We start from the raw sequence: 72089 nt of genomic DNA, 5'->3' as shown, positions 1-72089 counted from the left end.
TGATGTATTTGAAGGTTTGCTTCCTTCTTTTGTGGAGAATCAAGAATCACAACAGGTTGATAATCTTGATCAATCTTTTGATCAGCATGTGACACCTCATGATGTAGAGGAAATTGTGCGTGAAGAGCAAGAAGTTCTCAGGGAAGAAAGAACCTTGCCTAAATGGGTTCAAAAAACTTTGCAGGATAGCAAGTTGGATGCACCGTTGCCATGAAAAACACGTGTTGGTACTACTTTTGGCAGAGAGCAAGTAGATTTGGCTTGCTTTAACACTCTTCGTGATGCAGATGAGCCTGATTCATTTGAACAAGCTTTAGAGTGTGTTCAGTGGAAAGATGCTATGCAGCAAGAAATTGATTCTATTCATAAGAATCATACATGGGATCTAGTGGACTTGCCTAAAGGTAAAAAGCCTATTGGTACAAAGTGGGTTTTTAAGGTAAAAAGGAAACAAGATGGTACTGTTGATAGGTACAAAGCAAGGCTTGTGGCAAAAGGCTATGTGCAACAGAAAGGCATAGATTATGATGAAACCTTTGCTCCTACTTCTCGTGCGTCCACAGTTAGATCACTAGTTGCAATTGCTGCTCATCATGGTTGGAAAGTGCATCAGCTGGATATCAAAACTGCTTTTTTGAATGGTGATTTGCAGGAAGAAGTTTATGTAAGTCAACCAAGTGGTTTTGTTGTAAAAGGTCAAGAGCAAAAGGTATGTAGATTGCGTAAAGCTTTGTATGGTCTCAAACAGGCTCCAAGAGCATGGTATGAGAAGATACATACTTATTTGATTGGCCAGGGATTTCAGAATAGTCCAACAGAAAGTACTTTGTGTGTAAAAAAGAGAGATAGAGTTCTCATTATGCTAACACTTTATGTGGATGATATGCTTCTTACAGGCAATACTGCAGATGAAATTAAAGCGTTTAAAGATGCTTTGAGAAAAACCTTTGAGATGTCTGATCTTGGTTTGCTACATTATTACTTGGGTATTCAGTTTGTGCAATCAGAGGATGGCATATACATGTTGCATGCAAAACATTTGCATAAAATTTTGGACAAGTTTGGTATGCAAAATTGTAAACCAATCTCTACACCCGTAGAAACTGGATCAAAGTTGAGCATGCACGATGCTGGAGAACCTTTTGATGTACATACTTATGCAACAGTGGTTGGTTGATTGATATATTTGGCAGGCAACACTCATCCAGACATTCAATTTGGGGTTTCACAAGCAAGAAGATTTATGCATAGCCCAGGTATACATCATTGGCAGGCTGTGAAGCGCATACTTCGTTACCTTTCAGGTACGCCTAATCTTTCCATGTTCTTTCCAAGGGGGGATATGTATGGAAAGCACAGTTCTATGCAGCTTCTTGGTTACAGCAATTCAGATTGGGTTGGTGATTTTGACACACGACATTCCACAGGTGGGAATTGTTTTTTCTTGGGAAATGCATGTATATCGTGGCTAAGCAAGAAGCAACCCACAGTGGCTACATCAACTTGTGAAGCTGAGTACAGGGCAGCTTTCACCGCAACAGTTGATTGTGTATGGATACGCAGGTTATTGGCAGATCTTTGTGAGTGTCAACAGGCACCCACTACCATTTTCACTAACAGTCAGAGTGCTATGGCAGTTGCAAGGAATCCAGTATTTCATGCAAGAACAAAGCACATAGAGGTTCACTACCACTATGTCAGGGGAAGGCTACATGTAGGGGAGATCACACTAACTTACTGTCCTACACAGGATAACATTGCAGATCTATTTATGAAGGCATTATCACGAGAAAAGTTTGAAGGTTTCCGAAAAGCTTTGGGCTTACTCTCATACACATGATGATCTGCTACCTTGTACGGATTCACACTATCACTACAGGGGGGATTTGTAGACATGTAGTAGTGTTAGTGTGTATACACGCTTCACCAGGGGCACTTTTCTCCCACTGGGTTTTTCCCCCTGGACATCTGGTGTGAAAGGACACCTTATCTCTTAGGGTCTCATATAAGCTTTGTAGCTCTGAGTTTGTATATACTCTATTATTCTAATACAGAGAGATAGACTACAGAGATCTCGTACGCAAGCTCTGTGTCTTCTCCTTCTCCATCTTCTTCCTACTCTGAGTTGCTATCTTCCTTCTGTTTCCTGTTTCATCATCTTTAACAATTACGTAGCAAGTGTGCACAAGATCAATCATATGCTCTCACATGTCTCTGTATAGTCAGATCAACATGTCTCTACACGTGCAGATAAAAAATCCAACACACAGAGCTCCATCCCTACTCAGGAAGAGCTTAAGCGATGAAAGAATTTTTCCATTTATGATGGCTACTTACTCCACAAGGGTAGAGTATGTGTGCCAAAGGACTCAGACATTAGGCGTCAAATCTTACCTGAGTGTCACGATGGTCCAAGTGCTGGTCATCCTGGTATTTGTAAGACGTATGTCTTAGTTTGACGGAAATTTTATTGGCTAGGCTTACATCATGATGTTCAAGAGTACGTACTAAACTGCCAACAGTGCCAAGGTAATAAAATAGAGTGCCTCAAGTTAGGTGGCCTTTTACATCCTTTAGAGATTCCATAAGGTAAGTGGGAGAGTATCTCTATGAATTTTGTAGTAGGACTACCTACTACAAATCATGGCCATGATGCCATATGGGTAATTGTAGACCGTTTCACAAAGATGGGTCAATTCATTCCCTCTAAGACTATAGTTAAGACACATGAATTGGCACGGCTATTTGTAGAGCATATATATAGACTCTACACGCTTCCAGCTAGTATCATTAGTGGCAGAGATCAAAAGTTCGATAATCACTTTTGGAGAGCTGTGTTTCAAAAGTTGAAACTAAACTTAATCTAAGTACGATTGATTATCTAGAAACACATGCTCAAACCGAAAGATTTAATCAAGTGCTAGAGGATTTGCTACGAGCGTATGTTAGCAAGAAGAAAACCAATTGGGAAGACTACTTAACTATATTCGAATTTTTGTATAATAGCTCAAAGCATGTGACTACAAGGTTAGTCCATTTATGCTTTTATATGGATTTCAACCTAGATCACCCGTTGTGGTGGGGTTGGCTAAGGAGAAGATACAACAAGCAAAGGATTTTCTCCAAGACCATTTTGACACTCTTCGAGTTTCTAGACAAAATGTTAAGCAAGCTCAAAATCAATATAAGAAGTACACAGATGAGCATCATCATCTTGCTACTTTCGAAGAAGGTTCCGGAGCATTCAAAAAGTTTGAAGACGCGAAAAGTTGCTAAACTTTCACCACGCTATTGTGGACCGTTTACCATTCTCAAACGTATAGGTCAAGTGGCCTATAAGTTAGCTCTTCCAGAGAACTCACGAGTTCATCCTGCTTTTCATGTTAGCCATTTACGAAAACAGCTAGGACAGAATGATAATGTCATTAACACAGGTGTGTAAGTTGACCTTATCAAACAATCAAGGAGTCCTTGTTGCGGGAGCGACTCACACACCCATGAAGTGCATGCAAACACTACCTAGATCAACATAATTTCAATTGAGGACACAGATGACACGATAGGCACACGGAGGAAATCTCTTTATCTTGTCAGGCTGAGACCATCCTACACATACAACACTCTGGAAGGCCAACTAAACCACAATCAAGAACCTCACTGCTCTCAACTACACCACCTAGACACATACACACATACGGAAGGTAACTCACATAATCATGTCAGATTCGTACGAAACTTAAGGAACACCATCCCCGCAGTAGGATACACCTGTTCCTAATCCTCTACACTCAAAACCCTCACTCTAAACCCATCTGTGGAAAACGTGTAGGATGACAAAGAAGAATTTTGAAAGTTCCCGAAACTGAAATTTATGAGTACCTATGCGTAGCTTATGTCGCCACGATTCTATAGACTACTAGCACGCAAAAAACAGACATCGTTTGATACACTTACGACCACTAATAGCTTGTAGAAATTTATGAGTACCTATGCGTAGCTTATGTCGCCACGATTCTATAGACTACTAGCACGCAGAAAACAGACATCGTTTGATACACTTACGGCCACAAATAGCTCGTAGATGCATCGGCGTGTGCGCTTCGTCTCGCGTGGAATGCTTGGCGTTGTCGCGTAGCTCTTCTCGAGCCTACAGCAATGGTGCAGTCGGATCTTCAATGTGTTGAGCGAGCCGGGCGTAGCTAGAGGATAAAGCTCACACTCACTCTCTTTCTCTCTCACACACAGTAGATGGCAGCGCTAAAATTTTGATTATGATTAAAAGTCTCCCTTTACAAAATGACCTAGGTACCTTATATACTAAGTCTACCTTAGGTTTAACCAAAAATGGGGTTGAAAGGGTCAAATGGCTTTGTATTTACAATCTGGAAGTGCCATTGCACCCCAGCTTCTGAAACTAGAATAACTACTCATTACAAATGACGTTTATAGCCATAATCCGCAGCATTTCATAACTCGCAAAAGATAAGACTTTGGTACGAAACTTGAGTTATGTTGTGTTGTTGACCCAGCGGTCAACACTCCCCCCTTCCGCGTTCATGTCGTCCCCGACATGACCTGATTGTCGATGGCGATGTGGTCTTTGCTGTCGTTTTGGCTTCATCTGTTGCACTGCTTGTAACTTTGTCGAACCACATCAAGAACTATGATCCATTAGAGCGGACATCTATCATCATAACCATTCATCTTTTGAGATCCTCTGATTACTTTTATGTCTACTCTTCTTCATTGGGGACTTCTTTGTTCCTATGCAATCATGTTGTTAGTGTTGTCTGCAACTTTGTCATTGTAGGCCATTCTTCGACTCGCCATTGAGGAGAAGTATGCTATGATTTGAAATTGGTGCTCCAATTCATTTGTCAATCATTTGAGTAGCATTTCCTTATTGTTGATGTAGAAGGAATGTGTACAAGAGGATGGTGATAGGTGTCTTTAGATTAGGGTCTATAACCTGGATGACCGAAGGGAAAAAACCCGGTGGGAAAAAAAATGCCTTTGGTATACGCTCTTATTGGAGTTGAGCAGTTGAACGTGAAGTACATGTTCATGAAAGGTGAGTGCTTGGGTGAAACACGAAAAGAGTGCCTGATGCAAGTGCCAATTATGGGACACTCTATATGCATATGAGAAATTTGTCACCAAAAGCATGCAATGTGAAAGAAGGAGATGATGGGTGTTTCGAGGAATAAATGTAGCACATGTGACATCAAAAGATATCTCAATAGCTTCCACCTTTCCAAGAAGGGTTGTCGATGTAGAAGTTTCTCCACTCGTGTCTCACCGTGCTCAGTACGCGAGTGTCTTTTGGACCTTCTCCTTCACTTCACCAGACTTAAGTACTTAGACTTCGACTCTTTTGCTCACCTATACTAGCATGAGCGACACAATGTAAATATGCTCAACTCTTCCAGCTTGAGCAGTACCTAGAATAGCTAAGATGCTTAGACCACAAAGAATATTACTTGAAGCTTTGGGACTAACACCTCACTCATTTTGTGGCTTAGTTACTTGACTCTGACTTTTACGACTTGTCGGTTGCCTATTGACACTGCTTTGTGACAAGTTCTTCGGCTGTTGTAGTGGCTGCTGAGACACACTTCGTGAAGTTTCATCGTTTCCCTGTACCTTCTTCTCTTTGTAGTGCTCAGGCCTCTCGTCGGTCTTTTCTCCATGTGGATTATGGATTTTTTTATTTTTTTCTTAATAATAAACAAAAAAAACTTAACAAAAGAAAAATCATTCAATAGAAATCTAAATGCTATGTACACTATACACATGTCCCCAGGGGCTCATATATGGATTTTGTCCCCATACTCCTCTGTAACACTACTATGAGGGCATATACTCTAAATTTCGTCAAAAAATTATCACAATAAAACGCAAAAATTCAATGCATCTCACAAAACATTGCCCTCTAATAGTCATAATTTTAGGTCCGCATTCAGAATGCCTCCCCCCTTCCTATTTGGAGTCATCCTTTATGACAGGGTATCGCAAAGGGTATGTGTTGTGCTTGGGCAATTAAAAGTTGTGCCTATGCAGGCCTTGTAATGTAGCCCTATTATGCATACACAGTCAATGCATGGAAAAGATTTATGTTGTGCAAGATGTGGGTATAAGCAATTTGCTTATTGGAATTTGTTGGCGAGGCTTCCTATTCTAAGCAATGTAATGGTCTTTGAAGCTCCTGTATCATTGCTTGATTGAAGCGACTTGCTCTCTTCTAACTGTACTGTAACCGTAGGAAGAATTGTAAGAATTCAAGCGGCGATGCACTGCCAAAAGTTTTGTTGTTCTTCTTTGGGACCCATTTCTTTGCGATTATTGATTGTTTTGTTGCTGGCTCTCGTTTGGGAACCCATACTTGCCCGTGCTTCGTTTGTGTTTGAAGAGACTTCTTTGGGATCCACCTTTTTGTTGTGTGAGTCGACAGTGGTCTTTGCTTCAGCCCTTGTACGCTTGGTTGGGGATAGGATTTAGGCTTTGAAAGTTGATACTGTGGTTGTTTTGGAATCCAGATGAATTCTTGACTTTTTTGTGCCTGAATCAACTTCTTTGGAGCCCAAACCTGAGTTGTGAAAGCTTGCAACTTTGTGATATTCTTACCCGTTCGTGCACGCTTTCCTTGTTTTTGTTTTGGTGTTGGATCTTGTGATTTGTCATTAGAGATCTTTGTCTTCTTGATTCATATCTGTTTTTGGCCGATCTGGCTTTTTGGTATCCAGATTTGTCGAGCTTTTTGGCTTTGACTTGTTGTCCTGTTCTTTTGACCTGTCATGGTTGTTGCTGAAGGGGCCGGTGATAGTGATGGCCTGAGTTGATGATAGGGGATGTCGTAAGATTCATCACTATCGCTACTATCCTCAACAAGGTTGACTTCTTGTACTTTCCCTTGATTTTTTGGCTGGTAGTGGAAAGTTACTGTCTGTTTGCTGGTGGGTGGTAGTTTCTTGGAGGACTTTTCTAGCCCATTGATTAGAGCATTGTTAGCTCGTTGCTCTGGTCGTATTCCTCCTAGCTGAGTCTTTGCATCCTTATTAGGAGCCATGTATGAGGATGCTTGTGGTGGCTGTGTCCTCACCGAGGACTTTGGAATCCACTTTTGATGCACTCTATTCGTGTAGCGATGACATTGATTCCTGGGTCGTTGATCTTCTTGAAGGTCGAAGTGTTCTACAGAGTCATAGAACTCGTCGTCTTCTTCATCTTTTGATTCTCCACATTTCTTTGTTTGCTCCTTATGTCGAGAGCTTGTTGATGTTTGGTTCTCTTCGTTTTCCTGGATTACACTCACTGCAAAATAAGGAACGACATCATAGCCATTTTCATCACAAAACTTTGTTGTGGGAGCATCCTCCACGGCGCACATGTCCAGAGTAGCCAAGATGTGTTCCCATCCAAAAGGCTCTAACTCTTCTTTAGGAAATGGTTCTGGGATATAGTCCCTATTCTCTATAACCCGCTCTAGGATACATTCCTCACGTTAAAGCTACCACATTGTGAAGCTCCACACATCCACAGTTCTTTAGGCTTACCTAACCAAGCTGGAAGTTCTGATCCTACTGTGGCGGAATCAAACTCCTCAACTGGTGTTCTCGTCACATCCCTATAGCTATGGTCCCTCAAGTTTATCTTTGTTATGGTTTCCATATGTCTCAGGTATATATGGTCATAACCCCAATCTTGGACCATTTTCAATTGTCGCATGAATGGTCTTCCCAGAATGATGTCATAGTTGTTCTTCTTGCCAAAGTCAACAACAGCAAAAGTGTGTTCATATTCAATGCCACAAGAAGTAACAAGTACTTTTTCTAGAAGTCCTAGGGGCTTTTCCTTGTGTCCGTCTGCAAGCTGCAGGGTCATTCGTGTGGATATCAAGGCAGGTTTTTCCCATTTTTTCCAAACCTCTTTGGTTGCAATGGCCACACTAGCTCCAGTGTCAAGGATTGCCATGGTTTTTACATTATTGAATTCCACAGGAAGGGTGCTGTTTCCCTCTTCTCCCTCATAATACTCGCCTACCTTGTTTAATGGCATTGGCCTAGTATTTAGTTGATGCATTTCAAGCTCTTTGATGCCTTCCTCGATTTGAGTCATTGGGGTTTTTACACCAAATTTCTCTAGACATTTACCCACATTAGCCCACATGTTTGGTCTTATTCTGAGCAACTCGGCTAACATGATTGTACAGGTGACTGGGGTAGATAGAATATCTACTAGGCCCTTTGAATCGATGGCCTTGTTGGGAGACAGTCTCTGTGATGGGACAACAACCACATATGACTTGGTCTCGTACTCTCCCATGTAGGACGGTAGTGTTCTTAGTGAATGGGGCTGACTATCCATAGATTGTACAGATCCTGTCGCCCCAATACGATCGCACGTCTAGATTCATTTGAGCTCTAGTCTCAAATTCCTCTATTGGTGGTAGAAACACCCCTCGTTCATCACCAGTCTTGTCTACTCATCTTCTTAGGTCATCAACTTCATTGGCCTCTCTGACTTGTTTCCACAATTTGTCAAGACCATCTATCTCTTTACAATCCTCAGGTATAGCTTGGTGAAATCCCTCGGAAGAGTTATCCGTGGTATTCAGTACTATCCTTGGTTCTAATGCTGGGTCTTTGAGGTTTGGTCTATGCTCATCACTAGAATCTGGCTCTTTTAGTTCCTGGTTTGGTGAGATTACTTGTGTAGGCATGACATGGATCACATCCTCAGGTTTTGCAACTGGTGGTTCTAGTAAAGCTTGGGCTGTTTGAATCATTTTCTGGCACATTTCAAACCTTTGATTTTCTAGTTCCACATAGGGATATGTCATCCACCTGTGTTCTTGGGTTTGGTTGTTTTTGAGCCTCACATCATAGGCTTTGAAGAGGGCATCTAATGTCTCATTAACCTTCTCCGCCAACACAGATCCTCTTGAGCTAGCACTTCTCGGATTCTCATCCGTGGATGGTTCTTCTGGAGGTTTAACCATCTGTGTAAGAGAAGGTGCCTCCTTTTCCTCATGTTGTTTTATCTTCTTTTCAGCTTCGGTAAGCTTCTCAGCTAGGGATTTTTGCTCTCGTTCCCTGCGTGCTTTCATCCTAGTCTTTCTAGCTTTCCAACTATTTCGTTTGCTCTTGGTTTTCTGACTAGGTGCGTCTGTCTTTGGTCCATCATCTATCTTTGGACTCGTGTCACTTTCCATGTTCTTTGTCTTTGGATTCTCATCAGCTTTCTTTTGACCTTGTGCTCTAGTAACCACTTGAACTGGTACGACATTTTCATTTTCTGAGCTACTAGGTAGCTGAACAATCCCTAATACATTTGTCGTGATTTTCCTGATTTGGTTTGGGTTTTTCGGGCAATCGGGGATCAAGTGAGTGATGCCACACTCAAGACAATAGGCATTTACTTCAGTGATCTCCATATGAGGACATTGTTTGACCAAGTGGTTGTCACAACTTTTGTGACAATCTGTCTCTGGTTGGGGAGATTCTTTTTGCATTTCCTCTTGGCTATAAGCAAGCTTTGACCTAGATAAGACGCTATTTGCAATGAATCTCAATGTCCTTTCGTCCATTTCATACCTTATTTCTTTTGACTGAAACCCAGGAGGTGGAGGTTGTACCGGCCTCACCACTCCATGTGTTTCTCTCACATTTTGTTGCTCCGAAGGGTAGTACTCACTTTGGTTGCTATACCACATTGTAGCTAGTACTGGCATTGGTTTATTTGATGCTTCCATCATTGGCATGTATCTCATGTCTACCTGCATTCTAACACCTGGTAGCGGAGGTTGTTGTCCTAAGACAAGCTGTGGACTTAAAACTCCTACTGGTCCTGGCGCATTCCCCGTAATGTATCTAGGTGGAGTAGGTGCTTTTGGAACAAGTTGTACATACCTCTCCCTAGCATTTTCCATGCTATAATAGCACTCTTCCCCCGTATGGTTCGTCCATTTTCTCTCAATTTCACACCACTTCGGCTCTCCCGAATCAGACCTTACAAGAGGAATCAACCTCTTGACCAAGTCGTCGATAAGCTTTTCTTGATCAATAGGTGCCGTTGGCTTGGCAATGGACTCACTTATCTGTGAAACACTGTGCTGAGAGGATGTGTCATCTCCTTGACTCTTTAAGTCCTTTTCTTTGTATGCCTCACAGTTATCCACTAGATAAAGAGCTTCTTTGATCAACTCGTTTAGCGTCATCCTCCTTATCATATGTAGATCCTTCTGAAGGCCCGCATGTCTCATTCCCTGGATAAAGATCAGCATCAGTCGTGATTGCGTAGGTAATTCTTCTCTCGGACAGAGCTTAACATATCTCTTGAGCCGTAATGATGCTTTGCGTACTGATTCATCCTCTTTTTGCTTGAATTATGGATTTGCAAGACCGTGTTGTGAGCAATGCCTTTTGGCGAGAATTCTTCAATAAACTCCTCAAACAGCTCATCTAGGGTCTCAAAATCCCATTTTTTCCACCGAGTCGAACCACGTAGCTGCATCATCTTCTAGAGTCAATCCAAATCCCGCAAATTGTGTTGCAAAATCTGAAACTTCCTCTGCTCTAATCACTCTTCTAAAAGCCGTTACGTGATCTCTCGGATCTTCATCTCCGGAGTATTTTATGTTTACCCATTTCTGGACTTGGGATGGTCTAACTCGTCGATTGTCTACAAGTCTAACCAGAGACTCTCCGAATCCTTCTCTCGTTATCGCTCTTGAAGGGAATCCTGGTGGCTCTCTTCTTGGAATTCCTATAGAAATTCTCGTGTTTGGTGGAGGCATTTGTGGTCCTTCATTGACCAAATATCCACCTCTTTCTAGTATAGTCTGTGGATTTGTGCTTTCTACAACTCTGTATTCTCGTCCATACTTGTTGACAAATATAGATCTCCATTGACAGTCGACTCCGTATGTGTAGACATATAAGAGCTTGTAATCTGTTATCTCTTCTAGGTATGGATCTGAGCACCTATAAAGATTGACCTCATTGTCGTCAATGTATCTATATAGTCCTTCACTCTCATGACCTATCATCCAAACTCTCTCAACAAGATGGATCTTTATCAATTGCAAGTTTGGAAGATCCATTGTTGGAGGATATTCCTCTATCGTCGGGATCTCCAAGCTTGTGTAAGCTGCATTTGAATCTAGGGTAGACATGATTTCTGGGCTTAAGAGCTTTTGCTTGGTTCAAGTAGACTTAGTCCACTGTGTTCAAGTTCTTTGGTTAGGGAAAAGTCGAAACGATGTCCAAAATTGCAACCGTTTCGTCACAATTCTCGCAAATTGTCGCTTTTAGACACCCCTAACTTGCGGATGTATTTTGAGGCCTCAAACGACGTTTTTTTTCAAAATTGAACTAAATGGTTTTCGATTACATAGATTTAGTTCAAGTTTTGCTCTAAGATCTGTAGAGCCGCTCTCAGGCTACGTTTTGATATAAAAACTTTTCCAATCCGATACCGTTTGTGAAAGTTATGGCCAAAACAGTGAAATGCAGTTTAGAATGGTCAAAATGAGTCCAAATTCAATTTTGAAAAAAGATTTGGGATCTCTGTGACACTGTGAACACTCTTGTATGGTCAAAATTACAGTTGGACCCTAAAACTGGCCTAGAGACATCCTACGCGTAGGATGTCTATATGCTCAGAATTTAACAAAATTTGGTCCAGAGACTCCCCTTAAGTCCAACAGCACAATGGTATGCTCATAATTTCATTTGGACCTAAAAATGGCCTTGAGACATCCTACACGTAGGATGTCTTTTTGCTCAGAATGACTTGAAATTTTTGCCCTAGCTTCTCCTTGATGTGCTGATCACAATGGTGTGCTGATAAGTTGGTTTGGAGTCCTGAATCAAGCTGGAGACATCCTACGCGTAGGATGTCTTACTGCTGAGATTTTGTCCAAACTTGATCTCAAGATTCTCCTAGTGCTCAACAACCCAATGGTATGCTCAAAATTGAATTTGGATGCCAATAGGTCAAGATTTGGGCTGCATAAGCTTCTAGTGCACTCCCAGAGTAGGATGTCTGACAATTCTTGTCTTTGCTTGGTAAATAGGCCAAACAAGGTCCAAATTCACTTTTGAAAAAAGTTCTGGAATCCTTGAGACACTTAGAACCTCCCTATATGGCCAAAGTATAATTTTGACCACTTTATGATCCTGGAGACATCCTACGCGTAGGATGTCTTTTTGCTCTGTTTCAGCTCAAACTTGCACTGTAGCTTCCCCTTGTTGTGCTAAACTCACAGCTATTTTTACTTTTTGATTCTAACACCTATAGGTTGGTCAAATGATCAAGAATCTGTTCCAAAAGCCCGATGTCTGTTCTGATGAATTCCTGAGTCAAATAAACTCCAAATTGGACCAAATTTGCCTAGGAGGCTTATCTAAGGCTATATGACAGCATGGTATGGTCACAATAGAATTTTGGTCTCAAAATCATGCAGGAGACATCCTACGCGTAGGATGTCTTTTTGCTCAGAATGAAACCAAACTTGGACCAAAGATTCCCCTAGTCTTGAGCAACCCATTGGTATGCTTAGAATTGAGTTTGGATCTCAAAAGACCCCAAAACTAGCTATTCTTGCCTTTTTCAGTCAAAAATACTAAAGTCTGTTCAATCTTCCTTTCACTGACCCAAATGAGATGAAATTGATCACATGCACTCAATACAACATTTAGAACATGCCTATGGAGTCATTCTATGGTTTGGTCTCAAAATTAGGCCTTGGACACAATTTGGGTAGGATGTCTGGCAATTTTCGTCTTTTGGTCTTATCCTGTCAAGATATGGTCAAGTTCCCCTTTCCAGGTGAAAAGAGGGTAAAACCTACCTTCTGAACATACTGGTAACCTCAGATTTTCAAAAAAATGCTCAGATCACCCTGTAGACATCCTACGCGTAGGATGTCTACTGCTTATTTTTTCAGACTGAAGTGTCCCTGATGCTTCCTTATGCTTTCAGCAAGTGCAAGTATGCTTCACAATTGCAAAAACATGCAAGAATCACTCAATTTAAGCCTTTTCTGAAATTTTACGTTTTCTGACTCAGCCTTTTGGCTTTTGGTCAACAAAAATAGGAAAAAACACTCAAGTCAATATGTTACTAGGGTAAAACCTACCCTCTGAACCCACTGGTGCAATCACAATTTTCAAATTTGGTCTCCAGAACCCCCTTGAGACATCCTACGCGTAGGATGTCTATGTTTACATAATTGCAGGTTTTCTTCACAGAACCCTTGCAAATTCTCTTTTATATGCACAACATCAGTCAGTCATACAAAAATATCCACAAAAGCTTGTTTAATGCATTTTTACCCTCAAAAGCACACTTTTCCATGATTTCAAATGCAATCAAGCACTTTAGCAAATAATTCAGTGCTGAATAGCTCTAGATTAGAATCGGATCAATTACCTAAAGCTACTCCTACAAATCATATGGGGTTTTGCATCTATGAGTAGAAAAACGCTTCACTGCCACACACGGACTAGTAAACGCTTTTATCACCTCACAAATCATTCGACCACCAACAACTACTCTAATCCACAGATCCTAACTAAACCTATCTAGTCACAGACCCACGGCAAGACACAGACTTCCTGGCTATCCACTTGATCACGGAATATCCTCTTCCGGATCCAATTAAGAAAAACGCTTTCTTTAGCCGAAACTAAATCAAGCAACCATCACACGAGTGTTAGTAGGAAACCTACTTAAACGGCACCAATGTTGCGGGAGCGACTCACACACCCATGAAGTGCATGCAAACACTACCTAGATCAACATAATGTCAATCGAGGAAACAGATGACACGATAGGCACACAGAGGAAATCTCTTTAGCTTGTCAGACTGAGACCATCCTACACATACAACACTCTGTAAGGCCAACTAAACCACAATCAAGAACCTCACTACTCTCAACTACACCACCTAGCCACATACACACATACGAAAGGTAACTCACCTAATCATGTCAGATTCGTACGAAACTTAAGGAACACCATCACCGCACTAGGATACACCTGTCTCTAATCTTTTACACTCAAAACCCTCACTCTAAACCCATCTGCAGAAAATGCATAGGATGACAGAGCAGAATTTTGAAAGTGCCCGAAACTGAAATTTATGAGTACCTATGCGTAGCTTATGTCGCCACAATTCTATAGACTACTAGCACGCAGAAAACAGACATCGTTTGATACACTTACGGCCACAAATAGCTCATAGATGTGTTAGCGTGTGCGCTTCGTCTCACGTGGAATGCTTGGCATTGTCGCGTAGCTCTCCTCGAGCCTACAACAATGGTGCAGTCGGATCTTCAATGTGTTGAGCCATCCGGGCGTAGCTAGAGGATAAAGCTCATGCTCACTCTCTTTCTCTGTCACACATAGTAGACGGCAGCGCTAAAATTTTGATTATGATTAAAAGTCTCTCTTTACAAAATGACCTAGGTACCTTATATACTAAGGCTACCTTAGGTTTAACCAAAAATGGGGTTGAAAGGGTCAAATGGCTTTGTATTTACAATCTGGAAGTGCCATTGCACCCCGGCTTCTGAAACTAGAATAACTACTCATTACAAATGACGTTTATAGCCATAATCCGCAGCATTTCATAACTCGCAAAAGATAAGACTTTGGTACGAAACTTGAGTTATGTTGTGTTGTTGACCCAACGGTCAACAGCATTATCCCCTACCTTCATCACAAAAAAAATAATCAGGCACTCTATGCCCATCACCTTGACCTTCACATCCTACGCCACACCCAAACACCTGGCTTTAGTATGGTTGGCCATCTTTATGCGCACATTTGACCTGACTACTGCCTTGACTCCCGTTTATTTCATGGCTGCTTCCGTCACGACACAAACCCAGGGATTTTAATTACGCGATGACGCATTTTGTTAAATGTTAATTATTGTTGTTATTATCACTATTTTTTTCATGTTAATAACATATCTAATGTCATGACTTACGAAAACCGGTAGAAAACGTAGAACCGGCGGGGCAACCAATAAACCTGGCAGGCCCGGCGGGCACTTTATAAACCCCGGCGGGCCCGACGGGCAAAGCAAGAATCCCGCCGGCCCCGTCATGTTCCCTCTCCATATTTGGAGGCTCTATATAACCCTGTAGTAGACATCACATCACATCACTGCTTCCTCTAAATTTGGTCATCCTTTAAAATTTAGAAGAAAACTAAAGGTAAAAAAATGAATAGTCTTTAAAAAAAATTAAAACTTAATGAAACTCTGATCATGGATCATTAGTTCTTTTTTGGACTGAACTGATTCTTGAAAGGAAGGTAGAAAGGTGAATCTTTGGGTCGGTATCTCTACATTTGGGATGGACTAATCTCATGTTTGGTTCACCGTTATATTTGCTAAATTGATTGCTATATTGATTAGAACTTCTATCATGGGTCATTAGTTCTTTTTTGGACTGAACTGATTCTTGAAAAGAGATAGAAAGGTGAATCTTTGGGTTGATATCTCTACTTTTGGGATGGACTGATCACATGTTTGATTCACCGTTGTATTTGCTTGCTATTTTGATTAGAGCTCCAATCATGGGTCATTAGTTCTTTTTTGGACTGGACTGATTCATGAAAGGAGGTAGGAAGGTGAATCTTTGGGTCGATATCTCTACTTTTGGGATGGACTGATCACATGTTTGATTCACCACTGTATTTGCTTGCTATTTCGATTAGAGCTCCAATCATGGGTCATTAGTTCTTTTTTGGACTGGACTGATTCATGAAAGGGGTAGGAAGGTGAATCTTTGGGTCGACATCTCTACTTTTGGGATGGACTGATCACATATTTGATTCACCGTTGTATTTTCTTGCTCATGTTTGAGTACATTGAGGTTTATTCCCTTCAGGCTTCACTACTACGCTTGTGTGTGATATTGATTATAACACTAATGTTTGGTTTGAATAATACTTGAAAGAAGAGATAGCATACTGAGCTATGTTTATTGGTATTGCAGGCATCCAATAAGTATGTCTTCCACCGGGAATGTGAGTGGTGATGTTGGTGTCTCAAGCCTGGCTTCCTTGAGGAGACCTCCTACCTCGATGCAGGTCCTGCTTCGCAGGGCACCACTTCGAAGGGCAAGCGAAAGGCAGGTGGAAAAAGTCCAGGACCCGAGTGGAATTTTGCCACAAATTTAAATAAGTATCAAGATTGGAAATGTAACTTTTGTGGCGAAGAGAAATCTGGAGAAGCACCAAGAATAAGGGATCATTTGCTAGGTGGCAATACCAGAATCCAAGGAGAAAAGTGCAAGGGCTTAGGTGCAGAAGAAGCAGCTATGCGCTTAAAAGCTTTAATTGGTAAGCTAATTTCCACGAGCAAAAGATCAAAACTCTCTACTTTCGACCATCACACCCCCGTATCGATAAGATCAAACCAGTATGAGGGATCATTGGGTGTAACGCCCACCAATGGAAGCACTCAAAGTAGGGAACCAACTTCTCATATCGATGGAAGTACACCTCCAAACCATGGATCTCCTGACTTTCAGGTAGGATCGTCAAAAAGTAGACAGGTTAGCTTACAGAAGAGCTTCAAAACACTTGCCTTAGAAGAAGCACAACTTGCACTAGCTAAAGCCGTCTATTTCACTGGGGGATCATTGGCCATTTTCACCCGTGATGCATGGAAGTCAGCTTGGAAACGCATTGGGAAGTATGGTGCTAGATTTACCCCTCCAACATATCACCATATGAGAAACCAACTGTTGGATAAATGTTACACAAGCACACAACAGGATATTCAAAGGGTAATATTAAATGCAACAGAACAATCTGGATACACCATAGTTAGTGATGGTTGGTCCAACGTTCAAAGGCGGCCATTGATCAACATCATGCTTGTATGTCCTCGTGGTGAATGTTTTATCAAAGCTGTGGATAGCTCTAGTCAAATAAAGTCTGGCAGTTTTATAGCTGACATCATTGGCGACGCAGTTGAGGAACTTGGAAAAGAAAATGTTGTCCAAGTAATCATGGACAATGCCAAAAATTGCAGGGCTGCAGGTAGAATACTTGAAAGTCGCTTCTCTCACCTATATAGTGCTGGTTGCAGTACACACAGCTTGAACTTGGTATTGCAAGATTGGTACAAGAGGGAGGACACAAAGTGGTTCAAATGGATAGTAGACAATGCTCGCTTAATAGTCAAGTTTGTTTTGAAGCGTCAGAGGGTTCTTGACATGTACCGTTAGAGGATGTCTACTATGTTAAAACTGCCGTGCGAAACTAGATTTTGCACCAACGACTATACGGTAGAATCACTAATAAAAAATAAGAATGCTGCGATGGAGATATTTGTTTGTGCCACTTTTTCGGAATGGGAGGCTGGTCACAGGGAGAAGATAAAAAGAAAAATAGGGGTGATCAGAGATCTACTAGCTGATCGCCACTTCTGGGATGATGTGGTGGATGTGCACAATGTCATGATGCCAATTATGCTCGCATTACGCCAACCGGATTCTGCCTTGCCTAACATAGGTAAGGTGTGGATGGATTGGTGGACTGTTCAAGAAAGCCTTGCAAATCCAGAGGAGCCCCAGGAGCCAATTGTGAAGCCTTGGAAGACACCATTCACTCAAAAGAGGAGATAAATTTTGAGAAAGTATGTGCATGGTCGATGGGTTGGAGCACATAGTCCACTACACAACGTAGCTTTCTTATTGGATCCAGAGTATTGGGCAATGGAAATAGACAAACTTGATGAGGAGGTGCTGGAAGACTTTTATGATGTGATAGGCAGGTTTTATGATGATCCTGATGAGCATGCATCAGCTGTTACTGATCTTACAAAGTTTAAACTCAAAGAGGGTAAGTTTGGTACAGAATTTGTGCAGAAACTTGCCACGGAGCAACCAGCGTGGAAGTGGTGGATGATGAATGGTGGTAGTGCACCCACCCTTAAACGCCTAGCTGTTAGAATCCTAGCCCAATGTGCATCCAATTCAAGTTCTGAGAGAAATTGGAGTACATATAAATATGTACATTCCACCATCAGAAACCGCCTTCTAAATTCAAGAGCTGAAAAATTGGTGTATATGTACTGCAACCATCGGCTATTGGCAAGAGTGCAAGCTGAGAACTACAAAGAGGAGATGCCGCGCTGGACTTATGATGTAACCAATGATGAGGTGGATGAAGACAGTGAGCTGCAAGGGTAATCTCATGAAGTAGAAACTACATGTACTTTAGAAGAGATTGAAGAGAATTTGGAAATTGAACCAACTTTGACCCGTCGCAGCAAGTGACGGTGGTTTAATTAATAGATTATCGAATCCATTGAGTGACTTCTGGTTAAGTTCAGAAACTGTTTATCTTATAAGTTTTTATATATATTTATTTTAAGGTTTAGACATTTGCTTAATAATAAACGAAGCCCTTAAAAACCTTTACAAGGCCACAAATCACTATTAAAGCTTCATAATATACAAAGCCCTAACAAATCGTTGCATTATCACATATCATAATTGAAGCTGAAGTGAAGACAATTCACAATTCACGAATAAATTCTCGCAAGACAATGAGTAAATGTTTTCAAATGTTACAAAAACTATCCAAGTGATAGTGAAATATTTGTGAGAATATCTTCATTCTTCTGTTCACGCTGACCTTTAAGCTTATTCTAGTCTTCAGACATTTTGAACATTGCATATAGCTTTTTGGATATCTCAAACTCACATATAGCACAATGAAAGTTATTCATCATGCTTTGCATCAAGCATGATATATGATACATATGTCCGCATGGCAAGCTGAAGTGACCACACCACTCATGAAAGAATGATCTACATATGGGGCAAGGACCACCGTGCTCACCAGAAGCTGGAGGCGCGTCAATAGATGTTGGGTGCTCAATCAATGTGGCAGCATTTTGTTTTTTTATAGCCGCCTCTAACTCTTTTACGTGGTGAGATAGCACCTTCACCTCCCTTTGCAAGTCTCTATTTAGGGTTTCTTCTGCATGAGAGCCTTGTGTAGCTTGTGATCCTTGCCTGAGTTGAGTTTGAAGCTCCTCCTTAACTTGGTGCACTTCCATTGATGCACCTTCTAGTGCTAATGACATCTCCTGCCGTGTGACGGTGATTGCAGTACTGCGAATGTCCTCAACCGTCATGTGAGGTGTCCTTGAGCTAAAGTCCACTACTTCACCCAAGACATAATGCATGTATAACATCTTGGCAAACCACAATGGAAAATCCATATAATGCATAGGATGACCCATAACATCGAGATATATGTTCTCTCTATTGTCTCGTATGTCTGCATTAATGCATTGTGATAGCTTGTGTCGGCCTTTCTTGATGTTGTCATCTGCAACGCCTGGCCATATGGATTTGACCATTTCTCGGTCAATCCTAGTGTTCACCTCTTTCCATTGTGTACCCACTGGGTTGGCCCACTGGGAGCAACGAGCAGCAATTCGAGCGGTGTCGTTCACTCCACCACCTTGACACATGGATCTGAGACGCTCAAAAGTGCACTTAGCCCGTTGATTATCATTATCCATATCCTGATTAAACACTATACTTCAGTTACGGCATACAAACTTAATGATAATCAATTGCTATAAGAGTAACCACCATTTTACGACAATCAATTGCTATAATTTTAACCACCATTTTACGACAATCAATTGATATTAGAATAACCACCATCTTACGACAATCAATTGATATAAGAGTAACCACCATTTTTTAAATCAATGAAAGACAATCATTGACTCCACGTGGCTTATTGCTTGAAACTTAAGAGAAAAAACAAAACTCATAGAAAATTTGTTGTCTATTGAGATATAACAAAGTGTTTTTATTACTCATACATCATCCATGGCGCATAAAACCCAATTTTAAAAAGTGCTTTTATAAGTCATAAGTCTCAGAAAACCCTGCTTCATAAAGTACATCATATATCCATCAAAAAAAGGCTACACTCATTTCAGAGGGAGGGCGTAAGCATCGTTCTGGATGGGCTTCAAATCTTTCTAATTCTTCGTCCAAAAGTGCCAAGGTCTTTCTGTTTGTGGATTTCTTCCTCACCCAACCTTCCACAACAATCCTAGATATGGCTTGTACCTCCACTGAAACCTTATGTTTGAATCAATCTGTGCTGTAGTAGTCAGAGAATTCTCCACAAAACTTACAAAATTGCCATATCACCCATCCTATGGCGTACACATCTGTGGCCTTGGTCCATGGGCATAAATTCTTGCCATCTAGTAACTCAGGAGCTCGCCAAGGATGAAGCTTTTACCAGTTTTCATCGGTATTGTTGGTCTTTTGTGTCTCTAAGACAACACGCAGAGCCAATCCCCAATCAATTATTCCAATACGGGGAGTGAGATCCTTGGTAAAGTCCAACATGATGTTCCATGGATGGAGATAATTGTGGATCACTCCCTCGTCATGTGCGAATCGCAATGCCTTCACCAAGGCATGGATCAACAAGGGAGCATGATTGCAGAGGCTCTTGATACGTGTTTTCTTGTCTTCAGAGGGATGCTCCCATTTAAAGTCTTCAGGGATCTTTTCTTTCCCCTCTTGATGAGCTACAAGCGTCGTGAAAGAGCCATGTGGAAGGGGCACTGTCTCCATAAGATCAACTAAAGTTCCCCCATTGAAGTAGGGGAATATCAGAAACCATGGCAACGTTACAGAGTGGGCAATACTCCTCACAATCCCTCTATGGTTGAGATCTACTCCACTTTCTGATGCAAAGCTTTTCCACTGATGCTTGGCCTGTCCTTTGAACTCCTTGGCACAATAAGTATTCGTTGCAGGAAGGAAACTGATCCCTTTGATTTGAACTTGCCACCCTGTGCCATAAGCCCCTGACCCAAGTTTCTTGATCTTCTTAATGGACTTATTTGGAATGCCCAAAGTCATACTACATTCAGAATTGTATATACTGCTCTCCAAGTGACTGGCAGAAGCAGTAGAACCCGATGTTCCCTCAATGGCAGCCTCCTCAATAAACGGTTCTCCAACTTGGTTGTTCCCCATAACTCTGGTGATAGCCATTCGCATTTTCTTGCTTAGGCCAAACTGTGTGTCTATGTGGGATGCTCGCCTTGACCTCTCCTTCTCAGCTCTCCATCTCGTGTTCCAATGCTCTAGCTTACCCTTGTCTACTTCTTGAGGGCATTCCTCTTTCAAATCAGAGGCCACCTTGGGAAAATTGCCCACCCAACTGCTCAGTAATGAGATTATTGATTCAGTTGTTTTGTCTGGATATAACAACAAAATTTTGCGGGCAATCTCACTGTATAATGATTGCAATCTAGACTCATCTGCAACAATCTGCGCTATATCGTCGGGATCTAGTGCACTGACGACTGTAATCAACAATTGTCTAATTTTCTTTTCGAACTCTATCATTGAAGTAGCAGAAGGATCCATTTTGCCTGCAATGGTATTATTGCAAACAACACATTGTGAAATATAACTATGTGCCACTCCATTTGGATCTTTTCTAAATTCTACGTGAAAGAAAAAGTGCAGTATAGACCATAGATCTCGTACGCTTTTGCAGTGACACATCTAATCGCAATTGCAACCATGTGCCAATGCCTCACCGTACAACAACTTACAAACAGATGCTCCTGTCATTCTACCAGCAACACACATAGTCGCAATTGCAACCATGTGCCGAAGCATGAATGAATGGGAGCAACATAAAACATAGTCACCCTACGCTTTTGCAATGACACACCTAGCCGCAATTGCAACCATGTGCTAGTGCATCCACGCACGGTGACTTCTTTCAAACAGATGCTCCTGTCATTCTAGCAGCAACACACCTAGTAGCAATTGCAACCATGTGCCGAAGCATGAATGACTGGGAGCAACATAAAACATAGTCACCCTACGCTTTTGCAATGACACACCTAGCCGCAATTGCAACCATGTGCCAGTGCATCCACGCACGGTGACTTATTTCAAACAGATGCTACCGTCAATCTAGCAGCAATACACCTAGTCGCAATTGCAACCATGTGCCGAAGCATGAATGACTGGGAGCAACATAAAACATAGTCATCCTACGCTTTTGCAAGGACACACCTAGTTGCAATTGCAACCATGTGCCAGTGCATCCACGCACGATGTCTTCTTTCAAGATTCAAGCATATGAAACATTATGAAATTATTTGAGCACACATTCATGCATTAGATGCTACCGTCAATCTAGCAGCAACACACCTAGTCGCAATTGCAACCATGTGCCGAAGCATGAATGACGGGAAGCAACATAAAACATAGTCATCTTGCGTTTTTGCAATGACACACCTAGCCGCAATTGCAACCATGTGCCAGTGCATCCACGCACGGTGACTTCATTCAAACAGATGCTCCTGTCATTCTAGCAGCAACACACCTAGTCGCAATTGCAACCATGTGCCGAAGCATGAATGACTGGGAGCAACATAAAACATAGTCACCCTACGCTTTTGCAATGACACACCTAGCCACGATTGCAACCATGTGCCAGTGCATCCACGCACGGTGACTTCTTTCAAACAGATGCTGTTGTTATTCTAGCAGCAACACACCTAGTCGCAATTGCAACCATGTGCCGAAGCATGAATGACTGGGAGAAATATAAAACATAATCATCGTACGCTTTTGCAATGACACACCTAGCCGCAATTGCAACCATATGCCAGTGCATCCACGTACGATGATTTGATAAAAGAAATTTTATACCTTTAAGTTTTAACGCAAAAAACTCAAAAAAACATCAATAAAATAAGGAAGGGATTAAAAAATTACTGCTACACTGCTTTGAGAATGTGGAAAGATGCCATAAAGTTTGGTGAAGAAGACTTTTCAATGTACCTCTCTTGTGAAAAAGACAAGCACCGACGTCGTCTTTATATAGCCACGGCGGGCCTGGCGGGAAAGTTGATTTACCCGGCGGGCCCGGCGGGCCATTTACTTAACCCGGCGAGCCTCGAGCCGGTCTCCAAGTCTCCTTGCAGGTCAAAAAAGATGAATGTCAATTAACATAATATTTGTTATTTTGCATTTCTATTGTTATTAACCTGAAATTATAGTGTGATCACGTCATTTTGAAATCCCTGCACAAACCTATGCTCCACCGTCTATGTAAGCTTGTACCTGCATCCTCTTCTCTATAATTGCATCTACCAACGGAAGAACATCAGTGGGGCTACCTACCCTCAAAGCCATGTTTTACACTGCTTGCACATTACCCTTAGTTCTTGGTAGCCTGGTGCTAACACTTGTGGACCACTGCCTTCTTAACTTTGGATTTAAAGCTAGCAGCTGACCAAACGTAATATTTGGTTTTTGATTTTGAACATCACTCACCAGATTGTACTCGGGATAGCCACGTCCTAGCTCGAAATCCGCTTGTTTGATCTTGCGATGCCTCCTTGTTTTGCTAGCTCCGGCTCTTCTCTGCCACCTTCTCCTTGCTTTTGCGAGCTCTAGTTTCCCGCTCTGTCTCTGTCTCCCTCTCAGCTCTTGCCCTCTTATTGGCCAAAACTTCAACATCCTTCTTATCCACCCCAATGATGTTTACTCTTGGGACCTCACCTCTGTTTTGCGGACCTGGTTGCACAGGATTCTCCACCACTTGCTCTCTTGGACCATTGTATTGTCCTTGACCTCGACGTCTACCAAAAACCGGGTACATACCTCCTCGTTCTCTCTGCGGTTGAGGACAATCGAGTACATAGTGCCCTTCTTCTCCAAAATTATAACATCTACCAAGTAGTGGCCGTGCCCTGCCCCTTGCTCCTCTTAGCTGTCCCCTATCCATGACGCTGAGCCGCAACTCCTGCATCTGCTCGGATAAATATGCTCGGATAAATCTTGCACTGTGCGCACCCAATTTTGCGGTACAACAGCTACACCTCGGTTTCCATGATTTTCTTCGTGTACAGCTTCTCTCGGACTCTGCGGTTGAACATGGCCATCGTCTCATAGCCTGCCACGCCCTGCTCTATCTTCTTCTTTATCTTTCTGCTCTTCGACCATGCAATGGCTACCGCACCATTGTAATTCTCTGGGCTCTTGAAATCAACTTTCTCTCTCACCTTGGGATGCAGACACACCATGAATTTGTCCAGCTTGAAGTAATCTCCATTAGCCAATTGCATGGCTGCCGCTAGCTATGCCCAACACTCTTCAAAATGACCCAAAAACAAATTGAACTCTTCACTTACATCTTGCTTAAGCGCCTTCAACTTTGCATCCATTTTGACTGGGGAAGTCTCATTGCGAAAGTCGTGAAGAAACCTCACCCAGTCGGCCATGCTTGCTTCGACTCACCTTCCAATGCATCGTACTATGCTTTAGCTCTACCACGCATCACCAAAGGAAAAGTCTACATTTTGCTATCCTCGTTCGGCATACGCAACGATAGCATGTAAAACTCAAAATCTGACATCCACTCGTCAGGGCTCTCTTCTCCTGTGAAAATTGGTCCATAGCTTCTAGCTGCCATGACTTCCAATGCGAAAAACCGCTTCTTTCCGACTAACTAGGAGCAATCAGTGTGCTCCTCAGTGGGGGCACCAGAACATGGAGAGGGGGAATGGGGGAACACGCCCAACACAAACAAAAGGGCCTCTCTATAGCTCACGGTATTCACAGCACCCCTATCCTCTCTGGAAAAACACCTTCAAACACACAACTCACACTAGCAGAATACCTCCTGCTCGATTTCTATTGCTCACACACTCCACAAAACCACCACACAAGGTACACCTACTACCACTGCATGTCGCCATCCTTACACACGCACACAGCCACTCAATCTCACTCTCTGACTCAAAACACCGTCGGTCCGGGGGGGCACACACTTTCACACAGTCGGCACCGAGGAGAAACATGAAAGTGGGAGAAAGAGAAGGGAGGAAGGGGAAACAACAGCACGGGAGGCAACTGTGGCTTGATTGCACTTCAAAAAACATATACACTGGCTTACACTGCCATCACCATGGCCATTTTCAAGAAAAGTTACAAAGGGGCTAGCTTGCTAGAGAACTCCACTTTGCAGGCTTCAAACGGCACACCCAAAGGCCAAGAAAAAGCCCCTAATTTGATCCATTTTTGACTTTTATAGGGGGGGCCTTTAATTTGGGAATTTACAATTTAATTGGTCCACCTGGCACCTTGAATTGGCATTTTTGGGAAAGTAGGCACCGCTTTGCTCTATCTCTCTCTTCTTCACTCTTTGCACTTGGGGGGGGGGGGGGGGGGGCATTAGCGATGTCGCTATTGCCCCCTAGGCTCTTCATTTTTTCATTTTTTTATTTTTTATCTTTCATTTTTACCCTTTGTGGCTTCAACCTTGCATTGCTCCACATGCTTGACTTTGACTCTCACTTTCTCTATCCAACTCCTCTTTTGCCCTCTTTGGCCTTGGTCTCCATTTTGGTCCAACTTCAACCTTCACTTTGCCCTTTTTCTCTGCTTGGCCGGCGTGGAAATGGCCCTCTTGCCCTTGCATTTTCTTTGTCCACTTGGCTTTTGTAATGCCCACTTGGCTGCCGACGGGCTTGTCTCCTATAGGGCTCGCCCCTTAGCATTCGACCGGGCTCGGCTACTTTACTCCATCGCGGGACCCCTCCCCTCGGCTAGCAATAGCGAGGTCGCTATTGGGGGGGGTCTCCCTTCAAAAAATGGGGGCCAAGGGCCGCGGGGTTGGATTCCCCACGAATACGCTATGTCACCAACCTGCCAGCGCGCCACCACGCCTCACTGGCCACCGCCAAAACCTCCGGCATCTCCGCCTGCGTAGCGCCAGAGGCGCTCGCCACCATAGCTCACGAGGAGGGAGCTCCCCTCTCTCTTACTCTTGCATACCTTCAATAGGGCCACACCCCAGTACATAAGCCACAACATGTTGGCCCCGTTTTGCACATACGAGATTACCTTCTTTCCACGTGGCAATACTCTAAAGCTCTAGCCTTTGAAGGCCTTGGAACAAGCAAAAAAACTCCTTTGTGAGAGAGAGACCCCCTCTTGGGGTGCCTACTTGGCCCCACTCCCATTCTCTGCTTACAGATCCCATTCTAGAGTTGTTAAGCCATGTCACAAGCCCGTATCCCTTGCTTCGTTCTACGCAACTTCCCTCAACTTTTGACCTTTGTGAGCCTGCTATCGGAGGCCATAAAAAACTTAAAAAATCATCTGCAATTGTTCACTACCCACGGCTCCCAACTCCATCTTTCTGCATCTGGTCGACCAAGCATCCGATTGACGTGCCGTTGACTCGTGCCAACTCCACATGGTACATACTATGACCAAGAACCTTGGCGAGGCCAAAATGACGCCAGATGGCACATCTTTCAATGCGGTCAAGTGGGCTCAGACCCGACCCCCGGAAAATCTTATAGTGGCCATAACTTGCTATCCAGAGCTCCGATTTGCAATCCGAGAAGACACGCATGCTCCACAACTTGATCACTACACATCTATGCACTACCACTAGCCCGGGCCACCTATCCCCAGGTGCCCTGTCCGTCGGGGATCTGCAACATACTTTTCCTTTAAACTGCAATATCTTGAGCATCGGGGCTCCGTTTGACGAGCCATCTGGACCGGCTTCTAGAGCACACTAAGATCTACATTCTAGGATGTTGACTTGGCATTTTGGACACCTTGACCCGCCATCCCATCTGGACCATTGCATAACAATTTTTGGCCTAAAAAGCCGCTTTAAGCATACATTCCCGCTACCCTTTGGCTGCCTAGGGCATTGGCACCTGCCCTAGCTTTCTGCACTGCACTCGACTGCACCCTTTGCCTGGCATAGACCACCTGCTAGCTTCGACCAATTTTGGCTGCACCAACGTTATTGTTGTTTCCATCGACTAGTAGCACTTGCAGGTAGACTACACAACTGCTTGCACTAATACAGCCCTAGTGCAGCCCCAGTGCATGGAATTTGTACTATTCATAACTGTTGCCTCACGATTCTATGCATGAATGTAGTTCCTGCTGCAATGTCTAAGAGATAGGGTTGTGCGCGGAGAGAGAGAGAGAGAGAGAGAGAGAGAGAGAGAGAGAGAGAGAGAGAGAGAGAGAGAGAGAGAGAGAGAGAGAGAGAGAGAGAGAGAGAGAGAGAGATGTCAAATCTACGTATCTTAAAGAAGGTGTGACTTCGATTCTTGTTCATATGAAAGTTAGGAGAGAAAGGAGATTTTTTTTTACGGTTAGTGTTAGTAGGCTGATCAATGTGGGATTGATATCTACCTTTCTTCTTTTCTGCATTTAAGAACAAGTTGACAGCGGTAGATAATAAATCTAGCTCAAATATATCTACCTCATCACCAATCTAAAGTGCTAACCCTAATATGTATTTACATTTTAGTTTCTTGCGATTGACATGCTTAAAGGCTTGTAGTTGAATGAGATAGTTCCAAAAATGATGTCCAAGGATAACATATGCAAGCATGTCTTTTGAACTCTTTACTTGAAACTTTACCTGCTCTTCATGCTTTTCGATGCTAACCATTTCTTCTTGACTTGTAGCCATACCTTGCATTGCTTTGCTATCCTGTTTGCCTTGAGTAATCTCTATAATGCTTTGGACGTTCTCTAAAACCATATTGCACTTTGATTCTTGATCCAATAGAGCATTGCATTTGACACTTGCTCCATTTGTACTATTGAGTACTATAGATATTCTCCTTGGTGGTTCTCTTTAAGATCTATGTTGTCGTGCCGCTCCTCTTCCACGATGGAAAAAAGAGTAAAGAGAAGCATAAAAAGTCTATTTGAAGCTCACATGTTTATTGAGCAATGACTAGGGCTCGAAAACAAGCAAGGAGATCCAGAAAGTGTATGCTTTATGTAGTTATGAAGGCTTAAGCGTAGAGATTTTATGCTTGAAGAAAAGGTTTTACACGTGAAAGGGCTCTTAGGACATATAAGGAAACTTGGGTAGAGGAAGACACGTGGTCAGTGGTAAAAAGGAAAGTGTGTGAGAGACTTCACATCTGTGCATGAGGGAGGCCGAAAAAGTCCTATTTTGGAATTTTTTTGTAAAACAGGTTTCTGGACAAAACGGGCTACTTTGGGAGAAGGAAAAGGGTGTTCTAAACATTTTTGCGTCTTATGCACAGAGGCTAATTCTCCACCGATTAGGAGATATTCAAGTTTTAGTATTCTGGTGTATTAGCAGGCAGGAAGCCAGAAGCTTTGAGCACTCTAATCCAAAGCAAAGCTTCCATAGCCACTCTAATCCAAGCTTCCCTAGCCCACTCTAATCCAAGCTTCCACAGCCAATCTAATCAAAGCTTCCCTAGCCCACTCTAATCCAAGGTTCCATAGCCAATCTAATCAAAGCCACCATAGCCCGCTCTAATCCTACCATCTCTCTCTCTCTTGAAGCAGCACGAGAAGAACGAAGGAGAGAAATATTATCAAGGCAATCTTGGCAGGCCAATTAAGGTAAAGGGGAAAGCATAACAATATCATCATCATCGATCTCAACACTATCATCATTGAGATAGTTGAAGTGTTATTTTCTCTATTATAATATGAATTAAGGCAGGTTAAACAGATGTATGGAGCTTAAACTCCTGAATTAACATTTAATTAAAGCAGCGGTACTGTTAATGATAATCAAGCTTTAGGATCTTGTTCAAGCTGTTAATTTGAAGCTTTGTTTACATTCGTTGTGTCTACTACAACTGTCTTCCACACACCTCTCACAGCCAGAGGCCCTACGCCTTCCTGGATCACCTTTCTAACACAAATCCCCGGACATTCTTGGTGAACCCGACGCGAAATGAGCCGGGATGGGAGGTAAAGATGGAGATGCCAAAACAGTTGATGCAGTTTATTGAAGATTACAATTCCAATGGATTTGATAAAACTCTAGCAGTTGTAGACCTGCCAAAAATGTTGCAAAGGGATGTTTACAACAAGTGAAAGCCATGACGATGAAAGAGCAGATTGAAGATGCAGTGGAGATGACACTTGATGCCGTACATGAAGAGTGTGTTATTTTTCAAGGACATGATCCAGATGGACTCCTTGCATGCTATAAAGCGGAGATGAAGAGCCGAGGAATTTCAGAAGATCGGATGATTTCGAGTTTTTAAGAAGTGGTAACCTCCGAATTTAAAGGTAAGGTTCGAGAGCTTGCAGAAACATATCCCACACAGTGGGACTATTTTGCAGATGGGTTTGTTCATGAAAGCTCAAGGATTATTGAGTTGGCAATGAAGGAGAATACCGAACAAAGCCAGATTGTTTTCTATAAAAGTGAAGGGGATCAGATGCAGTTTCTCAACTATGATGAATTATGGGAGCATATTTCTGCAAGAAGCAAAGCCAAAGAAAATGCTGAGCTCGAAGTAGCAGATTCAGTTTCAGAAGAACTTATTTTGAGCAACGAAGAAAAGGTAAACGATGAATTTAATGTTAAAAAAAAATTATATGAAATTTTTTCAAAGACTGCTTGCATGGATGCTACCTCCAATAATGGTTTCGATGAAGACATAGACTATACGGCAAGTGGTTTACAAGTTGCTAACCTTGATATAGGTTATTCTGAAGGAGTTTGTCAAGCAGATGAGCTTCTACAGGATATTACTAAAACTATTTGCACTATAGCCAAGCAGGACAACATGTTTGTTGCAGATGAGTGCATAAACAAAGCTATTATATACACAGTAGCTGATGAAGTGACCAAGATTGTGGACCCAGCACAGGATGAGCTTGAGGATGTCAATGAACCTATGATTGCTACTAACCATATGTTTGCAGATGCTATTATCATGGAAGAAGATGCCATAATCGATCATTTCTTGTCTAGATCTGAAGGAGATGATTATGATAGTATAGAAGAGATTTCTGATGTGTGTACCTCTTCAGAAGGGGTGCCAGATGAGCCTTTGTAGTGCTATGATGTATCGCTAAGTAACATAGATGCAGATGAGGAAGCAGAGAATTATATGGATGAGTATGAAGATTGCTTAGATTATGATGATTATGAACAGGATATTGACATGGATTTTACATCTATGCTTATATACGGGCTGCAAGAGGAGCCAACTCCTAAAGCTTTGTTGAATGTTGAGACTTCCAAGGGTGATTTTCCCAAGGATGTTATGGATGAAGATCTTCAGGATAAAGTTATTATTCATTATCAACCTCAAAAACTAGGTAAAAATCTCTCTAATGATACAAGTCCAGGAAGTCCTAAGGTTTTTCGTGATGGCTATAAAGCTAGAGGGGGTGACGCTGCTAAATCATCCCTGATACAACATAAAGTGTACATGATTTTTTGTTTTCTTGGGCAATGTGCCAAATGTGGCTGGATTTGGATACTATTCCTAGTAATTCTTATGCCAATGATGTCCTGGATACCAGTAAAAGGGAGTCAGAATTCTTTAATTCTTGCTGATAATGACCTTAAAGGTATCAAAAGTTTGTGAGATGTGGCTGCTGCACTATGCTTCAGGAGAAGCTCTAGTATATTGCGGAGGCCAACAATGCTATGTGATCTTAATGGTATGTGATCCAGGAGATTCGACAGATCTTCAAAGGCAGGTTCATTATGGATGGGAAATTTTGAGTATATATTGTGGTTTCTTTCTGCTAGTTCCTGGAATAGTATATTTGGAGCAGAAATTCTTGAAGTTGATTGATACAGGATGTGTGCGCTTATGTGGATATTATGCTGCTCCACTATTGGGGCAATTTCTTACTATCCCATTTGATCCTGGGAGCTATTGAAGAGCAACTTGCAGATTCAGAGATATCATTTATTTTCCTGTAGCAGGTTACCTGGCACTAGGTTTTGTTTTTGGATTTATGCTATCAAGAAGAGAGTATTGGATTTTGTGGTCAGTAATCTTATATGGGTAGCTTCTAGTTGACATCTTTGGACAATTGATAAAGTATCTTCACATCTTTTGAGTTGGTTCTGCTACCAGAACTTGAAGTAATGGACTTGACGGCTATTCCATGTGCAGACAAAGTAAGGCATACTTGAGCTTGACGGGGTTCCCTAAAGTGAGCCTGATGGTCAAGTCGTGTGCATCATTAACTGGAGCACTTGAGTCTGGCGACGTTTACTAAACAAGTTTTTCATAATTGAATGCTTTGGAGACACGACATACATGGTTCAAAAATTTGCGATGGACACCTACCAAATAATTGAGCTAGACCATTGATGATATGGTTTAAGCCTTATTTTGTTTTACATATACTTACCAGTTATGTGATCTTGATGGCAAGCTGCTTAAGGTGATTATAGCAGATATAGATTGAAGACCGGTTGGCACAAACCGGAGGCTATGCAAGTTCATAGGGGGTGGATGTCATGCCGCTCTGCTTCCACGATGGAAAAAAGAGTAAAGAGAAGCATAAAAAGTCTATTTGAAGCTCACATATTTATTGAGCAATGACTAGGGCTCGAAAACAAGCAAGGAGATCCAGAAAGTGTATGCTTTATGTGGTTATGAAGGCCTAAGCGTAGAGATTTTATGCTTGAAGAAAAGGTTTTACATGTGAAAGGGCTCTTAGGACATATAAGGCAACTTGGGTAGAGGAAGACATGTGGTCAGTGGTAAAAAGGAAAGTGTGTGAGAGACTTCACATCTGTGCATGAGGGAGGCCGAAAAAGTCCTATTTTGGAATTTTTTTGTAAAACAGGTTTCTGGACAAAACGGGCTACTTTGAGAGAAGGAAAAGGGTGTTCTAAACATTTTTGCGTCTTATGCACAGAGGCTAATTCTCCACCGATTAGGAGATATTCAAGTTTTAGTATTCTGGTGTATTAGCAGGCAGGAAGCCAGAAGCTTTGAGCACTCTAATCCTAAGCAAAGCTTCCATAGCCACTCTAATCCAAGCTTCCCTAGCCCACTCTAATCCAAGCTTCCACAGCCAATCTAATCAAAGCTTCCCTAGCCCACTCTAATCCAAGGTTCCATAGCCAATCTAATCAAAGCCACCATAGCCCGCTCTAATCCTACCATCTCTCTCTCTCTCTTGAAGCAGCACGAGAAGAACGAAGGAGAGAAATATTATCAAGGCAAGCTTGGCAGGCCAATTAAGGTAAAGGGGAAAGCATAACAATATCATCATCATCGATCTCAACACTATCATCATCGAGATAGTTGAAGTGTTATTTTCTCTATTATAATATGAATTAAGGCAGGTTAAACGGATGTATGGAGCTTAAACTCTTGAATTAACATTTAATTAAAACAATGGTACTGTTAATGATAATCAAGCTTCAGGATCTTGTTCAAGCTTTTAATTTCAAGCTTTGTCTACATTCATGGTGTCTGCTACAACTGTCTTCCATACACCTCTCACAGACAGAGGCCCCACGCCTTCCCGGCTCACCTTTCAAACACAAATCCCCCGACACTATTTTGATTTTGCCATAGTCTTATCTGGATCTAGCTTGGTTTCAATGGAAGGTGACTTTAGACTTTGAGTTCCATTCATGAGAAAGCATGTAGATCGGTGATGACTAGAATCCAATGCCGACTTTTGCCGCTAGACAAAAGTGTCAAAAAATAACCAATGCTCGAAGCGAAAACTAAGACGAAAATAGGGCCCGATGTTGCAAATCCACCACCTAAAATGAATGGAATGTTGGAAAAATGCTGATGATGTCGAGTATGGGCTTACCAATTTTGGGAGATGAGCCAAAAGCCGTACCATTCTCTATCTCTTTGTTGTCTTGTAGTGATGGGCGACGCGGTAGCTCCGATCTGCTTCACCCACTCATAGACAACCGGCCTCCTAGCCAATTTTGTATTGTTGTGACATTGGCACACAAGTCCGGGTGCATGTGTGTGTGTGTGTGTGAGAGAGAGAGAGAGAGAGAGAGAGAGGAGTTTTGATTTCGATGTCATCCCTATGTGGTCTCACACACACACACACACACACACACACACACACACACACACAGGGGGGAAGGTAGAGAGAGAGAGAGAGAGAGAGAGAGAGAGAGAGAGAGAGAGAGAGAGAGTCTCCACATGGAAACATCTTCTTTGCTTACATTTGCAAGAGTGAACCAATGGGATAACGCCTGTAGTGTGTGTGTGTCACGGGAACCGAATAATAGAGATAGACAGCAAAATAGAGGAAGAAATCTTTGTATTGATAGTGTTTGATACAACAGAGGAGCAATTGAATATATATATGGGCGCACTCCGTTGTACGGAGCTCGAACCTCCCGACAACCCCCGAGCTTCAATTCGCTTGCATGCAGCGTCTCACTCGCACTCGCACTCGCACTCGGTGTTTTGCAAAGCGAATTTCCCTCCTTCCAACTCTGAGGACAGAGTTAATTTTGAAAAGGGGAGATTGTAACAAGACTTGATTTCGAGGTGTTTTAGTAATAAATTTTGTTTTCTAGGAAGTTTTTGTCATTTTAAACATAGTCCACTGTGTAGAAGGATGTGTGGATTGTTTTCGTCCGATAAAATTTTTTGATCCGGAAGGCACTTTCTGGGGCATTTTTGAAGGCGTTAACGTGGGATTTTGAAAAAGTGATGTATGAAGCGATTGAAGCGTGCGTTATAAGGAACAACTTTGGTTCTTTGAGTCTTTAGAGATTTTGATGTTTTGATGCTCGTTGAAGGCCAAAGATTGAGAAAAAAGTTGGATTTGTTGTTTTTGCATCGTTTTTGTAGAAAATGCTGTTTTGCAAGTTGATTTTCAGCAAATCGGAGCAGGCTATGGAAATTTTCCATCACATAGCCGTCGAAGAGCGCAGCGAGGGCAACAAGATTGTATGAGACGGACTTGGGCTGTTTTGGCTTTGTTTGGGAGTTATGTTCAGTTGAAGACAGCTGAAAAATTGTGGACTTTTAAAAAAAAAAAAAAAAAAAAACAAACCTCTACGGATCGCTTCGCGATCACGTTTTTTTACCTTGTTCTCGCAGGTATATTGGCGCGCAAGTCGAGTCGACCGAACGCCAAAAATAGAAAAGCGGCTATTTTAAGAGGTCGCAAGCTTTTGGAGGAGAATAAAAGGACGGGTGGTGCGTTTTGGGGGGATTCACCATTCTCTCTTCGGCGAGTGCGAGTGCGAGTGCGAGTGTGAGTGAGACGCTGCATGCAAGCGAATTGAAGCTCGGGGGTGGTCGAGAGGTTCGAGCTCCGTACAACGGAGTGCGCCCATATATATATTCAATTGCTCCTCTGTTGTATCAAACACTATCAATACAAAGATTTCTTCCTCTGTTTTGCTGTCTATCTCTATTATTCGGTTCCCGTGACAGTGTGTGTGTGTGTGTGTGTGTGAGAGAGAGAGAGAGAGAGAGAGAGAGAGAGAGATGGTATGTATACAATATGGCTTGAACGTTGTGATTAACATAGTAGGATTAGTGTACATGAAAGGACTCGAGAGACAGACAACTTGCTCATCCCGTTGAAGAAAAATGTGAGCATACCATGGTATACATTCCTTATCTTTGTCTCATACCAACACCGGCCTCATCATCGAAATGACAATTGGACACAACCACATTTGACAACAATGGTCGTGGCATGGATTCTATGATCCCACCTCCTGAATCCAACATTTTTACTTTTTTCTTGTTAGACTTTTTTTTAGTAGACACTCCTATTCAATTTTAGATGTGCTGCCAGCTTTCTCCTCATCGCTACTGACATCATATTCGGTGGCCAATATATTGCCACCTGCTGTTGTCCATTTTCCTTCAATTTCTCCCTCTTTCTTTCTTTGCCCCCATTCATTGGCATCGTTGTAAGCTTCGTTGCTGTTGACCACTCAGCCCATGATGCGGAGCTCGCCATCGAGAAATTCTCTCCTTCCTCTCTCTTTATGGACTTTCTTTGCACATGTCCAATGGTCCCTAGTTCTTCAGGCAAGGCCATAGCTGATCTGGATGAAGGCAAATTAAGGTGAAGGACATCCTCATGCTCAACATTAATATCTCCAGGGCTGATTTGGTGATGACATCGCTGAAGACACTCGATGAGCTTGTACTTGCCACCGTTGCATGGTGGATTGAAAAGCATGGCTTTTGCAAAGTGGCAAGAGTAGAGCCAAATTCTGCACCACTTGACAATGGTGAAGAAGTTGTACTCACGTCTATTTGTTTTTCAACAAATGCAACTTTGCAAACAAATGCATGACTTTGCGGGCCTATTTCCACTTGTCTTTCATGAAGAAGAGCATTGAACATCAATGTTGCTTTCAATTTAGTGAAATTTATGACAGAAAACCCTTTATGGGCTCCTTTCCTGCAGTTTTGATACTTTTGATAATTAGGACTTCTATCAAAGGAAAATGTTAATCATTTTAGATTTTAGCAGTAAAATCATTATACTTACTTGCTCAATGGTATGTGGACATAATCGACTTCCACATCGCTACTCTGTACCCGCACAAGCAGATTCTGCATGAAATGGAATTTTGCAGCAAGTAGGCACTGGCCTCCCCCTTGCATCAAATTGTTCTCAGCACAAAATGAATCTAACTTAAGCAGGTCTTGTTGCCTGCATTAATTAGACTTAGAAAATTTCTTTCAAAAAGCTCGATAGGGATACATTGAGAAAAACATTCATAAACATATGCCTATTGAGTGCGTGTGAAGGGGTTAATCTAGTACACACCTCACAGATGCTGGAATCTTGTGGATGACCACAGTCGTCGGCAGCGGTTTTATGGCACTGTTGTCATTTAATGTTGCCGGCAAAGACTGACACATGCAACACCCAATCAATTAGATGGCATTAACGACCATATGTTAATTGAAAACGCACTAGAAAACCAGGTATAATAGAGTATAATTAACTAACTCCTGCTCATGAAGAATTTGATTAGCTCTAGTTATCTACATACCACCTGCTTAGCTTAGGTCATAGTTCATAAGATGCCCACCTGCATTAACACGGATCTAGTGCTAGAGGCACTAGCAGGCAGTATCATTAACGCACTTAATGAGTTTAGGTCATAGGTCATAAGCTGCATACCTGCATTATCGTATGCAGTGGCGGCTGCGGTGCTAGCAAGGAGTACACTGACATCTTCACGTTATTGTCGTTTCCATCCACTACTGGCACTTGCAAGGAGACTTCGCAGCCGCTTGCACCAGTGCGGCCCCAGCGCATGGAATTTGCACTATTCATGGTCATAACTGCTGCCGCACGATTCTGTGCCTGAATGCAGTTCCTGCTGCAATGTCTAAGAGACAGGGTTGCGCGCGCGCGCGCGCGAGAGAGAGAGAGAGAGAGAGAGAGGGGCGTATGTTTACTTGGTGATCCTTAATGGGCTTTTATACTCATTTGAGCCTAGAGCTGGCCACTTGGCATGATCTAGGCCCTTGCCCTATACCCGGATCATACGGCCATGACAAATAAAGCACGCTGCAACAATATTATCGATGCGAACGCAGGCTGCAGGAAGCCAGGGAATGAGGCAAGAGAGCGACAAGTTTGGAAACTCAAGGACAACAGGACAGCGAGCATTTCTTTCACAAGAATTCTCCTAATCATTCATCAAAGGCATGCAACTATATGCAACAAGGAAAACTAGCACACAATGGTTCTGCCCAACGAGACTTATACAAGACAGATGGGAGTTTCTTGAAAGTTCTGCTTTTGTGCAGGATGGGCATCTCGACAAACAAATTACTTGTATTTATGAATTGCAATGCCATGGTCTGTTGTCTCTAAGTGCAGGCACTTTTACTTGCATATCAAAGCTATGTGCCGGTAGAGGTGTAATGGACAAGGGACAACTCATACATGCTCAACTTCGCAAGAGCGGCTTGTTGGAACAGGATGTTGTTGTGGGTACTGTGTTGCTTGATATATAGGCTAGGTGTGGCGCGCTGAAAAAGCGTAAGAAGTATTTGCAAACTTGTTGTTCAGGATATTTTCACCTTGAATGTGCTTATTGGACATGGTCTTTGCTAGGAAGCATTTGAGTATATGAAGGAGATGGAAAACAAGGGTCTCTATCCAAATTTTGTTACTTTTGCTTGTACCTTGAAATCTTGTGGTATCAATGGGGTAGCAATAATAACGGGTCACGAACTGCATGCTCAGATTATTGAAGAGAATTTGTAAGGAAAAAGCATTCTTGTCTCCAATGCATAGATGGATATGTATGCTAATTGTAATGTACTTGGTAGTGCTCAAAAGGTGTTCCAGTATATGGAAATACGAGATGTGATTTTATGGAATACGCTTATGATAGCGTATACTCACTATGAGATGTGGAACAAGGCTATCATATGCTTTGAAAGATGTAGTTTGTAAGATGTTCTCCATACAAGGGCCAACAGATACATGCTAAGATTTTGAATGTTCGATTTTTAGAAAGAGACATTGTTACTGCCAACTCCTTGCTTGATATGTTTGCAAAGTGTGAAAGAAGCACGAGAGATATTCAACAGGCTTCCATTCAGGGATCCATGCAGTCTCTTGGAATTCACTGATTGCAAGATACACCCAACATAAGCTTTTTTATGACGCTCTTAGATGTTTTGATAGATGTCCAACATTGGTATGACACGAGATGTGTTCACTTTGTTTCCATATCCTGCATGCATTGATTGCAGGATACACACAACACAGGGCTAGGGCTGTTTTCAGCGAATGCAAATTGAGGGTCTTTGACCATATGCAATTACCTATACATACATGTTGAAGGCATGTAGCTCTACCCAAGATGTTGATACGGGCTTAAATATTTGCGAGTTGAAGTGTATGTCCAACTTCCACTACCTTACTCAGCTTATTTTTGCAAGTGCAACTAGTTATGGCAAGCATTATGCGGCTCAAAGTATAGCTCATGCAGATTCAACAACCCTGTTCCCTCGGCCATCCTTCAATGTTGATGGGAATGATATGCAGTAGGTCCCCATGCCTAATCCTCAAGATTCACACCAACTCGTTTTTGTGCATTTTTCTCGTGTAGCAACAAGCCGGGTAGAACTAGAAAGGAGTATCGGAGACCTTTCAAACCCTTGCTGTATTTCACAGAGCATCAAGCTGGAGGGTACTTTGGATGCTTGTCAAAGTGATGAACACTCTCAAAGATCATATATTTTGTGCAATCCACCCATGGTAGGGGTCTGTTCTAGTGCTACTGAAACCAAAGATATCAGATTTCAATTGATGTTCAGTTGGCCTAATCTGGAGTTGAATCACCAAAACTCATTGCCTTTGCAGCCCGTTCGTCACATTTTTTGTTGATGCTATCAGGTTGTTGGCGATGCAGACGACAGAGGCTGAAGAAATGGAAAGAGTAAACGTCAAAGTGGACATGAGGGAGAAAAGCTAGCGGCTTCAGTGCTAGCTGCTTGCACTTTTAGCAGAGAGTGTGAGGGTTTAGTGGTAGACAACTCAATGTTGGCAGAAAGGCATTCGAAAATATTTCCACTTATAGTGCAAGTCATGGTCTGATAAGCCATCGGCTTCAGTCGCACGCCTCGTCTAGCTTTGTTGATAGCCTATCTAAAAATTTAATGTCAAAATAATCTGACTTCTGAATCTTTTGGAGGGATCACACCTTGACAGCTTTCAAGTTGCATCTTTTGACTAGAGATATTAGTTTCTAATGGATGGCTGTTGCGCCCTCTCCAAGCGAAAAGTGGTTATTGGAGGCCCAAAATCGATGGATATTTACAGTTGTTTTTTGCTCATTACTGCTCAAAGCATGGGACTCATGGAAGTTCAGAAGCGGACTCTTAATGCAAGAAACAAATCTACTACTCTTGAAAGTGAGATCGTTGTCAAAGGCATCAACAGATCTTTTCCAATTGTTGGTGATGAGCTTGAGTATATCGTCTCTATGGCCACAAAAACACACTCATTACACCCTCACCTTCGAGCGGTGTTGAAGAGAATTGATACTTGATTGAAACCCCTTGGAAATACCATACCTCAAACGGACTAACAAATTCTGCGTCGTGTTGCCTTGAACTATAGGTTGATATGTCAAGAAGTATAACGTGGGGCATTTGCAAGTTCTAGTTGGTCATAACTTGCCACAATATTGCCTAGTAGACAGCTGAATGCAAGGTAGGATGGACCTCATAAATCCTAAATATGACATCCCCACTTTTTGGCTCTATTTTGAAGGTGAATGACATTGAGCGGAACGCCACCCGTACTAATGCCCATGAGCGTCACGTAATAGTAGTGATTATTGATGATCAGATTGACTATGGTGCCTTTTGCTATGGGGATGTCCACCTCAAGATTCCCATTATCATGTGCAGTTAGGAATCTTGATACATAATGCGGGTTAGTCAGTAAGGAGGCAAAGAAGACATTATTGCTGATCGAAGTAGCTTACAACACACAGAGAGAGAGAGAGAGAGAGAGAGAGAGAGAGAGGGAGAGAGAGAAGGTAACAGTGATCAAAGGACATAGAACACAAAGTTGCAAGGAGGACATTTATTCATAACACTGCACATTCCAATTGCAGAAGGACGGAATATATTCATAACACTGCACATACCAACTGCACAAGTGCAACTCCAGCTCGATAACACTGCAAGGTCCATTATCGGTATTCAATTTCCCATGCGCATGTGTTTTCTTGGCTGAGGGATCCACACATAAACGGTACGGGGCAACACACGGCTTCCGTTTCTTATAATTTTTTGGAGAGATATGCATTGCATACTTTGCACTTTCAATCTGTCGCATTTCATTGCAAGAGGATATGTTTAACTAGTCACATTGATTTTTTGTAGTTAGACTCAAATACTGGCCTGTAAATTAGACAATTAAAAAGCAGTAGTACAATATTGCAGGTTTGTAAAGCACCTCATTTATTGTTGCAGTTCATTCATGCTTTATCTTTTTTCTTGTTTTAGAATTTTTTGCATTATGCTTGACTGTAATCTTGTAGGTCTTGAGAACTTCATACTGACACCTGATATAGGAGAGACGAAGACATGTATAGTATGGCATCAATTATTAGACACCTAGTATAATATCAATTATATAGAGCTAAAGTAAAGATGCACAAGGTGAATTCACTACTGTGATACACCACATGCATTCACTACTTGTGTAGTCGGTACAATAATACATCACATGCATTGGCTAGCAACCGTATGCAAAGAGTTACGTGTGTACTTAACATGTGTAGATGTTGATCGATATCAAGCGTATAGTTCTAAAATTGAGATCCCAATAAACTGAAGCAAAGGAAGTTAATAAGCTAGAAGGCAAAGTGCAGCCAACTTGAAACTAGCTTATAGTCCATATGCTAGGTCATGGTTTGAATTACTACATTGTATAAAAATTGGAGCATGCAATGTGACATCTGTGCTCACAAGTCTAGAAATATGTCCCTCCTGTGCGGTGGCATACACCACTTATATAGTGATAAACAAGGTCGACAAACAAATGACCCACTATCCTCACTTATGTATTATTGTTGGGCGCTTTGTCATCGGAGCGACAACAACAAGACTTAGTAGCATTGCATCTACACGATAACAACCATTCCTTGAATAAATTGTACAATCAAACTGACATTACAAAATTTGAAATAAAGAAAAACACGAATAATATAAATGTCCTTCAGTAGTGGCTCGTAGACCCTAAGTTCAACTTGCTAGATTTGATCACAATTGGCATGCGCTGCATGATAAATTGAAAACATCGACTTGACAATCAGTGTGGCAAATAGTGCAACATGCATTGTCATGCCATAACACAAAACACAAAAGGTGAAGTTACATGTATCATTGTCCACATGCACTTTACTAGGAATAACTACAAAAGAATAAAGGCAAGACACACTTGACTTCCACCGTCAAAAACGCGAGTCGTAATCTATGCTACCAACCAGTTGATGAAAAAAATAAATTTGAAATACTTTTTGGCTGCAAGAATTTATATGTAGCACGTATACCAAAGAAAACATTCATCAGAAGACATAGTAGTACAACCTCGCTTTAATATAATCTCAACTGTAACCATCCCCATGATCTCTAATAATTGACGCACTTAACTTTGTCTCCTCTGATAAAAATTATAGCATTTTTAAAATGTATACCCATTTCACGCAGTGCCACCCTTGCCAAATTAGTCATGCTCTTGTTCCCTTCAACGCGAGATGATAAATGAAAATTTGCATATGTCTTGCTATATTCTATAGATGTTATATAGCAAGGCTCACCAAGAAAGACAAAGAAGAGGTGTCAGAAGAACAAATGCATGTAGGCGCAACAATATTATTCTTGTCCAGCCCTTCTTATATATGTCCATGCATTAGAATCATATATGTCCATGCATTAGAGGCTTTAAATTCTTTGTATATTGCTTAAAAGTACATTGCAACACAAAACAATTTTCCCCTTGATGATTTTGTTCTTGTTCTAATTGATGTTTATGATTTTTGTTTTAAATAGTAATAACTTAGAAAAAATAAAATAAGAGAAGGGTGAGCCAAAATGGAAACCCATGTAATACAAAGAGCTACGACCCGATAAACACAACACATTTGTTGTCATGTTCTCTTTCTACACCGTCTCCTCTATTCTCCTATCTTGCATAGAGTATGCGCAAAGCACTTTTCTACATGGTATTGAGGCGGTCCGGGGCGGGCAACAAGAGAGGTGACCTCTAAACACCCTTCAAGGCTCTCGTGCTACTCAATTGGGACTGGGGCGACCACAAACAAAAGAAATCACAACAAACCTAGAGCCAATGACAAGTGAAGGGGAGCCACCTACTTATAGAGAAAACTAGGACTTCAAAGAGGAGAATCCCTGAGCAATACGAGGGACAAGGAAGGGTGCACTAACACTAATATCAATGCTACAAATATACACACCAAACACCCACAGAGAGAGAGAGAGAGAGAGAGAGAGAGAGAGAGAGAGAGAGAGAGAGAGAGAGAGAGAGAGAGAGAGAGAGAGAGATTTGTGCAAGAATTAATCTCCAATTTAAATGATTGACGTGAATGCATAAACAACTTGGAGGAGAGTCAAGAGACACAATTAAGTTTGATGATGTTGCGATCTACACATTATCTTAGATTTATGGGAACCCTATCACTATACAACCCTCTTGTAACGTTTTCCCAGCAACAAAACAAACACAAGATCTCTTGAGTCACATACAAGAAATTACTAAAAAAGAATCTCAAAATGAAAACACGTCACCTTAAACCAAATGAGATGAACTTGCCAAGCGTGAATTGGACAGACTCAAGAGAGATTTGAACCGCGGTTACACCCAACTTATTGATTCAATTGCTGTGCAGGAGTAGAGACAACTTTGATTGGAAGTTAACAATCACTCACTCCCTTGCAATGCTACAACTAGCTCAAAGAAGCTTTCATATACACCACAAGTAATGGTGTATAGAGATCTTACTCTTTTTCCCTACAACTAAGATGGACAATGGTATGCTCAAAGCAGTGAGCAACAATGTAGAGATCCCTGCTTACAAAGAGGAATGGGCTCTATTTATAGGTTTTTGATAGCTTTGATTAGGATTAGACCTAATCAATTTTATTGTCAATACAAAAGATTATGAAATATTTTTATTTTTCAAAATGGGAGTTGGTGTTCCTTATCCCTTGAGTAACATGGATGTGGGATCAAGGGGAAGAATTATTGAGAGTCAAAGTATAGAGAGGTGAGTAACTTAGAGGTGCCTACTCTAGTAGATAGTAGAGGGTGCAATTTACAAGAAGGGTTAGTCATTAGTGTTAGTAGTTTGTAGTTAGTAGGATGGAGTAAAATTACATGGCATATGCACTCAAGGTGCATTTCATGATTTATACAATGATAAAATTTAGGAGAACGATGAGAATATAAACAATTTGATAGAAACCACAAGATGAAAAGGAAAATTTTCACCTTTCTGCTCCAGTGAATGAAGCGGTTGTAGAACTCTGTCGGTGTACTTCTTGTGACCATGGAAAAGTTGAATTTTCCATGATCAAACTCCTCCTTTTGTAGAGCTTGAGCTTGATTATTTTCTAATTTTTTCTTTTTTGTGACCGGATGAGGAGGTTATGATATTATGAATTTGATTCTAGAGAGAGAAATGGAGCTGTATGTGTGTAGAGATTGTAATTTTTGAGCTGTGGAGTAAGGGAGAGATGGAAATGGTAAAGAAGATAAAAGGAGACATGAAAGGTGCAGGTTTTGGTGATGGAGGAGGAGGGTGAGTGTGTGTGTGTGTGTGTGTATAGAAGTGTGAAGAGCAGTGAGAGAAGACTAGGGGTGACTTGTGAGAGAAAGTGGACAGACAGGGGTCCACCATAAAATTCATATCCCACCAATGGTAGCTCTAAAAGTATGCACAAAATTGAGTTGATTAATCAACTTTGGGCTATATTTTGTTTGTTGGTAATTTCTTTAAATTCCAAGCGGAGATAGGCACTAAAAATCCCACCGAAAAGCCTGCTTTTTATGCCTGCAAAAGTCTTTTAGTGGCCCCCTCATTTGTTGAATTTGCACAATGCATCCAAGAGTGAGCCCCTCCTTTTTCGTATCATGATACAAAGCATCCAAGTTATCTTTACACATGCATGGAGGAGGATTATTCGTGAATAAAGAGATATATACATGGTGGGACTAGCCTGTATGGAATATTCATTGATTTTAGCTCAACGAGCACACGATGTTAGAATAATGAGTACGTAATAAAAAAAATATGAAATAATTATGGATATAGAATAAGATATTGAGATCATAGGATATGATCCCTCTTTTGTAGTATTTTGGGTGAAAGAGGAAAAGTATGCAAGTAAATGAGAATTATATAATAAAAGTCACTAAGGGAGTAGGAGCCTATTTTTTTGGTTTTCACAAGGGTGAGGATAAAAATGAGGAGGTGATTGGTATAAAAGAGAAAAATATTTATGAGATTAGAGAGTGTACACATTGGCAAAAAAAGTATACTTATGGTTCAAGAGGATAAAAGAAGGCATACATAGCCTAATAAAACACACAACTAGGTATAAATATTTAAATAAAATACCAAAATAATTATAAAAAATCCCTATATTTAGGGCCTATATACAATAAAATATTTACACTCAAAGAGGCCATAATATACTTTTCTTTTTTATTCTATTTATTTTTTTGTCTCAACTAGCCTAGTGCCTAGCTAATTGAGGATTTTTAGGAGATATGGAGAAAGTCTCGTAACTCACACACGCCTATGTACAATGAAAGGCTGAGGATAACCACAGTGTTTGAGTGATTTGATAGGGTGAGGTAGCTCACTATGGAAATTTTGAATAGCCAAAAAACGGATATCATTAGCCCACTCAAATAGGGCTTTAGGCGATATCCGTTTACCTTCCTATAGTGATATTTACCATTCAAGTCCATAAGCTGAATAGTAACTTGAATTGAAATCCTTGTTGGATATGTATGGCCCTTGCCATCTAGTTTCAAACCAAGCATCAAAACGATTGTCAAGTCAACTATGATACCTTAGCTTCCCACTTTCCCAATCTTGCAAAGCTCCCATTTTCATTAGCCATGGTCTTCCTAAGATAAATGGATAGCCACTTCCCTTGGTCGACATAACATAAAAACTCAGAGCATTGTTAATGCCAAAGGCTTCCACAAATACATTTTTACAATTTGCTATGCGCCTAGCCTTGCTATTGTTTGCCATTTTCACTGGTTTTAGGTGTCTCATGGATGTGCATGTCTAGTCTTTGCATAAGTCCTTATGTCATGATGCAAATTTGTGCACCCCCATCCACTAGATCTTTCCTAACCAACCTTCCTTTGATGTAACAATCTAGCACATGTGTAATATCCTATTCATTTCAGCTTGTGCAATCTTTACAACAAGCACACTCTCTTGTACCTTTCTCCTAGTGCTAACTGTCTTTGTTAAATCCCTCCTAACTTGTGGGCATAATGCAAGAAATTGAGGCCATGAGATATTACGACCCTTACCTCTCATGTCTTCCAACAAGTTTTATGGATCCATACCATGTCCAAGGAGGAACTCTTGGAGGTTGATACAACGTCAACTCCTCTTGGATTCCTTGGTCTCCTTTGCCTTCTTCTCTTGACCTCCATGGTTACTTTGGGACATGACTCCTTATTTCTCCTAACCTTTTTCATGGCCATGCTTGATTCCATTTGCTTCCATGTCAACCTCATTTGAATTTGTCACCTCTACCACATGCACATTTGTACTGATAAATGTGAAAGTCCTTCCACTCCTCATGGAGGTGGTCTTGCTCCATTTGTCCTTTGTAGAAGCTGTGGTTGTTGGCTAGTTCCTTCACCTGCATTCATCACTGGGTAAGTCAAGTTAGGTCTCCGTGGATCCCCACGGGTCCAAGGACAACTATACATCCATGTCTAGACTCTATGCAATTCCAACATTGCAAAAGTCACCTAGGTCATGGCTCTTGCTCTTCTGCTTTCTTTGCTTGTCCCTTGGGTTCTACAACTTGTGCAAGGTGAATTGACAAGTTGCTAAAGGACTCATTTATCTTCTCAATCACCTTAGTTGTTACCTCAGGAATCTCTCTAGATGTTGATGCTTGTAATTTTTTCCTTAGGTATAGGAACCTCTATTGGTACATCTCCCCTTAGGCACTTGAGTTTTCTATACTTCTCAATAGTCCTAGTTTCAGCTGCATCGAAGGTAGCAAGTGCAGACGCCTCAAATTTTATCTTCAATGTGGGAAAGAGACCAACTATGCACAATCACCATGGTTAGCAACCTTTCTCACCCATACAACCCAAACATAGAAACTCTGTTTTATACATATAATAGTCATCTAAGTCTTTTTGTTTGTGAGAAAGGGTGTCTTGCCATAGCTTTTGGGTGTTTTGGGGGTCCAATTTTTTTTTCTTGAAATGATAAACAATTTCCTTCTTGTTTTTCTTCATATCCTGAGATAGAGATCTAGTCAAACCAAGTGCTAGCATCTCACTTCAAGAGGTACTTAATATTAGCAACGCTCAAATGTGAAAACCCACGGCGTCGCTAAGTTACAAGTAACTTAGCGACGCTCATAGCGACGCCTATAGCGATGCCGACAGGGGTAAAAAAATAACCGAGAGCATCCGAAAACTCAAGCAAGCAAAGGTAACCCGCGCTCTCCCTCTCTCTCTCTTTCTTCTCCACACACACACACACACACACACAGACACACAAGGAGAGGAAGAAGAGCCAGGTATGCTCCTTCCCTCTCCTCACTCTCATGTTCCCTTCCCCTCTTTCTCTCCCCCCCTCTCTCTCTCTCTCTCACACACACACACACACACACACACACACACACACACACACACACACACACACACACACACACACACATTGTGTTTTTGTGTGTGTGTGTGTGAGAGAGAGAGAGAGAGAGAGAGAGAGAGAGAGAGAGAGAGAGAGAGAGCACATGCATAAACAAAAAACGCACACACACATGCATAAACAAAGAATGCATACACACACATTGAGAGAGGAAAAGAAAGAGAGAGAGAGAGAGAGAGAGAGAGAGAGAGAGAGAGAGAGAGAGAGAGAGAGAGAGAGAGAGAAAAGACGAAGAAGAAGAGAGTCTTAACGTCGTAGGAAACTATCCGAAGAGACCTTAAAGATCTAGTCGACGAGGAGTTGAACTCAAGACCTGTTATTCAAGAGGGAAATGGCATAACCAATCTATCACACTTGGGTGATAGAAAGGTTATACCATTTTCCTCCTTTTATTGGCACACACACACACACCTACACACACACACACCTGAGAAGAAGAGAGTTTAATTTAACATTGTAGGAAACTAATTCAAGAGACCTTAAAGATCTAGCCGACGAGGAGTTGAACTCAAGACCTGTTATTCAAGAGGGAAATGGCATAACCAATCTACCACACTTGGGTGATAGAAAGGTTATACCATTTTTCTCTTTTTATTGGCACACACACACACCCACACACACATACACGAGAAGAAGAGAGTTTTTAATGCAATAGGAAACTAGATTAGGTTAGATGTAGACTTACGTTAGATTACATCTAGGTTTATTTAAGTTAGATTAGATTCGATTTAGGTCTATTTACGTTAGATTTAGATTTACGTTAAATTAAATTAGATTTAGGTTTATTTAGAGTTTAAGATTAAATTAGATCTAGATTTATGTTCAATGGACTAGCTTTTTTTAGATTTATGTTAGATTTTAGTGCATGTCAATGAAGGTGCGCTCATGATGGTAAGAATTGTATGAAAAACACTTGCTCATATGAAAAACAATGAAAAAGACTTCGTTTTCCTACATGAGAAAATTTCCCACACTCACAGCCTTGATAGTCCTTGCAGACCAGCAATTCCACCTGCATGTTCGACTGCTGTTACCATATAATAAGCCATCATGATCAGCCAATGGAAGAGAAAATTGAGCCTACACAGAAATTAGTGATGCAAGATGACGATTCCAAGGGTCACACACACACACACACACATACACACACACCACACATACCACACACACACACACACACACACACACACACACACACACACACACACACACACACACACACACACACACACACACACACACACACACACACACACACACACACACACACACACATACCACAACCCGTCAAATCTAGAGTAAGAAATAAGTGCTTTGAGCAGGCATTAGCAACATTGCAAGAATGGCGTACCTCCATGCTACAGACAAAGATCTACTGTGAAAAGATGTTAAGATGCTGTGAAATGCTACAACTAGAGAAGAGGCAAAAGGGTTTTTTCCACTACATGCACTATTATGTAGTCGTGCGTGTGTAGATTTCTTGTACCCACAAATATAGGCATTGACCAATAAAGACAAGATTATAACCTGGTGGTGATCTCCATGCACCTCTAGACCGAGGTGTGCGGGGATTGGACATGACTAGAGAATGTGAGGTAGTTTACAGCGTGAACAAAGAGAGAGAGAGAGAGAGAGAGAGAGAGAGAGAGAGAGAGAGAGAGAGAGAGAGAGAGAGAGAGAGCGAGAGAGAGAGAGAGAGAGAGAGAGAGAGAGAGAGAGAGAGAGATAAAAGAAGAAGAATGCCTGTTGGAGTTAGGGTTGCAAAGAAACACACACAGCTTGGAGAAGACGAAGGAAGCTCAAGGCACACAATAGAGAGTGTATTACTTAGTGTGCAATGGAAAGATAGATAGCCCTAGAGTGATGGGCGTATATACAATGCACGGGGGAAAAAACCTCCTAAAGAGGGAAAAAATGCCCCGGTGGTCCTAGTGTGTTCACACACATCACTACCACATGTATATGGTAACAAATCCCCCCTGGAGTGATGCGGTGAATGAGAGCTGGCACATGAGTAAAGGGAAGTGCCATGCCCTGAGGACATGATCAGTCCACAAAGGGGAGTAAGCCCAAAGCTTTGCGGAAAGCTTCAAGCTTCTCATGAGACAATGCCTTTGTGAAAAGATTTTCAAGGTTGTCTTGTGTTGGCACATAAGCCAAGCTGATCTCTCCTGCTGAGAGCCTCTCCCTGACATAGTGGTAATGCACCTCAATGTGCTTTGTACTAGCATGAAAAACTGGGTTCCTCGCAACTGCCAATGCGCTCTGACTGTCAGTGTAGATAGTGTTGGCGTCTGAGCCATGCACACTCAACCGTAGCTGTGAAGACTGCCCTGTACTCTGCCTCACAACTCGAAGTGGCCACAGTAGGTTGCTTCTTGCTCAACCATGATATACATGAACTGCCAAGCATGTAACAAAAACCACTTGTGGACAATCGCGTGTCAAAACAACCAGCCCCAAATCTTTCATTTTTAAAGGAGCATTCAAATCAGCCTTAAATTCAGCAATATGTCTCTCATTTGGTCCAGTGATCAGTAAATCATCGCCATAAAGAACCACAATGAGAAGTACATTACCCTCACGCTTTACATAAAATGTGCTTTCTGTTGGACTGTTACGAAAGCCTTGCTTAACCAAATGAGTGTCAGATTTCTCATACCAAGCACGAGGAAATTGATTCAACCCATACAAAGCCTTGTTACATTTGCACACTTTGTCCTCTTGTCCTTTTATGACAAAACTGCGAGACTGCGTTACATAAACTTCCTCAAATATGTCACCATTCAAGAAAGCAGTAACAATGTCTGATTGATGTACATCTCAACCAAAATGAGCTACCAATGCACATAGAAAACGCACAGTTGTCATACGACAAGTGGGAGAAAAATTGTCTTCATAATCTATGCCTTTTTGCTGTGCATAACCCTTTGCAACAAGTCGAGCCTTATGGCGATCAATCTCACCATCCGGCTTGCGTTTCAACTTGTAAACCCACTTCGTACCAATGGCCTTTTTGCCAGGAGGCAAATCACATAAAGTCCACCTGTCATTTTCTATGAGTGCATCATATTCTGATTGCATGGCAGCCATCCAATTTTTTGAATTCTGTGCTTCATCAAAAGACAACGGCTCCTCAACATCATGTAAGCTAGACACAGCCAAAGCATAACAATCTGATCCATAACATGCATGGCGAGAGCCTGAACGAGTATGACTAGACAAAGGTGCATCCAATTTACTGTCACGCAAAGTGTGCACAAGCCATTTTGGCATACCTCTAGCCTGCTCATTTTCAGCCCTTTCCTCATCAAGTACATCATGTACATCTGCATGAGTAATAGGCTGATCTAGAACATTTTCAGAAACCCCCATAGGCTGTACATTTGCCTCATTGGAACTTACCTTCGTATTTCCCCCACTGAAAGGAGGCAACAAAGTGTCATAAACGTCCTGTGAGCTTACATTACTGTCTCTAGTACATGACAGCAAGGGATGAATAGAATCTTCCACAAACACTATATCCCGAGAAACCAGAATACATGTTGTTTGCGGATGATACAACCTGTAACCTTTGCTTTCAACACTATAACCAACAAAAATACATTTGATAGCCTTATCATCCAATTTTCTGCGCTGCATTGTGGCACCAAAGCATATGCCAAACAGCCAAAAACACGCATGCTGTCAATAGAAGGCTTTCTATCATGCCATGCTTCATATGGAGTAATAGACTGAAAAGCTTTTGTAGGACAATTGTTAGGTACATAAGTGGCACACATGATGGCCTCAAGCCAAAAAGAATGTGGCAAATCTTGACTTTTGACCATACATCGTGCCATTTCCGTCAGTGACCTGTTTTTCCTCTCAGCAACACCATTTTGCTGAGGTGTATAAGGCACTGTACATTGGTGTTTTATCCCACAAATAGCCAGAAATGCATTAAATTCATGAGACATATACTCCCCCCCTCGATCGGAACAGAGGGTGCCCATAGTACATTTTGAGACATTTTCAACGATAGCCCGAAATTGTTTGCAGCACATAAAAACTTCGGAATTCTCTTTAAGAGGAAATACCCATGCATGCCTAGAGTAATCATCAATGAAAGGCACGAAGTACAGATAATTGCCCAAGGACGGAGTTTGCATGGGCCCACAAACATCACTATGCACAAGCTGCAACCTGCATGTGGCCCGAATTGAACAATCCTTTGGAAACTTAGGATGCTGCATCTTACCCAAAATACAGCCTTCACAAACAGGTTTGACAGGTGCTTCAAGAGGCGGCAAAGAAGCAACCATATCAGATTTCTGCAAACGCAGCAAATTGGCAAAATTTAGATGACCAAAACGTGCATGCCAAAGTTTTGCATCTGAAATAGCCCTTGAATCTGAAACAACATTTGCAAAATTTTGTCCACACTTGTCATACAAAGTGAGCTTATACAGCCCACGGCACAAAAGGCCAGATGCAACAATTTCATCACCAAAACTGAGATCATGAACTGTACATCTGTCATCCACAAATTTGACTACAAGTCCAAGTCTAACAAGTGCGGATACAGACAAGAGATTCTTCTTGATCCCAGGTACATAAAGTGCATCAACAAGTGTGAAAGAACTGCCATTAGCAACAGTAAGCACAATCTTTCCAACTCCCTGAACTGGATAAGAGGCATTGTTGGCACAAGTGACAGAATTCCCATGAGGGACAGACTCGAGAGAGGTAAACAATTCACGATGTGAGGTAATGTGCTTTGTAGCACCACTATCAAAATACCACACATGTGAATCTACAGCAACTGACAAGCATGCATCATGGACATCAGGATTGTAAGTGCACTCTGCACTAAAAGCCCATTGTGCATCAACATCAACATTATAGTCTCCTTTTACAGAAGACTCAACAATGGCTGCATTTGTAGTGAAACCAGCATTTGCAGTGGAACCACCCTCTTTCTTCTTAGCCTCTTTGGCCTTCAACTTAGGACACGACTTGATCAAGTGATCATTAGCTTTACAATAATGGCAACACATCTTCTTTTTGCCCTTATCACTAGATTTCCAGAAGAATTGCTGCCAACAGAAGCATTAGGAAGAGAATTTTGCCACTCGCAGCAGAACCATAAGAAGTGGCTGCATTGCTGTTACCACCCTTTCTTTGAGAAGCAATAAAAGCTTGTTCAACTACATGCTGCCTAGTCCTGTTTTTTCTAGAAAGTGACTCTTGCAACAGCAATGTGCATAATGCATCAAACTTGACAACTTCTGGATGTCCTTGGGTCATAAGTCTCCAAGTACTAGCAAAAGTCTGGTAAGAATCTGGTAAGGCATCAAGAACAGTCTGCACAAGTGAACTGTCTGAAATGACTTCACCTGCAGAAATAAGTTTCTCATTGATATCCTTGACACTAGCAAGGAAAGTGTCCATATCATCTTCCTCATGCATAATCTTTGACTCCAGCTCTTTACGCAGCAAAGCAATTTTAGCCTCATTTGACTTGCATAAAGACCTGCTAGAATATCCCAAGCCTATTTTGCAGATTTTGTTGAACGGATGTGAGGAACAATGGTGCACTTCACAAACAACGCAATCAATGCATGAGCTGCGCATGCTTAATATCCCAACGAGCTTGTTCTTCTGTAGGCAAAACAACTCTAACAGCAGCAATCCTTGCGGCAAGATCTGCAACATCCTCAACATCGCCTACATCCTCAGAACCTGGACGTACATCAATGCCGTGCACAGTGTTCCAGATGCCTTTTGACACAAGAACATGTTGCATCATATAAGCCCACATAGGGTAGTTGTCCCCATCCAGCCTGTCCTCAGCAGCAAACATCTTGAACACATGTGTGTTGTTGTTGTCAGCCATGGTTAATGCTGCACCTGATGTGGAAACTGCCGGAAAATAGGAGAAACGGAGCGGGAACAACACGTGCTATATAGCACAAACCGTAGAAGACTGTAAGGCACCTGTTATGCAGAAAAAAACACTGACATAAATTCTGCACAAAATGACGAAATTGCATGTGCACACCTGCCTGTAGTGGAAACAGAGGCCGAAATGAGCCCAAATCGAAAATTTGAGCAGACTATGCTCTATGAGCTACCCCGAAGTATTTTTCGACCTAAGAATGCTCGCCAAAGCTCATTGAAATCGGAGAAAGTGAGCAGGTGTGTGCTGGAGCAGCTTGCGACTAAGCCCGGGAGGACGCAACCTGCTCTAATACCAATTGTTGGAATTAGGGTTGCAGAGAAACACACACAGCTTGGAGAAGACGAAGGAAGCTCAAGACACACAATCGAGAGTGTATTACTTAGTGTGAAATGGAAAGATAGATATCCGTAGAGTGATGGGCGTATATACAATGCACGAGGGAAAAAACCTCCTAAAGAGGGAAAAAATGCCCCGGCGGCACTAGTGTGTTCACACACATCACTACCACATGTATACGGTAACAATGCCAATAGAATATTAAATTTATTCTCCAGGTTATAAGGTTTTTACCCTCATTATGAGTAGTGACGAGGATGTGGGGCCGTCCAACCGAAACACCTATCTCTCAATGAGGATCTTATGTCCTTGTAATCAATGCAAGCATGTTGTGCAACGGACAAGACGCGTTTCTTTGCAACACGTTGACGGATTTGGCAAGTTTGATCCATCTATTATAGATCGAGTTGTTGCCAACTATAACTCGTCGGACTCCGATGCTGTCCAACAGGAAGTAATCTTGCAACCCAATAGACGTGTTCGTAGGTGCTTTGGTCAAGCAATATATGTGAGGCTACAAGATGTAGCCTCTGACAACTCGGGGGATGATGATGCAGACCACATTTCCAATGAGGCAATGTTTGAGCCCGAGATCAATGAAATGATCGAGACGATCATGGATTCAGAAAGGCTTATCTATGATGATATGAAAAGTGAAGCGGATATGTCATTGTATAATGGAGCACGTGTGTATAGATTGAAGGCGCTCCTGGTTCTTCTCAACATGCAGGCAAAGTTTGGATGGAGTGAAACTAGCGTCACAACTATTTTCAAGTGATCTATTACAATTAGTTTACTTTAATAAAAAACTCTAGATGTATAATGATTTGATAGATTTTTACACAATTGTATCGTATTTTTTTCATTGTGTAGATTGCTCAAAGAGCACATACTGTCAGCTGCGATAATGTGATGCCAGATTCCCGAGAGGAAGCAAGAAAGATTTTGCAAAGCTTGGGGATGGATTACAATTCAATCCACTCTTGTCCTAACGAGTGCATTCTTTTCAGAGGGGGAATACATAGACATGGAGAAGTTTTGAAATGTGATTCCGAGAGATATCGAGTAGATCTCCACGGAACAAAAATTCCTCAAAAAGTTTTGCGACATTTTCCTTTGCTTCCTCGCATCAAGAATTTCTTTGAATGTAAGTCCATGGCTGCCCTAGCATCATTGCATGAGGAGAATAAATCTTCGGATGGTGTGCTACGGATTCCTGCAGATTGCGCAGCTTGGAAACATATAGATGAAACATGGTTGGATTTTGCCAGGGAAGCTCGATTTTTTCTCTTAGGCCTGGCTATGGATGGCATAAATCCATTCGTTCAAAGATCAACATCTTACAGTGTATGGCCCATTGTCATCGTCAACTACAACATTCCCCCGTGGTTGACTACGAAGAAGGGGCACCTATGGCTAAGCTTGATTGTGCCGGGGCAATATAAAGTGAAGAATATGGATGTGTATCTTTGTCCACTATTGGAAGAGCTACAACAGGTGTGGATTGGCATAGAAGTGGTGGATATGAGACGACACACAGGTCGACGGAATGCTTTGATCAAAGGAATTCTAATGTGGACCATGCATGACTATCCCGGACTAACAAAATGCTCAGGTGATTTACACTCCTCACTCAAACACTGTAAATCCTGGTTTTTCTCAGGCTTATCTATTATCATGTGTATACATGCAGGGCTTCAAACAAGTGGATACACAGCATGTGTCACATGTGGATCTAGACTGAATGGACGTAGGGATCCCTCAGTGAAGAAGCAAATCTACGAAGGTCATCAAGAGTATCTTCCAAAGAATCATGTGTTACGTGACAGATTTTTGGAAAGACAGCCACCGAGTATGTCTGCACAAGAATGGTTAAAGAAGATGGAGATGTGTGATGATGGTTTTCCACTAGGGATGAAGAGACTATCTCTATGGTACAAGTTACCATACTAGCCTCGACTCATGATCAATCACTTGCTCGATACAATGCACACATTCAAGAATGTGGGTAATCTACTATGGGACCATCTGACCAGCAAGAAATATACTTTGGGAGCCAGGGTTGACCTTAGAAATGTGGATCGTATGGAGAAATATTGGCCAAAAACAGCGTCTGATGGATCAATAAAACTCCCAAAAGCACCATGGATTTTCATAGGAGCCCAAGAATGCAAAGTAAAAGAGACCATTCGATCTTTGCAGACCCCCACTGGCGTAATGCACTCGCTCCAAACGTGTTTTACTAAAGAAGGAAAGCTTACTGGTTTAAAGTCACACGACTGGCATAAAATGTGTCAGGTATGTTCATAGTGGAATATATCATAGTGGGAATTGTGTAACAAATTTGTGTGTGGAATTTAATATCATTGTCGCACGTGTTTCTCAGTTTATTTTACCGGTGGCCATTGAGGGATGTTTGTCTCTTGACGTCCGTAACATAATCTACAAACTTGCGAAGTTGGTGCAATGGATCTCACAAAAGGAGATCAATGTAGACTCCATATCATTTGCCAAACTAAACATTGCGGAGGTTGTGTACATGTTTGAGAAACACTTTCCTACTACCATGTTAACCATTCAGGTGCATCTTCTTGTTTACATAGTTGATGAGGTGAAAATAGTTGGCACAGTACATTCCAGATGGATGTTCTTTTTAGAACGTTTCATAAAAATGCTCAAGGGATAAGTGCGTTAGAAGGCACGTTCAGAGGGTAGCATGGCAGAAGGTTGGCTGGTATCAGAGTCCCTAGTGTACATTGGAGAGTGGCTAGACGGATTTGATAAAGGTCGGGACATACTATGGCGAACCATAGATGATGAGCACATATCTGGGATTGTCATGTGCAATCTCGGTGTTGAGAAGAAGATAACGGAAGATCTAGAGGCTAAAATCAACCGATCTTGCATGCTTCACAATCTAGTGATGCAAAAGTGGATTTCACAATGTGAGGATGCAAAGCAAGAGCAACAAAGGTACGAATCGAGTGGAGACGGGGAAGACGACCACTAATGCACTATCTGACGGGTCTGGAGAGCCTACCAACATTCATGAGCTTAAGATGGTTGCACAACCAATTGAAAAGCGCACAAGAGCGCGGTGAAGAAGTGACCGAGGAGGAGTGGGAGTAATCTCGCGGTTATGCGACCAAGGTAAGTTTGCAATGTGCGACTAGTGACTTTCTAGATGTTTGAATGGCCACTCATAATATTTGTTCGTTGTAGTATAAGTCATACACAGTAGCATGGTGTAAAGGTCGACATTTTAGGGTGGAATGGATCGACAAAAAGCATTTTACTCAAGATTGTGGAATCATGGAAAAATTTGAATAGTCTAGTCGACGACGGTCCTCTGATGCGGATCATGTGGTGGCGGAACTCACTTACTTCGGCATGCTACAAGAGATTTTGAGGATCGATTATAGAGTATTTTTTGTTGACTTGTTTGATGCGCAATGGTTCAAGATAATCATGGAGGGTCGCAACGCTACTGTGCGTAGAGGAGAGTCTGGTTTTCTTGAGGTGGATTCAACTAATAAACGGATTGACCTAAGAGACACTTTCATACTACCCGAGCATTGTGAACAAGTAAGTATGTAAATAATTTACATCCCATTTTAGAAGTTATGTGCTTGGAAGCTCTCATGTAAGTTATGTGGCTGTGACAAGTGATATTTCATCCTACAAAGTCTGCATCAAACTGATGGTATGTCATAGAGGTCGCCCCTCGTAGTGCACGCACGTATGAAGGCTACCATGTGCCAATCACAACGGCATCATTGGAGGAGATCGGAGAAGATGCTTAGTCAGAAGCCGCTGAGGTGGTGCCAGATGAGCATCAAGCTGCTATCTCTATGGGGTGCATGCAGAGGATCTAAAAAATGAAACGGAGGACATCTGTTTAAACGGAGAGCTCTATATAGATATACGAAGTTATGCTGAGCTTTGCGAGGATGAGAGAGAGACCTCTTAAATCCATAAATATTGTATTTGAACAATTTTGCTCCGTTTTATAATGTATTTTGTACACGTGGCTTTTTGTCCATTCATGTCTATATGCGTCATTGCGCCATTGTATTTAATGGTCTTTGCGTCCACTCCAAGTACGTATGCTCTAGGTATGTTCTCACAAGTAGGGTCGACGAGCACTGCGCTCCGAGTGCAATGGAGACTGAAGCTGCAATCGCGAAGGGAGTGATCTGTCTCTGCTCATAGATGCTTCTCGTCCCACCGCTAGATCTAATTGATTGGGTGAAAGAGACGCTAAGAAGCACTACTACTGCTTCTTAGCGTCTCTTTTACCCGATCAACTAGATTTAGTGGTGGGGCAAGCAACATCTATGAGCAGAAACGAACTTCCTTCACGATTGCAGCTTCAGTCTCCATCGCACTCAAAAATTCAATAAAATATCTCAACATAGGAATCCCTCCCTCTTTATGAGTCCAGGTACGTATGCTCTAAGTATGTTCTCACAAGCAGAGACGACGAGCTCCGAGTGGGATGGAGACTAAGCTGCAATGGAGAAGCTGGTTTGCTCAATATAGATGCTTCTCGTCCCACCACTAGATCTAGCTGATCGAGTGAAAGAGACACTAAGAAGCACTACTACTGCTTCTCAGCGTCTCTTTTACCCGATCAATTAGATTTAGTGGTGGAGCAAGCAACTTCTATGAGCAGACCTTCGTGATGCAGCTTCAGTCTCCATCGCACCCGAAGCGTAGTGCTTTTACAAATTCACAAAAATTCAACGAAATCTCTCTACATAGGAATCCCTCCCCCTTTATGAGTCCCCTCTCTCGATCTCTCTCTCTATCTACTTGTCCATGTTTTCTTCTATTAAGTTTAAATGTTCGTGTGTTTAATGCAGGTATGGATGATGAGTAGTTTCTTTAATCTTTGTCACCCGAGCAGAGACATTGGTACGTGGAGTGTCATCGCTCTGGCGCACCATTGCGCATTCGTAATCCGGCCGCATCTCCCTCAGTTTCGAATCATTCAGCATGCTCCGAAGCTTTGGTGTCGACGAGACGATCTTCACACTTGTCTAGGCACCGGCACTGTAGTGATGGCGGTGGCGGTTGTTGTGGGAATGCCACCGCCAATGCTTCGACACCGCCTCGTGTTCGATGAGGCTCTTTACCCTCCTCTTCTTTGCCTGCCCCGACACCATCTATTGCATCACCATCAACACCAGGTTTTGCACGGCTGACAGCCATTCCTAGCGACTACACACCACTAGCTACTCCTCCAGGAGTCACTCCAGTGGACACTCCTCGCTTCAGGGCCCAGACTCTAGTGGAGACACCTGACGTCCGTACCCCTGTTTGACACGCTGCTAGAGACCCGTGCTGGGACACCCAGGTTCACGCGTCACCGGCGAGAGGGCTTGCCTTACTCCGTCGACTTCAGCGGCGGCATAATCTTGGATGATGAAGGCAAGAAGGTGATTTTGTGCATGCGTGGTCTTTGCTCTCAGGTGTTTAGACACTACATACTAAACACCTGGAGTGAAGTACCGAGTGATTTAAAAGACAGAGTCATCAGCATGCTTCATGAAGAGTTTCTTGTTCCAACGCGGGATGACCACTTCAATGAAGACTTGATGAAGGTTCGAATGCGCAAATACTACAAGCACAAGCATTCCGAAGTGCAAAAATCAATCAAGCATGGGTGGAACAGACCAGATTGGCTGGCCAAAGAAGATTGGAAGAATGCAAAGAAAGCAGTGAGTGAGAATCCCAACAAGTGGAAGCAATAAAAGGAGGCAGCCAGAGCGCGAGTAGAGGCAGGGAGCTCGCACCACTTGGGGAGCGAGGGGTGGGCATCATTTGAGGCCGATTTTGTAAGTGTTTTTGCACTGCTCTTTATGTTTGATAGTTTAGGGTTTAGGGGTTTTTAAATTCTAACATAATGGATTCTTTGTATCTTTTAACAGTGGTCAATGACAAGACGTGACCCCACATTGTACGAGCGCGAGTAAGCAGGCAGGAAGGGATTAAACGCCCTGATGGACATTCTGAGTTCTCGCGGCGGCATGGTTAGCATTAGGGTCTACTCTTTTCTATTTTTTGTATTGTTTTATAAACGTCGCTATATGTTTATACTTACAGAAAGCTGTCTTATTGTTTTTTTTTTTGCAGAATCCGACAGATACGCCGCTTGGACGCGATGAGACATCTGATTAGACGATGTCAGTCTAGCCGTAGCTAGATAGCATTAGTTTCTTTTTGTCATAGCATATGTATCATGAGATGACTTTTATACGTCTTTTTGAAAACCATGTATATTTTTTCAATAATGACAATGGTGTTGTAACTATTACATTTGCAAAGTTTAACAATCAAGTGATTTTTCCTATGATGTGTACAATTGTCATTGAAATTTCATCAATTTACGCTCGTCAGTTTTCTATCTTTATTCTGCAAACAATACTATGGATGATGGAGTTAATGGTTATATTGTCTTGTGGGTGACTACTTTGGGTCTATATCTACCCTTGCACTTTTTTCCAAAGGTGAATCAATTAATGAAACATTCAATATGGTTGATGGGTGGCAAGGGATTCAATGCCCTGCCACCAAAAAACGTTTCTCTCGGGCGTCGGTATGATCGTTGCTATATAAGGCTCTACAACATCACTATAAACGTTGCTATAGATGGCCTGTCTCAACGTCGCTATATAGCGATGGTTATAGCGACGCATATAGCAATCATTATAGTGATGCTTATAGTGACGTTCCCGTATCGACGGTCTTAGCAACACCGAGGGTTATAAAAACCCAATGTATTTCCTTGCTAACAGCGTCACAAGAGCACACAACCTCTTGTAGTGTCTTTTCAAGGACCATTTCAAATATTTCTGAGAATTCAATATCTCCTATCACTCTCTTTATGCGACACGCCATTTTGAAATTAGTTATCAAATTTCTAGGCATCCTCGCCAGGCTCTCCAAAAAAGAGAGGACATCCTCACGTTTGGCATTGGGCCTCCATTGAATCAATTTCAAAGTGACAACACGTTTTTGTTTTTCTTTCTTAAAAAGACTTACACGATAATGCTTTCTAAATTTTAATCTATTCTACAACAAATTTTTTTTTATGAACATCAAATGATCTATATATGATAATCAATAAGAGGCAAGATGATAGGGTTTGGTGACGCGAGAATTTCTCCTACTCTTTGGGCACCAAACATGAAGACCATACGTTGTTGAAAATGGATTTTCCTACTAATTGTAATGTTTATTCTAATGTGTGGAGTGAAATGAAAGGGGAAAACCTCTCTTCCCGAGTCATTATCCATGGCTTATTCATGTCCTAATGCTTAAAATCACACAAAATATAAACATCTAAGCTAATATCGAACCTAATGAGAGGCAAAATGAAAGGATTTACCAAAGCGTTTATCTTAGCCAACCTAAGAGGACCTAAAATCCTATAAATTACACGTTGAAATTGCAACTTAGTACTAGCAATTATGTGTAATTTTTTGACTTGCAATGGGACTAAAAGGATCATAAAAACTCTCTTGATTCATGCAAACTACTTGACTATTCTAACGTTGAACCTACACGAAAACATACACAAGCCCTCCTCAGCGGGGGACACCAAAATTGAGGTGGTCCGGGACGGGCAACAAGAGAGGCAACCTCTAAACACCATCAAGACTCCTGTGCTGCTCAATTGGGGCTGGGACAACCACAAACAAGAGAAACCATGACAAACCCACAACCAACATCAAGTGAAGGGGCACCACCTAGTTATAGAGCGAACTAGGATGCCAAAGAGGAGAATCCATAAGCAATACAAGCGAGAAGGAAGGGTACACTAAGACTAATATCAATGCTACAAATATACACACCAAACACCTAGGGAGGGAGAGAGGGAGAGGGAGAGATAGAGAGAGAGAGAGAAAGATTTATGCAAGAATTAAGCTCCAATTTAAATGATTGACATGGATGTATAAACAGCTTGGAGGAGAGTCAACAAACACAATTAAGGTTGATGATGTTGTGATCTACACATTATCTTAGAGTTATGAAAACCCTCTCACCATATAACCCTCTTATAATGTTTTCCCAAGCAACAAAACAAACACAAGAGCTCGAAACGTCACATACAAGCAATTACTATAAAAGAATCTCAAAATGAAAACACATCATCCTAAACCAAACAAGATGAGCTGGCCAAGCATGAATTGGAGAGACTCAAGAGAGATTTGAACTGCGGTTGCACCCAACTTACTGATTCAATTGTTGTGTAAGAGTAGGTACAACTTTAATTGGAAGTTAGGAATCACTCACTCCCTTGCAATGCTACAACTAGCTCAAAGAGGCTTTCCTATACATCACAAGTAATGGTGTATAGAGAGCTCACTCTCTCTCCCTACATCTAAGATGGAGAAAGGTCCGCTCAAAGTAGTGAGGAATAGTGTAGAGATCCCTGCTTACAAAGAGGAATGGGCTCTATTTATAGGTTTTTGGGAGCCATGATTGGGATTAGAACTAATCAATTTTATTGTCAGTACAAAAGATTATAAAATATTTTTTTAAATGGAAGCTGGTCTTCCTTATCCCTTGAGTCACATGGATGTGGGCTCAAGGGGAAGAATTATTGAGAGTCAAAGTAGAGAGAGGTGACGAGCTTGGAGGTGCCTACTCTAGTAGATAGTAGAGGGTGAAATTTACAAGAAGTGTTAATCATTATTGTTAATAGTTTGTAGTTAGTAGGATGGGATAAAATTACATTTCATATGCACTCAAGGTACATTACATGATATATAAAATGATAAAAATCAAGAGAAGGATGAGAATATACACAATTTGATGGAAACCACAAGATGAAAAGGGATTTTGCCACCTATCTCGTCCAGTGAATGAAGCAGTTGTAGAACTCTATCGGTGTAGTTCTTGTGACCATGGAAAAGCTGAATTTTTAATGATCAAAATCCTCCTTTTGTGGAGCTTGAGCTTGGTTATTTGCTGCTCTTTTTTGCTTTTTGTGAAATGATAAGGAGTTTATCGTATTATGAATTTGATTCTAGAGAGAGAAATGGAGCTATATGTGTGTAGAGATGATAATATTTGAGCTATGGAGTAAGGGAGAGATGGAAATGATAAAGAAGATGAAAGGTGAAGGTTTTGGTGATGGAGGAGGAGGATGAGTGTGTGTGTGTCTATGTAGAAGGGTGAAGAGAAGTGAGAGAAGACTAGGGGTGACTTGTGAACTTTGACCATTGTCCGTGACATGTGGCTCTGTCTTGAGAAAACTTTTGATCATAAGGATGTTGCTAGCAAAATCCCAATCTTTAAAATCTGGTAAATAATTATTTTACAGATGACCAAGACATTCTCAAATCAATAGGTTCTTCGCTTCTTCTATTGGTTGAGATCCTTCTTTCTGGAGTGCTTCTCTCCATGAGTGTCTAAGCGATTCTCTTATTGGCTGCACAGGCGTTTCATTACCACAAAGTCTACCACGCATCTCCCCATCCCAACACTTCTCCCTGCAATCCTTTGAGAAAACACACTCTACACCATTCTAACAACATGGACATGTTTGATCGGACATCTCAAAAACAAACTTACCAATCCCATACTGGCTCACAAAGAAAAGTCTCTCGTCGGTCAAATTATCTTCAATCATTTACCAGCAGCAATTGTGATAGGAAACCAATTGCTGGCACAAGGGAATGGAAGCCATGGAAATTATTATTAGAACTGACGTTGGATCTAATTGACCCCATTCTAATAGCCCAAGAAACTCCACAATTAGTTCTTAATATGACCTGACAATGCTGCCAATTTGGCTTTTGTATAGGGTGCATATAAGATTCTTATACGAATAGAGATACAATGGTGAATCATCTACCCCCATCATTTGTGTTTGTAGAAATTAAAAAGCTACTATAGTGCATCATATGCTTTGCGTGCACGCGCGCGCGCACACACACACACACACACACACACACACACACACACACACACACACACACACACACACACACACACACACACACACACACACACACACACACACACACATGTCTCGATGTAGGAGATGATTAAGATGGATTAGGAGAGAGACACAACCGCTCACTTTGCATTCATTTGTTATCTCCATAATTAAATAGAGCTTTCCAAAAGATTCATAGAGATGTGATAATGTGTCATAATCACTTGAAAAAGCCTTGCCGATTACAACCTTACAACACTCCCCCTTAAGAGAAACGCTTTGTAGAGGGTTATTAATGACATGACATGTAGAAGAGATGTATTGGTACTCCTCTCTAGTACTTCAATTTGAATACCTAGTTGCCTCTTACACATTGTATATTTATAAAACTCAAGCATTGTATCCATCTTAGCATCGTAAGGCACCATATCCTCATCAACAAAGTGTATCTTGTCATCACACACCCCTGTTTCTACTCTCCATTTTTGTATAAATTTGGAAAAATAGATAGCATGTGCATGCACATCAATATAAATCACATTGTACTTTATATCTCATAACTACATTCTCGCATTATCTTGTTGTGTGTTTGGAGTTTTTGATGGCATTTTTCATCATTTGGTGAGTTTTTTGTGTTTTTCTTTGTTATTTTAAAGTGCTATGCATACCATGTTTTCATTGTGATCATATCAACTTACACTGCAACCACATTCCTTGTTAGAAAACACTGGTTGCATACCTCATACTACTAGAGTAGGGGCCTGGGTCTTTCTTTTACTTCTAAAGGTGTCCGAGGTTGAGCGGTTCTACCTTTTTATCTCTTTCTAGACATTTTTTAGACACTCATTTTGCTTCCTATTGTTGTTTATCTCTCTCTTTGTTCTCCTCTATCACGTCTCTCACTAGAACTGACCCACTACTGTCTCGCCTCAACTCTCAAACAAATTATCCCTTGAGAATGAATAAATTGATCTTGCCACTCCACAAGGATTGTAGCACACCATGGTATAGGTTTTGTATCTTCTTCATAAATGCAACAATCTCATCATCTTCCACCAAATTATAAGGAGAGTAGGCAGCCACATTGACAACATTGGTCATACCATCACCACTGTGGAGCTTCAAAATCAAATTTGAAGATTATGAAAAGAAATTGTAACGGATTTCAATCTCATGCAATAATTAATGTGCCCAAGTCAACGTCACAATTCTATTAAGTGTCTCATTATACCTTCATGTAATTATTTTCCTTTCTATAACATCCACTACATGATGCCAGTAAACATTGAAGACACTCATCACTTTGACTTCAAGCATGGATTAGCCTTCTCTCAGCCATGTGAATCCTAAGTCTAATGTTCGCATGGTAGATATTTCCAAGGATATAGTTAATCTAGCAGATTATGATTCATGCAAATGAAAAGAATTTAAATTTGAAAAAGCACGCACAATTGCACTAGAAACTAGATTGCTACATTAAATAATCACTACTAGCACGCTTTGTCACTAGGGATGCTTTTTTTTGTCGCATAAGCGACGAAAACATCTTCGCTATCAACATTGCTATAGAACCGTCACCGTCGTGATGCAAAATGTCGTATAAGTGACAGAAATTGGCATCACTTATGCCACACCCACCATTGCTTATGCGACACAAATAAAACCCATTTTTTTGCATCGTTTAAGTGAAATATGTCACTTAAGCAACACTATTTTTTTTTCTAGCACATAATTGTCAGGATCTTGGGAGTCCGACCATATATGTTCTTAGTTACCGAGGGTCTCTCACTCTCTCTCCCCCCTCCCTCTCTCTCTCACACACACACACACAAGTCTCTCTCTCTCTCTCTCTCTCCCTCCCTCCCTCTCTCTCTCTCACACACACACACACATACACACACAAGTCTCTCTCTCTCTCTCTCTCTCTCTCTCTCTCTCTCTCTCTCTGTCACTCACTCACTCACTCACTCACTCTCTCTCTCTCACACACACACACACACACACACACACACACACACACACACACACACACAATGCTCTCATTGGATAGATCTTTAAGGTCTCTTGGGATAGTTTCCTACAACATTAAAATTCTATTCTTCTTGTTATTCCCCCCCCCCCCCCCCCCCCCCTCTCTCTCTCTCTCTCTCTCCTCTCTCTCTCTCTCTCTCTCTCTCTCTCTCTCTCTCTCTCTCTCTCTCTCTCTCTCTCTCTCTCTCTCTCTCTCTCTCGGGAGTACACACTCGGGAGCGTTGTGCATGCACTATAATAGAAAGATAAGTAGTGAATTTATGTGAACACAAAATCCAAAGTATGAATGATAACAGTATTGTCTTTTCTTCCTTGACTCTATGCGATTACACAAAAAATGATTGAAATAAATTTAAAATGAATGAAAAAACTTGACAGTATAAACAAAAACGATTGAAACAAAGCGAATGTTAATGAACAAACTTAACACTAGGTTGGTAATGGGACACTTTTATGTCCTGGGACACTTTTATGTCCTGTTAAGTGACCATTTTCCTTGAATTATGTCAAGAGTTCAAAATGGATTTTGAGGTGCTATCTGTCTAAAAAGTTGTCTCATGAGCTGAAAAAAACTCGACATTTTTTTGGAATATCAATTCCATCTTTAACCTTGTCCTTGCACAACATTTCACAACCTAAACTGTGTGAAAAAACGGGTCTTGTTTTTGGCTTTTTTCAACTTTTTGGAACTATACCACTCTAGAATTCATGTTTGTGAGGTCTATAATGCTAGAGAACTATCTTTAGTAGTCCTCAACATGTCGTGATGCTTCTAGGGAGAAATAAATGTTAAAGTTGTAAGTTATGACCAAATTACAAAAATTGTCAAATCCTGTTTTTTAGCCAATTTTAGCTCTTCTATGATTTTTTTGGTGGCTTTCATGATATCCAAATGCAGTTTTGATTTTCGATTCTATGTTGCATATTGTAACATAAAGCTACTATTCCTTGAGTTTTGGGACACCTAATACCCTATTTTGCATAGTAGACAACTATTGTTGATTTTTTCAATTATAGAAGAAAACGAAACATTCTAGTATATCAAGTATAGATTTTTCAATATTGTTAGTTTCTTATGTAGTTAGGTAGTAACCATATCTAGTCATAAGGATCAAATTTGGCTAGATATTGAATAGTTTCTATGGGATTCTACAACTCATAATGTTGAGCCCAGTTTTTCATGTTTGTTGTATTTAGCACTTCATCTTTGTCCCCAAGATTCCCCTTGGTAAGAGATGTATTATTCTTTTGACATGCTCCATGGCTCCTTATGAACCTAAAGGACAATAGGGAACTAAGAAAACATGCATATATTATTTGCATTGAGCGTGGCTATAGAAATTTTGATGGATGATAGGTTTGCAGAATGGTAAAAATTCAACTTTTTTGTACCTATTGCTTTTGGCAAAACAAAAATTAGTGAGCGAGAAGCAATCATATGTTCTGATCACCAACCCATTGAAGTTAACTATGGAATTTATGTAAAGTCCTACAAAAATCCCTAATCTTATTTTTATGCAACAAAACATAAGAAATGACTGTTTTGATGACAAATGTTACAAGTTTCTTATTTTTTCCATGTGTAGTAGGCCTTGAACTATAACCTCATGAAAGGATTTTACAAAATGAGTGGATCTACTTTGGTTTTTGAGGTTTTTTTCAAAACCCTGAAAGGACACTTTTATGTCCTATTAGGTTACCAACCTAGTGTTAATAGTCTTATACTGCAAGTAGACTGAACTCACTGAAGCTGACTGAATATATATATCATCAATGTATATATATATACAGTGTCAACACCTAGACATGATCATCAATCTAAATGCCGATACGGCTATGTAATAGTATCACACTCGTCTAAATGATCCTCCTATCGTTGAACACATGAATTTTGTCCCTTGGCATGTGAAGACGTTGTAGTGCATGTATGTTCCTCTTCTATCCTCCTACTCTCCTTCTCCTTTCCCGCAACCAAGGTTTTTACTGACGTGATCACCATCGTGTGATCAGGTTACTAACACAAGTACACATAAAAAAGACGTGATCATGTTAATTGCTAACATGATCTTGATGGTGACCTACAAAAACCAATAGAGATGGTAGGCCCGTCGGGCTTTTTCATTTTCCTGGCGGGCCCGCCGAGCTTTAGGGTTTTCCCGGCGGGCCTGCCAAGAAAATGAAAATGCCCGCCGGGCCTAAACTATATATAGTACACCTCTTCTTACTTTGGCATTTTAACTAGGCAAATCCCTGGGGAGTGTATTCGAGCACCGAGTATAATTATATCCTTGTGCATTGACCTAAGGTTACAGAGTCACACATCCCTTTTGGGGCTGACCGTGATTCTTAATATGGTAACCACTTCTAAAAATATTTTAATGCTTTACCAAAAATAAACGTATGAAGCCAAAAAAATTGAAACTTAAAAGGGTCGTGCTTATTGTTACAAAGCCATTGGTCCATAAAAGGGCCGAAGTTGGTTTAATAAGATGAGCATAACGAGTTGATATTAGTCCAGGGCCGGATGCTGTGTACTAGTGTATGGGGTATATAGAGATCCTTGAAGTCTTGCATTTTTCACAATCATAGATTTGAATTGATATACATTGTAAGTGCAAAATATGAGATCTATAATCCTTAATTGGGTGAAATTAGATTTTGTATTGAGGCGGTCCGGGGCGGGCAACAAGAAGAGCGACCTCTAAACACCCTTCGAGGCTCCCATGCTGCTCAATTGGGGCTGGGGCAAGCACAATCAGAGACAACAACAACCCATAGCCAGAAACCAAACAAGAAAAGGGGCACCACCTAGTTGTAGATGCGAACTAGGACGCACGTGATATCTCCTTGTACTCAAACGCACAAAGAGAGGGGTATGCAAGATAGCCACACACACCAAACACAAACATTCACCACGCTAGAGAGAGGTAAAGAGCACAAATCAACTTGAGCAACTTAGTCTTAGCCTTAAAGACTAGATGCACACAAAGCTTGATGAGAAATAGAGGAACAACACAAAACTTGACCTTGTTGCCAATACACAAATTGTCTTAGGGTCACGGGAGTCCTCTCACCGAGCACCCTCTTACAATTTACCTTTTAGGCAAACAATTCAACAAGCCCTCAAACCACCAAGCATGAAATGGCACAACAAACTTCAAGGACAATATACCTTCAACCACCTGATGAGCCAACTTATCAAGTCAATTTGGAGAGAAGAGTCATAGTTGCAGCATACAATTGCACCCAAAACTATAAATCTTATTTATGCACAAGAGTAGGCTACAAGTGTGGTGAAGAGTATGGCATACACTCCACTCCTCTAGATGGAGTAACTAATTGCAAGCTTCTGCATGCACCTATGTGTAATGATGGAATAGAGCACTCACGATGCACACACTCTACACAACTAGGCTTGAAGTGTAGTGTGTTATGTGTTGAGAATGGTGTGGTGTAGTGTGATCATGGGATGATTTACAAGGGAGAGAAGGGCTCTATTTATAGGTTTTAGAAGCCCCGATTAGGATTAGGCCTAGTCAAGTTTATTTGAAGGAATAAAAGATTATGCATATTTTTATTTTTATTTTAATGAGGGTGGGTATCTCTTGTCCTTTGAGTCACATGGATGTGGGCTCAAGGGAAGAGAATTCTTGAGGATGATAGGAGAGAGGATTGAGTGAATAATTTGGGAGTGCCTACTCTAGTAGAGGGTGCATTTTACAATAAGGTTAGTGGTTAGTAGTTAGTAATTATCACTAAAAAATATTTACAAAATCATTCACCAAATGGTGAGATATATGATGAGAAAAGTTAGAGAAGGGATGAGCTTGTAAAGAGAGGTTGAAGCTTTGGAGAAGTTGACATTCACCTCTTTACATCATCGGAAGAAGAAGCAGTCAGCCTGGCGAAGCAGCGCGTGTCGATAAATCTATGTTATTTCAAACCTTGGAAAATTCATGATAAAAGCCTTCATTTGCAGACGTTATCCTTGGATTTTTTCTAATTTTTTGAAGTTCTTTACAAAGCTGAAGAGAGTATGGTAATATGGACATATATGTAGAGAGAAAGGGGGACACATAGGGTGTAGAAATGGAGGATGAAGGCTATGGAGGTGTGAGAGATGTGGCAATGGTGAAGAGGGTGAATTAGGACATGGGAGTTGCAGGTTTGGGAGTGGGAAGGAGAGGGAGGAGTGTGTGTGAAAGAGGAAAATGATAAAGTGGAAGAGGGAGTGTGGCTGGATAGCATGGGCAAACTGGGGTCCACCAATAAAATCATAGCTCACAGCTCGTAGCTCAAAAAAAAAAGAAAAAATTTGAGGTGAAAGTTCAGCTCACGAGCTACAACTTTTATTTGTATCACCTTTTCAAATTTGGGGAGCATGTGATCTTTAAAAATTCAGCAAAACCGACTGTTTTTTCCACTGCACAAGGTCCTTGTGAGGCTTCTTTGGATGATTCTTTTGAATACCTCCAAGAGTGAGCTCCCCATGGTGCATGCATGCATTCCACATACCCTTGACCTTATTTGGTAGGTCTATAATTGAAGATATTGTTGAGATCATGATATAAGTGAATAGTATAACTAAGAAAATCAAATATTGAGGGGTCTAAAAAAATATGTACATGTCAAATATAAATAATATAGGTGGAAAAAATATAAAGGGGTCAAAATAAATCTCTCTCATTATAATTCTACCATAAAAAGATGAATATTTTTGGTGTTCTAATTTATGAGAGTAAAAGAGAATAGATGTAGGAAGGAAAAATCACAATAGTGAAAAAATATACACATAAATAAAACTAGTTTTTTTGGATTTTTGTTGGGATAGAGTTACACCAAAAATAAGAGAGGCTTGCATGAAATTATTTTTATATGAAACAAAGAGTATGCGAAATGGTAAGAAAAAATATGGTAATGGTGAGTCAATGTACATAGCATAAATAACACACCATAGGTAGAAATATTTAAATAATTACCAAAATAATTATGAAAAATCCTTTTATTTAGGCCCTATATACAATGAAATATTTACACACAAATGGGCCATAATATACTTATATTTTTATATATTTTTTATTTTTTTGGCTCAACTAGCACAGTGACTAGCTAATTAAGGGTTTTTAAGAAGATATGAGAAAAGTCCCCTAACTCACACACACCTATATACAGTGAAATGGTAGGGATAGCCACAGTGTTTGGATGATTTTGGTAGGGTGGGTTAACTCACTATGGCAATTACGGAGAGCCGAAAAACGGCTATCAGTATATTGAATTGGATGTATAAGGGGGCTACAATCCTTGATTGGGTACAAGTAGTCCTCAATTATGAAATTGTATTAAAGATTTCATTGCCTGGTTTTATGCATTGGGTTATATAGGGAATTCATTATTTATTATAGAATATTGTTAGTGCATGAGATGGCCAATCATCGACATTATTGCTTTCATGTGTGTTTTGCAAATATTTATCACCGTTTCAATGTAAATGTTGATGATTCTTTGTAGCATGTGAAAATAGTTGTGTCTTATTGTTTTCAAATTGCAGAGGATGTATAGCTAAACATCATATTTATAGTTGCATTGACAATTCCATGTAGAGAGTGCATTGCAATGTGTATGTTCCCTCAGAACATATGTGGTTGATATATGGAATTGACTAGAGTGAATTGCAAATCTCATATTGTGTAGATTTGAGTGCTTTTGTTCTTTCTAATATATATTGAAAAAAAAGAAAAAAATTTAAAACTGAACATCTAGTTCTTATGTCTTCAGTATTAAATTGAAAGCAATCAAGAAAAATGTTGGCAAAAGTGATTCAAATAAGGCAAAGAATAGAAAATCCCCTAGCAAACATGGATTTTTAATCTCAAACCGAAAAAATTATCTCCCAGATTTGGCATGACAGACGGACTTAGTATTGGAGTGTAACTTGGCCTAAACAAGTTGAAGGTTTAGCCAGACAATTTCTACAGAATCCTTAGAAAGTTGTCATTGGTTCATAAGCTCTGAAAGCCAATCATTCAATTCTACACATTGTAGAAGTTAATTTTGAGAATGAGAAATACTCAAAATTGGCAGATTTGCTGAAGTGAATGATGGATGGAAGTAAAGTGATCATGTTTATGTTTATGGAAACAAAAAGAGGTTGTGATCAAGTTACTAGACAACTTCAAATGGATGAATTTGCACCTTTATCTATCCATGATGATAAGAGTCAAGCTGAATGAGATTGGCTTCTTTCTGAATTTAGATCTGGCAATAGCCCTATAATGACAACAACAGATGTTGCAGCTTGGGGTTTGGATGTGAAGGACATAAAGCACAAGAAAGAAAAAAGACAAGAAAGACCACATCGACATTGACAATGTGGTCATGTCAGAGACGAAATGAATTTGGAGGAGGGAGTGTTGACACATGGGTCAACAACACGACATAACTCAATTTCCATTCCAAAGTCTTATTTTTTGAGAGTTACAAAATGATGCGGATTATGGTTAAAAACATCATTTATAATGAGTAGTTATTCTAGCTGTAGAAGATGGGGTGCAATGGAACTTTCAGAATGTAAATACATAGCCATTTGACCGCTTGAATTCTATTTTGATTTAACCTATGGTAGCCTTAGTAGACAAGGTACCTAGGTCATTTTGTAAAGAGAACTTAATCAGAATCAAAGTTTTAAGTTGTCATTGACCGTGTGTGAGAGAGAAAGAGAGAGGGTGTGAGCTTCATCCTGATGCTAATTCCTACTCGCTCATCGCATTGGAGATTCAACTGCACCATCACAATTGTCTTGAAGAGAGCTACACAACAATGCAAATCATTCCTCACAAACCGGAGCACGTATGCTAACACATCTACGAGCTATTTGTGGTTGTAAGTGTATCAAATGATGTCTGTTTTTTTGCATGCAAGTAGTCATTATAATCATGGCAACGCTAGGTAGCTCCACCAACAAAGGAAATTCTCTCTCTCTCTCTCTCTCTCTCTCTGGGCTCCCATATATTTTAGACATGATAGTGGTTCTAACTTTTGAATCCATGATCAAATCCATCAATTTGACAATATTTAATGTCACTTTTTGGGCTTCGATCTATTGACGTAGGGAATATTGAATCTTCATTTCTTTAATAGGGTGAAGAAATCCCTCCTTGAACATTCTCTACAATAAGAAAGGAATATGTACACTTTCCAATGACTTAAAGTTACTTTCTTCTTGGATGACACTAGGTATGGCTAGTGGTTTAGGCCCTTATGAGGGTAATGTCGTGCAGGGAAACTATGTTTGTACTTTGGATCTTCCTAGGTGCTGGTGCTTGTTTCTTTGGGTCTCTTCTACCAAACTCCTTAATTGCTTGACTCGCTCAATCTCCTCTTTAGGGTTTGGGTAAGTTTTTATCTTCTTCTTGGGTTCCTTGGCTTCTCATGATTGTGGCTCATGACGACCCTCCTTATTTTCTTCTTTCTTAGTGGTTGTTTTAGACTCCATGGTCTCATCTCAATCGGAATCATCTT

General features: G+C 41.2%; 2 pseudogenes across 1 annotated transcript; one reads left to right on the top strand and one right to left on the bottom strand.

Moving 5' to 3' along the window:
- Window positions 1-34373: 34373 nt before the first annotated feature.
- On the bottom strand, window positions 34374-36256 carry LOC147427391 (uncharacterized; annotated as a pseudogene). The gene is made up of 4 exons (XR_015186029.1): window positions 36006-36256; window positions 35646-35731; window positions 35364-35528; window positions 34374-35273 (listed from the first exon to the last, which is right to left on the bottom strand). The product of XR_015186029.1 is annotated as an uncharacterized LOC147427391 (transcript).
- Window positions 36257-36381: 125 nt separating this feature from the next.
- Window positions 36382-58771, top strand: LOC147427390 (uncharacterized; annotated as a pseudogene).
- Window positions 58772-72089: the final 13318 nt, after the last annotated feature.

Source organism: Adiantum capillus-veneris, chromosome 23 (genome assembly GCF_014529385.1).
Source record: "Adiantum capillus-veneris isolate H3 chromosome 23, ASM1452938v2, whole genome shotgun sequence".
NCBI classification, from domain to species: domain Eukaryota; kingdom Viridiplantae; phylum Streptophyta; class Polypodiopsida; order Polypodiales; family Pteridaceae; genus Adiantum; species Adiantum capillus-veneris.
Note: the sequence above shows the minus strand (reverse complement) of the source record. Positions and strands in the feature narration are given on the sequence as shown.